At 35.4% G+C, this 72,089-nt stretch overlaps 3 protein-coding genes, 1 long non-coding RNA gene and 1 pseudogene across 4 annotated transcripts; 2 read left to right on the top strand and 3 right to left on the bottom strand.

The window, feature by feature from the left end:
• Nucleotides 1-11,861: 11,861 nt before the first annotated feature.
• Nucleotides 11,862-12,761, bottom strand: LOC105971115 (uncharacterized). The gene has a single exon (XM_012995962.1). It carries the CDS (start codon nt 12,759-12,761, stop codon nt 11,862-11,864), a length of 900 nt encoding a protein of 299 aa, XP_012851416.1.
• A 16,503-nt stretch (nt 12,762-29,264) lies between these two features.
• Nucleotides 29,265-33,437, top strand: LOC148767024 (uncharacterized; annotated as a pseudogene).
• A 6,804-nt stretch (nt 33,438-40,241) lies between these two features.
• On the bottom strand, nt 40,242-44,945 carry LOC105971161 (putative metal-nicotianamine transporter YSL7). The gene is made up of 6 exons (XM_012996010.2): nt 44,178-44,945; nt 42,534-42,697; nt 42,335-42,432; nt 42,120-42,254; nt 41,593-41,782; nt 40,242-41,494 (listed from the first exon to the last, which is right to left on the bottom strand). The coding sequence occupies exons 1-6, from the start codon at nt 44,581-44,583 to the stop codon at nt 40,400-40,402; spliced, it is 2,088 nt and encodes a 695-aa protein (XP_012851464.1). The 5' UTR covers nt 44,584-44,945; the 3' UTR covers nt 40,242-40,399.
• Nucleotides 44,946-55,726: 10,781 nt separating this feature from the next.
• On the top strand, nt 55,727-57,098 carry LOC148767023 (uncharacterized). Its single transcript, XR_016034272.1, has 2 exons — nt 55,727-56,173; nt 56,260-57,098. It is a non-coding gene; the product is annotated as an uncharacterized LOC148767023 (long non-coding RNA).
• A 12,327-nt stretch (nt 57,099-69,425) lies between these two features.
• On the bottom strand, nt 69,426-70,520 carry LOC105971135 (senescence-specific cysteine protease SAG39). Its single transcript, XM_012995980.2, has 2 exons — nt 70,136-70,520; nt 69,426-70,015 (listed from the first exon to the last, which is right to left on the bottom strand). The coding sequence occupies exons 1-2, from the start codon at nt 70,518-70,520 to the stop codon at nt 69,426-69,428; spliced, it is 975 nt and encodes a 324-aa protein (XP_012851434.1).
• Between the last annotated feature and the right edge of the window lie 1,569 nt (nt 70,521-72,089).

The following is a 72,089-nucleotide window of genomic DNA, read 5'->3' as shown; positions in this document are numbered from 1 at the left end:
ATAATGGCAATTATTTACTTGCAAGGTTTAAATAATTGAATTTTATATTTCTTCAATTCTAAAAGCAAATAAAATATAATATAACATATTTAGGTCAATCGGTTTATTAGTAGGTCAGATTATATGAAATATAGTTGATAAAAATCGCCTGATATATATAGCCAAAAATTTGAAAATTGATTATTTCGCAACATAAAAGATATCCAATTACAAGAATTTTTTTTTTGTTCTTTATTTTCTGATCATTTTTATTGATTAGTATACATGTCAATTTCTATAAAATTATACATAGATGAGTATTTATTTTACGATAATCAGATGCTCTTAGTTACTTATTGCTCAAATAAAGATATATGAACAATGTAAATATTTCTTAAAATACGTGATAGTACTGACTTAATTATGAAAACTCATGTGATCCAAATTTAATAATCTTTGATATGTAAAAACGAAACTATTCCGTGAAACAATAAGGCAAAAAAAAAAACAAATAACAAATATTGTTCTAAAATTTGAAGATTTAATATGATTTAAATTCTAAAATTTGTAGGCATGCATCATGAGTGCTAACGTTATATCAGAGATGTCGAACTGTTGAATCTTGATTTATGATCTAATAGCTGAAGGGTCCATGTTATGTGTTCCCACTCACGATTTGAGATGATTTTGGAAGCGATTCGAAATGATTTTGGAACTGACATCGAGAATCAAGCAAAACACGTGCAAAAGGGCATCCTAACGGACTCTGGAAGTGCTTGGTATTTGAAGCATAACTCCTCCGTACAACACCTAAATAAGCTGATTGAAGCTTTTAAAACGCCCACTGCCAGGGCTACAACTTTTGTGAAATGCATTGTTCTCAAATTCTAGCTAATAAAGCGTTACAATAGTGTTTGAAGTTCAAGTAGAGGTTAGATCTCAATCCAGCATCTCAATCGCGATTTGGGGGTAAAAAATGGAGGATTCAACACCAGATCCATAACGCGGTCCAAGACTTCCTGATCGTAATCTGGAGGTAAAAAATAAAGAGTTTGAATGAAGATCCAGATCACGATCCGCACTTCCCGATCTAGCAAGGCAGTTGCGAGTTTCTGGAGGTCACCATATCGCGATCCGACTCCCAAATCGCGATCTAGGCACAATATTGGTCACATATATTTATTTTGCAAAGCTTCATTAATAATATTTTAATTTGACTCTAAATAGAAGGTCCTATTCATTTGAAGCTTCTTCTATAACTCTTCTTCGGTTTATGCCAATTCTTCGCGGGAAGCTTCTATGGTGGTTTCGACTTGGGTTTTTCATAATATTTTTCCTTACGTTTAGTTTATGATTTCTCCTGTTCATTATTTTGATCTTATGTTTGTAATGAAGTGTGAATTTTCTTCCAGGGAGATGAAACCTTGTAAATATTAATTTTGATTTCCAATTCTCTTATCTATTTGTCGTTCTTTGATTTTATTTATGTTTTATTGTATTAAATGCTTTCGATTGTTTTGCCAAAATTTGAATTGATTTTAAATGAGAATAAACTCGACAGACAATTTCTCGACTGATTTTAGGAAACTGTAGCTTGGGTTGTGGCAATGGAGACGTGATGCACCTTCTGTAGCCCTGAAGGACTTTACCAAAATGCTCTTTTAATACCGGGTTCTGAACGGAGACGCCGGACCTATGGGTAGACTCCAACACTGGAAACAGGAGTAAGGGTATTTTAGTATGTGAGCTAGCATATAGATTTGGCATTAGATATCGGGTTTGGAGATTATTATCGATAGTGCATTGGTTGATTTTAGCTAGAAGTCTTCACACGTCGGAGATCCCTGTTTGTCCTGGGGGATCGTTGTTTTTATTATTTATTTTCTTTTTAGCTTCATTTCTCCAACATTTCCCAATTGTCTAGATAAAATTTATGATAGTACAGTTACGACACTTGGTAAATTTAGGAACTTAATTCCCTGTGGTCGATATCTGGAATTCACTATTCTACAAAACGCGATACTGTACTCTTGCAGTTATTCATACAATGGTTTCACGCGTATCAAATTTTGGCGCCGTTGCCGGGGGATTAATTAATCATGAATTAACTAATATTGTTACCATTTATCCTTGCTTTGCTTTAGACATTTTTATTTTATTTTTGTGTTCTGACTGTTTTCATTTGTTTTGGCAGATTTGTATACATTGATGGCCTAGATTTATGACCTCTCATTTTTCGAGCTTCAATCCAGAGTTGCTTACATTAAGTAGGAGTTGGAGGATAGTGAAAGACATTGTAAGTTGGACCCAGAAAATAGAATTGCACAGACAAATGAGCATTTGCACTATCTACAAAAAGATTGCAGTTATCTAGCAGTTTTGTTGGGAATTTTCCAGAGATGTCACGGTACAGTACCATATCGAACCATTCAATATGAAGACAATCAGGTATTTACTGGATAATTACTCTTTTAGTCCCTCATGTTTGACTCGATTTCACTTTTGGTCTCCTTTGTTCCAAAGTGAACAAAGTTCACCTCCAAGGTTCAATTTGTAACAATTTCGGTCACTGTCGTTACCTATCCGTTATCAAGTGATGGAATACACTATTATTTTGGGGCTGAAAAATAAATAGAAATTTAAAATATACTACTTATAATTAAATTTTTAATAATATTAACTATAAATGAAATTTCTTTAGATAATTTTTTTTTATTATTAAAAATTTAATTATTAGTATAATTAAAAATAATATTAAGTATCATTCAAAATAATTTGTTTAATTATTTTTTTATTATTATTAAAAATTTAATTATATGTAGTATAATTATGATATTATTAATTATAACAATATTAAGTATAATGAAAATAATTTGTTTAGTTAATTTCTTTTTTTATTAATAAAATATTATTATAATCAGTATATTTTAAATTTCTATTATTTTTCAGCCCCAAAAGAAATTGAAAATTCAATTTTCGCCCCAAAAAAGTGTTTTCCGTTACTTTCTAAAGGGCATGTAATGGCGGGGGCCGAAAGTGTTTAAAATTGAACCTTGGAGGTGAATTTTTTTCACTTTAGAACAACGGGGACCACAAGTGGAATCGGGCTAAACATGAGGGACCAAAAGTGTAATTCTCCCGGTATTTACATATTTTCGTGTCAACCTATTCATCCCAGATATGTAGATACTTTGGCGTGTGATGAGAGTGGGATGAAGATGATGGTAGATGAGGAACTCAATGAAGAAAATCCTATCCACATCGCAATTCCAGATTTGACTTTGATTGTGCCTACATAGATGAATATCAAATTTCAAGTAGAGCTTTCACCAAATCTCAAGTATCTTGTATACGAGTTTGAGAGATCATTAGGCAAGCAACCCTCCTAGTCTCCCACCGACTAATTTCTAATACAATCGAGAAGTACCGTGGATTGGGATGGGCTATATGTGATTGAAATCTCTCTATTGATATGATTGCAAAGTATATATTAAGATTGATGTATGGATACAAAATCTACAAGATTTTGGATTGAACATAATCTGTAAAATTTGTATTGAGCAAGAAGTCGGAAAGCCTAGACAACTTCGACAATTCGACTTTGGAGCCAAAATCCACGGCACCCACGCAACCAAATAGCACTTTCGCCATAGCAGATCACTGATCAATCTGCCTTAACGACTATTCAGGTTATATTTCTTTCTCATCTCTTTTATTTTTCGCATTGAGGGCAATGCATGATTTAAGTTTGATGGTGGGTTTGGCATGTTTTCCTTTTGGTTTTTTTGTTGCATATCATATAGTTAGTTTGCTTTTGTGTTTTCTTTATATTTAGTTTTTTCATGTTTTGTCGCTTTCATTCCATATAGGATCGAGTGTAAGTTGCATTTTCATATTCTATTAAAGCAGAGCAATTAATGAATTAGTAGATTTGTTAGTTGATGTTAAAATTGAATTTGTGCATGATCAACAATTAGGAGATGAACCTTCTCATTGAGTGTTTGCAACTTATTTTGATAGATTTCAAATATTTTCCGACTGAACATGAAACACATGATTCTGAGGGGCATAGCAGTCTGAGATTTGGGGGATGCGTTAGAATTGAACTACGCTTTTTTCACGAATCAAGTTGTTGGCTAAAAGTAGAAAAAATGGTTTATACATTTTTAGTTGTTGTTGAATAAAAGGTGTTATTGTTGTGATTCACGATCCGGTTGCCCAGCCTCTTTGACTCGTGCTTAACTCAAATGGTGCACTTTGTCGCCTAGTCTCTTGAGCTAACTAGCTTGGGGGTTTCCTGGACTAAAGTTCGATACATGAGATAGAGACTCACCACAGTGGTACCGAGTCATACACAAGTCACCACAAAAAAAAATGAATTGGAATAAAAATACACTATCTATAAAAGTGTAAATCTGCAGTGAGGTTTCTTCCCTTTTTTGTGCTTACAAATATGGCCCTTCAATTAGGTTTATTTGAAGGGAATTTCGTAATATTGCTTAAGTAACTAAATAATTATATCATCTGATTAATTTTTTTTGTTTCATTTATTTGTTACATAATATTCATTGATAACAAAAAATTAATTATGTTCAGATTATTTGTTTGCCAAGTTATTTCTTTGCAACTATTTGTATTCCCTCACTTTACATCCAAGGCTTCGTAACTGCGAAACTCAATTTTTTTTATGTTATTTAACGTATAGTGACTTATTCCTAACACAATTTATGACAATAAATATCATAACTACTCATTAGTTAATAGGAATACATGAACATTATATCGGATAGTCTTTGGTAATGTCAAAATATAAAACAAACCAAGAAAACTCATTAGATATATTTCTAATGTTCTCTCCTTTTTTTTTTTCATTTGCCTTCTTCAATATTGATCAAAGTTCTTAAAGAATCACATGCTCTTCCACTACTTGATACAAGTAACTTTTTCTCTCTTCTAATTAATCATTTTCTTTTTAATTTCTAATGTTTTGAAGCAAATATGATGTTTTGTAAATGATTTGAAGGCATATGTATCCACCATAATATATATTGGCAATTGATGTTGATCATGTAACATGGATGCTTTAACGGTAGGTTTTATTATACTTTGTGTTATGTTGTTATATTTGATGGCCGAAAAAGTATGACATCGAAAGTTTAATGATGTAAAATGAGGTATCGTAAATTGAAAACTAACTCTTAGCTCTTTCTATTTGACAAAACTTTCGTAGGATATATAGTGTCTTTAAGTTTCTTTGTGTTGGTAGCTATTAATATTTAAAGTACTTTTTGTTATTGGCTACTTAGAGCTTATTGTATGGTTCATTCCACAGCAAATCTCCACGCTCTAGCTATCACACCAAGAAGAGAAAGGTCTTCAAAGATTTAGTGAAATTTGGTCTCATGCATGCGCACATATATGGATGGTATTTAAATTAACAACGAAAAAATAACACGTGTGAAAATTTTAAGAACGAGAAGTCTGCGATTAAGGATAAAAAAAATTAATATTGTTATGAATCTACATTAAAAAAATATCAATTAGATTTATATTAATAACTAATTAGCTATAAAGTACTGTGGAATAAGTTTTAGTGTTGATTTTTTAGGAACTTTTTTTCAAGGAAAAATTGGTTCTAATAGTGATCAATATTGGCAAATATCAAAGCAATTCTACCAAAAGAATAATTAATAGAATATATGAAAATAAAATATAAAAGATAAGAGTTGTGCATTTTAGAGTAGGAATTAAACCCTCTCACGATTTTGTTAATAAGTAGTGTTGTTAATAGTTAGTAATAATGATTAATTAATGATTTTACCATAGCTATCAAGTCTGTTAATTGTAAAGACTATAAATATTAAAAGTATTCATTGTCTATTAATTATTATGGTAATGAAATATAAATCCTTACAAATTTATATATGCAAATGATATTTTTGTTCATAAAAGAAAGAGAAAAAATATTTAGAAATATTGGTTCTAATAGTGATAAATATTGGCAAATATCACCGAGAGATATGGTTTTTGGTGCATCATCTTTCCACGAGTTGGCTCGCTATGGACTTGAATTTTTTTTTTTTTTGAGTAATTCAAGTCATTACAAGGGGAAGTAGGGGAGGGGGGACTCAAACCCTAGACCTTTTACCCTATTGGTAAGGCTAGGTACCAACTCTTGTAATGAGGGTTGTTTATGGACTTGAAATTAATTTTACAAATCATTAAAAAGTATCATTTAGATTGATATTAGTTATTAATTAACTATAAATTACCGTGGAATAAGTTTTAGTATTTATTTTTTTTATTATTTTTTTCCCTATATAATTTTGTTTATTATATTAATGAGATAGATATTTGATATATTAATAATATGAAAAATCTTAAACCACGTGCATCGCACGTGTCACTTACTAGTGTTACCAAAAAACAAAAAAGGACGCAAGAGAAAAATGTGATGAAAATCACCCGAAAATACTGTTGTTGAATAAATAGACCTACTTGTTCCCATTATAGTTTATGAATTTCAGAATCAAAACTCTCTTTTTGTTCAGATTTCTACTCAAAACCCTCGATGATTATGCTCTGTTTGATTACGGACTTTAGAGGCTATCTAGATTTTGATGTAGGAATAACTAAATTGCGTTAGTTGGGAATTCGAATATCTTAAGCTGCATGCTATTTTATATTATCTATCTCATTTTATCTTTGGAATTAATTGCAACGCTTTGACCACTACGGAATGTTTGGGGGTGTTTTGTCTGAAAACCCTCATGAGACACAACTCGTCCTTTAGGAGTACTTAGGGGTTTAAAGGCTTGTTGCATACGCTAAGTGCAATCGTGATTCCCTACCCCAATGGCCTGTGTTAGGTTTATTGTTTATGTCGTTTTTGTTTCTTTTCGGGTTGCAGTTTTGTTTTATTCACTGGGGAGGAGTAAAGATCTAAGTTTGAGGGTGTGATAAGTGTTCGTTTTGCACGATTTTTACTAATCGAATTTTCAAGTTTTGGTCTTCGTTCGTCTGAGGTTTCGACTTTATCTGTATATATTATGTTTTTCATGTGTTATTTCAGTTGTAGGTAAATAGAAGGTATATTTGCCGATTCAAACGATTTTCGAAGCGAAGACGAGAATTAAGCCAAACACGTGCAAAAGTGCATTCTAGCTGATTGTGGTAGTATTCTGTATTTCAAGCATAACTCCTCCGTACGACATCCAATTGAGCTGATTTAAGTTGAGTTACAAATCCCACTACCAGGGCTGCAACTTCCATGAAATGTATTGTTGTCAAATTCCGGCTGAACAAGGGTCAAAACAGTGCTTAAAGTTGAAGTAGACGCCAAATCGTGATCCGCCATTCCTGTCGCGATATGGGGGTAAAAGACAGAGGATTCAATAGTAGATCCAAATCGCGATCCAAGACTTCCAGATCGAAATCTGGGGGCCAAACATAAAGAGTTTGAATGAAGACCCATATCACGATCCACACGTCCAGCTCGCAATCTGGCAAGGTGGTTGCCAGTTTATCGATGTCACTAGATCGCAATCTAGGAACAGTTTTTGAGGACATATATTTATTTTTGTAAAAATTTTTCAAGAAGTTTTGCATTTCACTATAAATAAAAAATAGAAGGTCCTCATCATTGTAAGATTTTTCTGAACTTTTTTTCGGTTTCGCCATTTCTTTGCTGGAAGCTTCGACGTGGTTTTCGACTCAGGTTTTTCATTACCTTTTCCTTTACGTACTTTATGATTTCTTGTATTCATCAGTTTGATGCTATGATTATATTGAACTGAACATGTCCTTCTAGGGAGATGAAACCTTGTATATATTGATTTTGATTTCCAAATATGGTATTTATGTGTCGTTCTTTCGTTATGTTTATGTTTTCATATTCTAGATGCTTTTGATTGGTTGGCAACACCTTGAATTGATTGTGAATAAGAATGAACTCAAGAGAGGATTTCTCGTTTAATTTTAGGAAATCATAGCTCGGGTTGTGGAAATGGAGATGTGATGCACCTCGGGTAGATCTTAAGGACTTGACCAAAATGGTCTCTTAATAGCAGGATCTGAATGCATATGTTGGACTGATGGGTAGACTCTAACTACACTAGAGACGGGGGTTAGGGTATTTTAGCGTCTCAGCTAGCATATATATTTGAAATTAGATATCGGGTTTGGTGATCATTATCAGGAGTGCATTGGTGGATTTTACGCTAGAAGTCTTGGAACGTCTGAGATCCCCATTTGCCACGTTATATCGTTGTTTTTATTATTTTTTCTTTTTTGCTTCATTTCCCCACAATTTCCCAATCATGTAGATAAAGTTTAGGATAGTACAATTGTTGGAACGATTTAATAATATAGATCGAAAACACGCAGCGGAATAACTTAAAATAGAGAGGAGGAGTAGTGGAGAGGAGATGAAATTATATTGCTCACTCAATCAACACAAAATATATAAACTCACTCAAGAACTCTCTTATGATTCTCTCTAGAATACTTCTTGTTTTTGACATGCTCCAAATGAAAAACTACATAAACTATTTATAGGATTTTCCTAGCATGTATACATGAACAAATAATTAATAATATTCTTCCTCCATAGCATTATACACGAATCTCTCCAAAAGACACATTAATGTATTCTTCCATATTCATGAATTCTAGATAATTCTAGAACCTTTAATACTTTGAACTTGATTAATGAATCTAGCTTATTCATTTCCAACACACCCCCCTAAGCTTGATTCACGCATTCCTAGTTGACTCCTCAACTTCTCGAACTATTCTCTCTTGAGGGGTTTCGTGAAGATATCGGCAATTTGATCTTCGGACTTCACGAACTTCACTTGAACTTCCTTTTTTGCAATGCACTCTCGGATGAAATGATATCGAGTATCAATGTGTTTGCTTCGATCATGAAACACTGGATTTTTCACTAGTGCAATCGCTGATTTGTTATCGACAAAAACTTGTGTCGAATATTCTTGAGCAAAATTGAGCTCCTTTAGTAAGCTCCTTAGCCATATTGCATGACATACACTCGATGTCGCTGCCACATATTCCGCTTCACAAGTTGATAGAGTAACTATCGGTTGCTTTTTCGATACCCAAGTGAATGCTGAATCTCCAAAGTAGAATACAAAACCACTTGTACTCTTTCAATCATCGGGATCTCCGGCCCAATCGCTGTCGTTATATCCGGCTAGCTTGAAATCTCCATTTGTTGGGTAGAACATGCCCAAATTAGTAGTTCATTTGATATAGCGGAGTATCCTCTTTGCTACTTTGAAATGGTACTCCTTTGGATCCTCCATGTATTGGCTAACAAGACCAACTGCAAATAGAATATTGGGTCTTGTGCATGTAAGATACCTCAAACTTCCAACCAAGCTTTTGAATAAGGTTGGATCAATGGGCTCTCCTTCAACGTGCTTCGACAATTTATCTCCAATGTCAATTGGAGTGTTGATTTCCTTGCATTTCTCCATTTTGAATTTCTTTAGCACATCTTTTGCATAGCATTCTTGTGAGATGAAAATGCCATCATCTTTTTGCTTCACTCCAATGCCAAGATAATAAGACATCAACCCAATGTCTGTCATCTCGAACTCCTTGGCCATCTCCTTTTTGAACTCATCAAACAATTTCGCATTGTTCCCTGTAAATATTAAATCATCAATATACAAGCACACAATTAGCATATCACCTTTATCGACCTTCATATATAGCGCATGCTCATGTGGACATTTTTTGAAACCCTTTTCCAAAAAATATTGATCAATGCGGCTGTTCCACGCCCTTGGTGCTTGCTTTAACCCATAAAGCATTTTTTTTCAATTTTAGCACTTTATTCTCTTGACCACGAACCAAGTAACCTTCTGGTTGGTCAACGTACCCCTCTTCTTCAAGCACTCCATTTGGAAATGCTGATTTCACATCCATTTGATAGATGTTCCACTTGTTTTGAGCTGCTAATAAGATTAGCAATATGATGGTCCAATCGGGCAACGGGAGCAAAGACTTTGTCATAGTCGATTCCCGCCTTTTGCTTGTACCCTTTGACAGCAAGCCTCGCCTTGTATCATTCCACCTCGCCTTTGGAATTCTTTTTGACCTTGTAAACCCATTTTACTACGATAGGTTTATGCCCCGATGGTAAGGAAGTGAGCTCCCAAGTATCATTCTTCTTGATAGCTTCAATCTCTTCATTCATGGCATTTATCCACTTCTTGCTTTTCGATGCCTCCTCAAAGTTGATAGGCTCCGTATGAACAAACAAACAAACAGAATAAGTTTGGATTTTGATTGAGTTGATCATAAATCTCATGTAGAGACCTTGTCTTTCGAGGTCCTTCACTACTCGAACTTTCACCCTCGGAAGAAGATGCAGGTGATGATGGTGGAGTTACGTCATCTACGGGCTCCTCTTCAACTTCCTTAGTTGTTGCCTCAAACGGGTAGAATGTGTAATGCTCATTTTCTTGAGCATTCCAATCCCACGAACTCTTCTCATCGAAAAAAACGTCTCGGCTGATTTTACTCTTCTTATCAACATGATCATACAACTTTTATCCTTTCGCAGCTTGATCATAGCCCACAAAAATATACTTTTGGCTTTTGACGTCAAGTTTCTTTCGTTGTTGGTCCGGAATATGCATATGGGCAATACTCCCTAACACTCTCAAATGTGCTATACTAGGCTTGAATCCACTCCAAGCCTCTTGTGGTGTTTTCTCAAAAACACTCCTCGTCGAACTCCGGTTTGATAGATAAACACCACAATCAACGGCTTCTGCCCAAAACTCCTTCGGCAATTATTTGGACTTTAACATGCATCGAATCATGTTCATAATGGATCGATTCTTCCTCTCTACGACACCGTTTTGCTGGGGTGAGTAGGCAACAATGAGAGGTCTACGAATACCGTGCTCATCACAAAACTTCTTGAACTCACTTGAAGTGAATTCGCCTCCACTGTTAGATCTCATTGCCTTAGTGTGATAGCCACTTTGCTTCTCGACATGATCTTTGAAACTTTTGAACGTTGAGAATGCCTCCGATTTTTGCTTCAAAAAATAAACCCATGTTTTCCGACTGTAATCATCAATGAAAGTCAGAAAATAGCGATTCTCCCCTAGTGATGTAGGTTCAATCGGACCGCATATATCCATATGGATCAACTCCAACGGTTGCATTTCTCTTGACAAAGACTCCTTTGGAAAACTTAATCGAGATTGTTTTCCAGCAGTACATCCTTGACATACTTGATCGGGATGATCAATTGATGGTAGTCCCTTCACCACCTTCTTCTTGGACATCATCTTTAGTCCACCAAAGTTGATATGGCCTAGCCTCAAATTCCATAGCCAAGATGGATCCTCGTAACACGCATTTAAGCACTTCGCCATATCGTGATAGATATTCAATAAGAACATCCGATTGCTTGTCATTGGAATAGTAGCTATCAACGTACCTTGACAATTTTTCAAGTATAGGTTACGACCCTTCATATGGACGTCGTATCCTTTATCTAGCAGTTGGCCAATACTTAGAATGTTTGTCTTCATTCCCGACATATAGTAAACATTCTCGATGAATTGGTGTGCTCCACTTTTCAATTTGAAGAGTATTCTCCCTTTACCTTTGATGGTAATTTTCGACATATCTCCAAATGAGATATTTCCCATCACGGACTCATTGATCTCTACGAACATGTGTTTGTTCCCACACATGTGGTTGCTCACACCCGAATCAAGGTACCACGAGCAATCTTTCTCCTCCGCCGATTCTTTACACGCCATTAAGGATAGCTCGGCAACTTGTTTTTCCGTCGCTTCAACATAATGAGTCTTTTCATCATTTATCTCATTTAATCACTCCCAAGCATAGTGTCCGTATTTGTGACAATTGTAACATTCGACATCTTTCTTGTCTTGACGCCGATTGAATCCTCCTCGTCCACGACCTCTTGTTGGTCGATTCTCTTGCTTCGTATCATCATTGTCGTACGAGGATTGTCCTTCACGACCTCTGCCACGACCATGACCACGTTCACAACCACGGCCTCTACCTCTGCCTTGAAATCGAGCACCATCACATTTCGGTTGGTCGGCAAGGTTCGTCTTTGCTTGAAGGGCTTGTTCTACTTCGGGCCCTTTGTTTCGCCTCTTGATCTTCTCCTCATGGACTTGTAACTTGCCCAATATCTCGTTCACTTTGAGACTCTCAACGTCGTTCGACTCTTCAATTTCCACGACAATGTAGTCGAACTTAGGATCAAGGGATCGGAGTATTTTTTCGACCATTCTTCTCTCTTCCATTGTTTCACCATTTGTTTCAAGTTGGCTAACGATCAAAACCACCCTTGAGACGTAGTCGGAAACATCTTCGGAGTCTTTCATATTCAAAGACTCGAACTCTCCATGAAGTGATTGGAGTTGTACCTTCTTCACCTTATCAATGCCTTTGTAAGCATCACTAAGAATATCCCACGCTTGCTTCGCCGTAGTAGCTTTAGAAATCTTCTCAAAGTTACTATCGTCTACACCGAGTTGGATGATGGATAGCGCTCTTTGATCTTTCACCTTGGCTTCTTTGGATGTCTTCATTTGGGCTTGGCTTAATGAAGCCAAATTCTCCGGTTCAACATATTCTTCTTCAACGTCTTCCCAAACGTCTTGTCCACCAAGAAAAGTTTTCATTAGTATGCGCCATTGATCATAGTTCTCTTTTGAAAGCTTTTGAAAGGGGAAAGCTCCATTTGTGGTTGCCATCGATCTTTTATATTAAGACGTGGCTCTGATGCCACTTTGTTGGAACGATTTAATAATATATATCGAAAACACACAGCGGAATAACTTAAGATAGAGAGGAGGGGTAGTGGAGATGAGATAAAATTATATTACTCACTCAATCAACACAAAATATATAAACTCTCTCAAGAACTCTCTTATGATTCTCTCTAGAATACTTCTTGTTTTTTACATGCTCCAAATGAAAAACTACATAAACTTTTTATAGTATTTTCCTAGCATGTATCTAAACAAATACATGAACACATAATTAATAATATTCTTCCTCCATAGCATTATACATGAACCTCTCCAAAAGACACATTCATGTATTATTCCATATTCATGAATTCTAGATGATTCTAGAACCTTTAATACTTTGAACTTGATAAATGAATCTAGTTTATTCATTTCCAACAACAATTACGGTACATGGTAAATTTAAGAATTTAATTCCATGATATTCTATTTCTGGAATTTACTATTCTACAAAATGTGGTGTTGTATACTTGCGGTTATTCATACGTAGGTTTTACGCATACCAGCCACTGCGGGCCGGGAGCTCCAAACCGAATCTATCGCAGAAAGTGAGCGAGAATTTCTAGCGAACTAAGGAGTTGGCTTCGACCGGATTGAATAACCGCATTCGTTAGTGTTGGTTTTCTTACGTTTTATGTATTTCAAATTCTTTGGGGCAATATATAATTACTAGTTGGGAGTACCGCGCATGTGTGGTACCGATGCCCATTAAATTTTTAGTTTCTCTTGCACCCCACATTCGTTGCTTATTAAAACTGCGTAGAAAGACTCATTCATTAGTACTGTGATAATTGATTCGCATAGAACAACTAAAGACTTCAAAGCAAACAAATTCTGAAAGCAGATGACATAACAAAATGTGAAGATCATATTATATGAACCTCAACTCGATGCTCTCAATGTTCAATGATTTGATGTTGTTATAAAGGCAACACCACCTCTAACACCAAGATGTATGTGGTTTCACGAAACAATTAAATTATTAGGTTAAATGGATTTTACAAACAAGGAGAGAATGTCAGTGCTTACACGACTTCATTGGGTTAAAGAAATTTTGAGATTTCTGATACAATACCCAACATACATATAATCTTCACTATGCATCACCAGTTAATAAGATACAAACATGATAATTTATAAGGAAGGCATAGAAATATAAATAAATAATATTATATTCCTACAATTTCTACACACAAATATAAAGTGCACAAGAACAAAGTAACAAGTAGGTTAACAAATTATGTCCTAAGATGTAAGAATTGTTAGAGTAGGTGACCAACAAGCCAACCTGTGGCTGTGGTCTTTCGTATTTATTATTGTAATAAACGAACATTTATTCGTATTAATGATAAAATACATTGGCATTCTATATCTTTGTCCCTTTGTCACAAGCATAGATATAGTCCTTACAGTTATTACAAGTACTAGTAATTGATCGTTAGGATCGTGAGATATTTACTTAAGTATTATAACTGTTAAACGTGTTCCTAGTCGAAGGGTTACGCCACTAATGAGGATATCGGCCTTTCCCATTAAGACTAGCACTTAGTGTATGTGTACTGCATCTCATCAGTAAACGGTATTGTGATATCGGCATGCATAAGTGGGTGCTCGTAAGTTGACGAGTTCACTGAACTCCCTCACCCTAGAAATCTCTAAGTGGTTCCCAATAATCGAGTAGAGATATCTATGGTATAGTTGTACACCATTAGTCCTTATGACCTAGACATCACCGTGACTTCACTAGAGGACCAGCTGTATCGTGACCTGTCCCTGAGTTCCACCGAGGACCATCCCAAGGGCCAGTGTTCGTGCAGTCCGAAATCTAGTGGGAGGTCTGTGCATTGTAGTCGGGGATTCGATCGCTAGAATAGTCTTGGATGTCCTGTGTGTTCTGAAAGTTTGTGATCATTCTAAGTCTCTGGCCAGAGCTGACCAAGTGATGATTAGAGAATTCGATTCTCTAAGTCATGCACGTGACGATTACAACACTTGGAACGATCGCACCGTCATCGAACATATAAAGAGGTCTCGATGAACCAATGCCTCTAGTTCGATCGGGACATATGAATCGAAGGGACCGTACTGTACGTTAACTATATCTGAAGGTTCTTGCAGGCACTTCATTTGTATCTAGGGAATCATGACGCGTAGTTGCTAGACGCCAATCTTGATTCGTTGGGTGATTAAGGTGAAACGAGTTTCATCTTAATCGTAACTCTAAGGGGACGAGTTTTGACCACAAAGGGTTGTGGGCCCACGGCTAGCTTACACCTGAACCATCGAGGGTCACACTGCTCGTGCACATGAGATCTTTGAATAAACGGTCAGAGATAAAATGGTTTATCTTTGCATGATTGGAAGTCAATATGATTGGGTCCAACATTCGTAATTTGGAATTATGAATGAGAATAAGAAAAGGAAAAGAATAGGCGAAAGTTGTAGTGAACTTTCTAAATCGGGAAGTTTCCAAATTTAGAAAGTGCACTGAACTAGGGTTTCCACTTTTGGAAAGTTGGAAAATGAAAGATGGCACTCGTAATGACGAGGACATTATAATGATTCCGAAAATGTAATCGTTACATTTTTCCAATCATTGAATTGAGAGGGACGAGCAAGTAAAGGAACTAACGAACTTAAGCTGTTGGGCCCGGTCCAACTTAAGCCCGTTAGGGTTTTATGCAAGACACTATAAATACAAGATTTATAGGTCTTACAAACACACACAACACGTCCAAAAACCCTAGCCGCTCCCTCTCTCACGCTCGGCCATCTCCCCTCGGCCACCGCGCCGTCGTCGCCGGAAAATCGCCGGAATCGGCCATCCGTTGGCCGATCCCTTTCGGTATTCTTTTTCCTTCTTTCTTTTCTTCCGTTTTTCTAACTATTACGTGTCTAGTGCCACGTATTTAGTAGATCGAAGTATACGAGGTGAAATCCAAGAGGAGGAAGATCGAAGAATCGAAGATGCGAGAAGGCAATTCTGGAAAACTGCTCTCGGATTTTCTGCGCTGTCCAGCGAGAAAATTCACCATAAATCAACCGGTGATCAGGTGGACGTGAAATATTGACAGCAGCTTCACGACTCATAAATCTACAATATTCCAGAAGGAATTGTTCATCCAGTAAATAAGCATGGAGATATTGAAGTCGGAGCAAGGCTGTAATTTCAGATCAGCAAACGGGTTGGATCAATAGGAGTGGGAAGAGCAGCTAGCCATCTTCTCGAGTCGTCGTTCGATTCATGCTTCAAGGACAGCGTGCCGCTGCACTGCTGCTGCCCCGATTGTACGGATTGGTTTCCGTAGCAATCTCGACTTGCTAAACGCTCCTACCTCACGCTTCAAGAGGTAAACACACGAAACCCTAGTTTCGGTTCGTTTAGGTTTAAACTATTTATTCATGTTTGCTTTCGTATGATTTTATGTGATTATGTGTAATCGTTTTAAATCATTGCGAGCATGTTATTTGGTTTAAACGCGAGCATGTTAATTGATTTAAATTCGGTTAAATTAATTAGCATGTATGTTGTTTTTAATTTCGCTGGAAGCGCAAAGGTACGCAATTAATTGATTTAATTTATCGGGCTTGTGCTTATGTGATTTAAAGTCGTTTAAATCGCATAAAATTTTTGTTTTCCGCTGCGTACACGTGCCCGAAACCCAACAGTGGTATCAGAGCTCGTTGCGTAATTAATTGCGTTGTATAATATGCTATTATTTTATGCATGTTCGATTTATTAAAGTAGTGATTGTTGTATTATGTAATTGGGAGTTTTCGTAAGTTTAAAATATTTTTGAAATATTGTTTAGAATTTTTCCAGCTTTAAAATTGTTTAAAATTGGAAAATCGGATCTGAAATTGTTTTAAAAATGTCGGTTTTTAATTGTTCGGATCGAACCGGTCGAACCGGCCGGTTCGATGGTTGTGCGTGATCCAATCGACCGAATCCTAGTGGATTCGGGTCGGTCAGACCGGTTCTCGGTCAGACTGACCCGGCCCACTGATTTGGGTCAATTGGACCGGGCAGAACCGGACCGTTTCGGTCCGAACCGGTCAGACCGGTCGGCCGAACCGGTTCACTGAAAATAAAATAAAAAAAAAAAAAAATTATTTCAGATTTCTAAAATTAAACTTAAAACAAATTGATTTTAATTTTTGGAAAATTATTTTCAATTAATCCCAATTAGATAATTGGATCGACAATCATCTATTTTAATAAATAGGTGTTAGATTAATTAATTAATTTAAATTGTTAAATTGATTTCAATTAATAGAACACATATATAATATTGATTATAGTTCAACTTAATTAGTAGTACCTCAACATTATTTGAATGATTTATGCTAGTTGAGGTCCTATAATTATTTTGAAAAACCCGATAATTAATTAATATAATTAATTATATAGTTAGGTCGTATGTTCCTCTTAGGACAATATGCGTTTCCATATACCTTTAGAGAACATAGATGTAGGAATCACATAGACCAATCCAAACCTTCTGATGAGATAAAACTTTTTAATAAAAATCCCTCATTCTTTTAATTAAGAATCATTTCAAGCTACAAAGAAAAACCCAATATGTTGAGTTATTTCTTTCCTTCTGCCAACGGTTGGATTATGTGTAGCCCTTTACTATAGTGCAGTAAGCCGTGTTAGCGGGGAGTGCTATGGTAGAGTAAGCTGTAATTCAATTGACATAATGATGAAGGTAGCCGTAGAAAAGGGTTATGTTGAATTAACGTGGTCGGCTAGATTAACTAGGGACTGCATTAGTTTGGCATAATCAAGTTCTATGAGCATCTTTGATTGGTAGGTTAGACTTGACACACGACGATTTTGATATTCGCGAGATTAACTTAGGTCATTATCAAGTGTGAGGAAAATTAATTTAGGGTCATATTGTGGATATGATTGATTGTGATCTACCTTTGGGCAAATATAATCGGGCTAGATTAACTACGGGTTATATTTGTCTATTGGACCTAAAGCCCATTAAGAAAAATCAGTTTTCTCGTTTGTCTACTAGAGGGAAGTGGAACTCGATAAAATTAGTGGGAGAACAATTAAATAACACAAGGCCAAACATTTAATTGTAACAATCATTTAACGCTTGGTTGCATGGTGAAACCAGGTTGCATGGTGGTGCTAGGTTGGGTGGCAACGCTTGGTTGAGTGGTGGGGATCTAGCTCGCGGCTTAGGGAATTAAGGATGTATGCGTGGTACGAGTGGACACGAGTTCGTGGGTGGTGGACTCAGGTTGGTGCCTTTGGCTTGAGAGGCTGCAGTCCCCACCAAGTTCGTGGTGAGGGCGACTCTAGTGGTAGAGTTATTAGGAGTTTCGTGAAGTTTGTGACTAAGTTTGTTCCCGATACAGTAGTATATTCCTTTGGTGGCTCGACCTTTGAGGGGGTCGTGTGATATGTGCGAACGTCATGCTTCGAGATTAGGCATTTCCGCTAATGACGTGGGATTGTTCAACCCTGTGAGGAGACGCGTGGTTGACCCTTCAGAGAGTTGGTATCAGTGGGGTGACATTGGTGGGTCACTTGATGGAGAGTTGAAACGTCGACTTTGGGTTAAGAATTCGCTAAATTGATTGTGGGTCTTTTTATATTATTCTCTTTCGATTTTTTACAAAAACTTGGAGCAATGACTTGAGGGTAGTAGCTAGGAGGTTTTAGGGAAGCTCTTGATTTGAAGGGTGGTGAATGTGCCATCGATGCATGGAGTAGGGTTGTTCGCTTTAGAAGTGTGTTGAAGCTAATAGGGTGACCTTAGCAGGTCACTAAGTGCATCCTCAATAGAGTAAGAAAATCGGGTCTCAAAATTAGGTTTTGGAGACCCATATACAGACCCGATAAAAATTTAGAGTCTCTAAAAAAATTCCACAATGGAGGGTTTTATAATTTTGAGTCTCTAAATCATGGTACGGATTATTCTGTATAGTAATTTGATTAGAGCTCAAATTTTATTCTTATATGAGGTTGTAGAAAATTAAATTTTATTTAAACAATCTTAATTATTTTTAATACACATTTCGATTAGGACCGACAATTGAGTCGGACCCACTCGAAGCCCGATTTTTGGTCCGATACTATTTGAGCCGAGCCTAACAAACTATGAGCTGGGTCGAGTTTGAGTCATTCCATCAAACTTGAAAAGTTTATGAGTTGAGTTTGAGTTTGAGTTTGAGCTTACTATGACATTTTAATATTTATTAAATTTAGGGTAAATAACAGACACATCCATGAGGTATGCTAAAATAACTTTAAGGTCCATGTGGTATTGGTAATTACAATCACCCCCGTGAAAGATTGTTAGAAACTCTAATGGGATAATGCATTGGGTACGTTATTCCGATAGAGTTCTAACGGACTATTAGTTTCAGGAAGTGGTGGACATAATATAGAGGTATGGGGTGATTTAAGAAATGTTGGGGAGCCATGTCACCCCCTAACTCTATGTTGTCTCCACCACTTACTGAAATCGATAGTCAGAGAGAAATCTATCGGAATAACGTATCCAATGCATTACCGCGTTAGAGTTTCTAATAATATTTCAGGGTGGTGATTGTAATTACCGATACCGTAGAGATCTTAAAGATATTTTAGCATACTTCAGGGAAGTAGGTGTAACTTACCCTTCAATTTATTATTTGATATATTTATTAACATTTATTTTATACAATTAACAGTAACTGACAAAAATAGTTGATGATAAATAAAAATTTAAATTTCTATTTGATGTATTTGGGCTAAAAGTATAGTGATGCCCAAGTATTATAGTTTTAATATTTTGGCCAAATTATCAATTAAAAGCCCAATACCATATTTCAGACCTATAATTAAATTCAGTTTATAAATGGTTCAATTTTATTAAGAAAACGTAATTAATTTTCATTTTTCACGTCACTATATTTCTTCTTGTATTCACCCCATATTCTTCTCTTGGAATCTGGACTGGCTTAAGCATCAGAGGGTTTTCGCCGGAACCATGCTCGCCCTAACAATTATTTCTCTTACGCAGGAACATCTTCTTTCGCCAAATTGAACAAGATTATCACAAAATCACCGGTTCTTGAGTATTTATTGCAGGTTCAAGAATCAGTTCGAGTTCATTCGAGTTAGCTTATTGTTGACCGCATCACCATTCATCCATTATAGTTGTTTTCAAACTTATATTAACAGTAATTTAACAAATTCAAAAGTATTTCAATAACAAATATTTATGTTTTCCAGTAATTTGAATTATTTATCTCTCTTATTTACAAATGATTGGAAAAAAAATCATAAAAAACTCGGTTTAATGCAATTTACGAATATTTGTACTACATAGACTATATGCATGAAATTTTATGAAATATAGTGTTATAAGTTCAATTATAGCTCGATTTACAACCGAAGCCCGAAATATTGTAAGAGTCGAGTCTGAGTCTATAACTACAAGCCCGATAGTATGTGAGTTTGAGTTTCTAATCTTAAGGCCCGACGATACTTGAGTTTGAGCCTAGCTAGGCTCGGCTCACATGGCCCAATTGCCACCCCTAATTTCGATCAATAAAATGAAAATTTCTGAAAAGATATGAAATGTTGAACTACAACCGTTGGATATGATTTCAACTTACCTCATCCATTGAATTTTTATCTAACCATCTTATCCACATCAGGTATTTATGCATTTTTCATCTTTTTTCTTACCGTTGAACGCCAACGGTCATATTCCTATGTTGATTGAGTTTTTCATTTTTCAATTCGAAATTTATGTATGAATTATTTAAGTTTCTAAATTTTACATCCCATTTGCTATGGGTACCAGAAAATTTGGGTCTTCAAACAGAATCCTACATGTAGAAAACAATTTGGAGACCTTGCCAAAGTTTCTGGAGACTCACTAGAGCCCTTGTTGGTGTTGGCATTTTTGCTGGAAGTTCTATAATATGCATCCCAATGGAGTTTGGACATTCCATTGAGGATGCCCTGAGTGAGAACAGGTGACCTTAGCACATCACTAATTCATAAAGGGTGAGTGGTTTCATGAACGTTAATGCGTTAATGCAGGAGAAATGTAGGTGGATCGATTGATGACGCACGGAATGTGGGCAATGCGAATCGGTGTAGGTAGACGGTCACATCACAAAGTGGTAGTCTCATTGCAAGGGTTGGTCTCGTCGCTAGGGTTGCTGGTGGGGGTGAACCGTGTGGCGGTGTGAGCAAGGTGGAGTTAGGGTGCGATGGTACATCATGAGGGGTCTTTAGGGGTGACAGCCGTGGGATGGGCATGTCGACCAGCAGTGCCTCAGCAGTGCCATTGAAGCGTACGAGGCACTGTTAGTGTTGACGGCACAAGTTGTAGAAGGACGGCGCACGTGCCTAGGTCAAAGGATGAGCGTCGACTTGGGTCTTGACAAGTTGCTTTGTTTTGAGTTGTTAGCTCCATGGTGATGACACTGGCAGTGTTACTAGGTTACTCTGGGGAGATAGGTGAAGTTTTATCATTCAAGTATTGGAAATGTTTTGAGGTTGATGAGCTCGAAGTGTCAGCCTTTAGTCTCTGAGATTATAAAGGTAGGACACCGGTAAAAATTTGAAGTATTGAGCTCTCCTTATTGGTATATTTCTTTGGAAAGTGGACACTCGAGGAGTTGACTTGGCATATGTTGAGACTGCAACATAGGGGTGTGTACGGGTCGGTACGGGTCGGTTTTTGCAATAATCCAAACACGTACCGATAATATCGGTTTTTCATATTTTAAAACCGTGTATGTCAGTTTTTTTTCGGTTCGGTACTAATCGGTTTTCGGTTTTCGGTGAACGGTATCGGTATCAATTCGGTTTATTTTCGCTTTCGGTTTCGTTATCGGTTCGAATCGGTTCGGTATAAAACCGGTGTATGATTAACGGTGAATTTTGACTTCTATCACATTTCTTTGAGAAAATTAACAAGTAACAATAAAAAATCAACAAATAAAATAAAAATAAAAAAAAACCTGCTGCCATAAAAAAACAGAATGAAATTACAACTAATAAACTTGATGTCATTAATGTCATCTTCAAAAAAAGTTAACATGTTGCCTAACACAAAAGAAGTTCAGATTAAGTATCTGAGTACCAAAAAAACTTAAACAATGTAGCCACAACCCAAAAGAAGTCAAATTACACCACATATTAATAAGTCTCTAAACGGCAACATAAACAAGTTTCAAAAAAACTTATATGGTAATTTAAACTTGAGTACTGATGAAGAATTGATTGAATTGTTTTGTATTCTTAAATCGGTTCGGTTCGGTAAATCGGTTCGGCAATTTTCTTTTTCTCCATACACGTACCGATTTTCTCGGTTTTTCAAAAAATATTTACCGTGTATGCGGTTTTAAGTCGGGACGGTATATATCGGCTCGGTTTTTTCGGTTTTCGGTTCGGTTTTTCGGTTTCTCGGTTTTTATGCTCACCCCTACTGCAACATGTAGTGAAGTTATTTTTTTGTTAGTTAATTTTGCTTTCAAGCACATAAATATTATTGTTTTTACGAGGGGCCAAAAAATGTTTTGATAAGAAAAAATAAAGTCAACACCGTCGGAGACAGGCCTTAATAGACGGTCAGCAGCGGTGGCCAAAAAAATGTTTTCAAACAAAAAAAAAAGTCAACAGCGGCGACGGTCAAAATTGGAGTCAAAGTTGGGTTAGGGATCAAAATTGAATAATTTGTCGAAGTTGGGCCAAATTGGGGTTAAAGAGATGAAATTGGAGTATATTAAAATACGGTAAATAAACAGTTTGCCCCCTAGCCTAAGGGTCATTTTTCACTATGCGCCCCAAACAAAATTTAGACGAGTTTACCTAAACATGTTAATCCATTGCAGGGTGCCCTCTAACTCAATTTTTCGGCAATTTTGGACGGAATGTTCAATCATGTGCATTGCACATGATTTGAAGGGTTAATTTGTCCCTTCACTTAAATTTTATATGTTAAATATAAATTAATAATTAAAATACAAAAATAAATTTGTCTAGACATTTTTGTAAAAGATATTTAGAGGTGGACCTAGATTGAAATAAGTTGCCCACCATGAGCTTATTTGTGATAGCCCCATATTTTATATACATATATATATATATATATATATATATATATATATATATATATATATATATATATATATATATATATATATATATATATATATATATATATGTATATATATATGTATATGTATATATATATATATATATATGTATATATATATATATATGTATATGTATATATATATATATATGTATATATATATATATATATATATATATATATATATATATATATATATATATATATATATGTATATATATATATATATATATATATATGTATATATATATATATATATATATATATATATATATATATATATATATATATGTATATATATATATATATATATATATATAATGCCTAATTGAGCTGGTCCAATGGGCCTACAATTTCTTAACTTATTGTGCCACGAGCTCAATATTGAAGACCACTACAACCGATGTCCAATCACCCTTCAAATAAGGTTGGGACCCGACAATTACAATCAAGTAACTTCATCCCAACCAACTCGGTATAAATAAATATTACAATTGATTTGTTAAGGTACGTTCTATTATCCATGCAATTCATCTGCTCATATTCTCTCAACTATTTCTACTATCCGCACGTCTAACTTGAGCATCGGTGGGGTTTCCACCGGATCAACCCCCAGCTTAGTTTACATGTGCATTGTTCGCATGAGTCTCAAGACCATCTAGCTCGTGAGTCAGTGACCTACGTTGCTCTTCCAGCTCATCCTACTGCAAGTGCTACATGTAATCTAGTTTTATGATCATCAATATATATTAGGGTAAATTACACACACCCCCCTGAGGTAAGCTTAAATAACTGTAAGGTCCCTGTGGTATCGATAATTACACTCAGCCCCCTGAAACGTAGTCAGAAACTCTAATGGGATAATGAATTGGATACGTTATTCCGATAGGGTTCTAACGGACTATTGGTTTCAGAAAGTGGTGGAGACAACAAAGAGCTATGGGTGATTTAAGAAATGTTCGGGAATGTTCGGGGAGCCATGTCACCCCATAGCTCTTTGTTGTCTTCACCACTTTCTGAAACCAATAGTCCGTTAGAACCCTATCGGAATAACGTATCCAATTCATTATCCCATTAGAGTTTCTGACTACGTTTCAGGGGGCTAAGTGTAATTATCGATACCACAGGGACCTTACAGTTATTTAAGCTTACCTCAGGGGGGTGTGTGTAATTTACCCTATATATTATATACTCCATAGTTTACTACTTATAAAAGTACAAAATATGAATTGTGGTTTTTTCCCTTTTTTCTTTGTGTATATATGACAACATTTGAAGGAAAATATAGATTAAATATTAATCATTATAATTGGTTAGAGTAAACAGCAAAAAATATAATTTGTTTAATTTCAAAATCGTGGAAAAATCCCTGTGGTACATAAACGAGCAAAAAACTCTGATGCCAGCCCTCATGTCCTTCACCTCGAACACTTGCCTCAACCGCCCTCACCACCTCATCCCTCATGCACCACCACTACTACTATTAGTGCTACAAAAAGTGCGCTAATACGTCCTTTTGTTGAGTTAATTGTCCGATGTTCGAGAGCTTTTATTAGGATTTTCTTCGTATTATTCATTATTATGATTTTATTCGTTTTATGTTTCCATCTGCATTATTTATAGTGTTTTCAGGTGTTTTTCGTGCATCTTATTAGATATGGAATCAAGCATGGAGTAAATGAATAGCTAAACATATAATCTAGGATTTCGTTAGAACCCTATGTGGAATTCATTGGATTGATTTTCGTTATTATACAAATTTTATGAATTGTTTATTTCATCAGCTTGTGCTTAATTTATTCTTGAATCTGATCAATTTGTGCTTTGTTTTATTGAAGTGATTTAAAAATTACATTAAGTTTCTAGAATTGTGGGTATTAGAACTATCGAGTCAATTTCATCTAATTGGTGTTGTTGGCATGAATATATGATAGACATATACCTTTATGCTTTGAGTAGCCGTAATCGGGATTTGTTCTTTATGATGCATATTTTAACCGGTTTGCATAGACGTATCGTGGATTGGTTATCCATGTTAAGATTATAATTCATTGCAAAGGCTGTGTATAATTAATTGAGTATTTCGGGTTGATAAATTAATTCATTAGCTTGCATGATTAGGGTTTTATTTCCAACAAGTACACATACGGGGAAGACGAGATCCTAGGCTTTTTCCAATTTGATCAAATCATCCGTTATTTACCTTTTATTATATCTTGGTCTTATTTAGTTAATTTTAGGATTCATAACTCAAAATCCCAATTTGTTTTCTTGAATAAAGATAAGTAGTAACAATTTAGGTACTTAGAAGTAGAAAATAATTTGCTCCATGTGGGTACAATATCCGGACTCTCACGAGTCCAGTTTATTACTTGTTAACGATACGTGCACTAGTGTACGTGAAAAATCACCAACAAGTTCTTTTCCAGATCAGCCGCCCACAACCACTCCAATTCACCTTGCCCAAACACAAACCTTAAGAGTCGGAGTTGTGGGGAAAGCATGCACCTTAATACAGTGGAATGTAATTGTTTTCTAAACACGTGAATTTTATAAACTAAACAATCACGTTTAGACGGAGCATAGTAACCACATTAAACGATTAACTTGCATCATCCTCCAAAATTTCATAAATTAAAATTCTATATTTTTTTGAGAACTTACATGGTTTACATAAGCTCCTTCGAACTTTGGTAGTGGTCACACTGTAGTCCGGGGGGGGGGGGGGGGGGGGGGGGAGGGGCAATCCTCTCCTTTCTTCTATTCGTCGAAATTGAGTTTCACTTTGAACGGGGATTTCCACCGGGCGAATTACACTAGAAAATAATTGGGTTAGCGGGGTTAATGAACCAAAATAACAAGGGGAAAAATCGGCAATGACGGCAGCGCGTGGAGGCGCGTGCAGCGGCGACGGTTGTGCTAGGCGAAGGCGAAAAGACCGGCATCGACTAGGGCAGAGAGGGAGAGGTCGGCAGAGTGCTTATGGGGAAATGGCTGATTATTTTGTATTTATTTCCCCACCCCAATTCCCCTATTTATAGGGAATTATTTGAATTGCTAATCAAGTCACTCCCTTTACTTAGAGGCCCAAGCTCGAGCCATTTCTCTCTAAACCGTATTTTCGAAAAATGTGGCAATTATATATTTATGATGAGAATAACTACCTCGTCAATTTAAGTACTACTTGAATTTTCCAATTTCCAAATTTGGAAACTTCCAGTTCAGAAAACTGCAAAATCCGAGAAAAATCCCAATTTGTGGAGTCCACTTAATGTATGTTAAAAGACTTTCCTCCCTTCAATCAAATTCCTAATCGACTATTAGGAACCTCGGATCATGCTAAGAAGAACATCTTTGATGTTAGTTCACCACATCAAGGAAATCTCATCACAAGAGGTGTGACCCTCAATGGTTTAGGTGTAAGCTGGTCGTAGGCACACAATTCGTTCTGGCTCATTCGTTCTTACACAGACTCATCCCAAGTGTCCCGATTGAGATCAAAACTCCTTTAATCTCAACTGTCGATCTAATCGGTGCAAACCGGATGAATCATGGTTGGCGTCTAGCTAGTAACTACGCATCATGATCTGGTAGTTACAAGGGAAGTGCCTGCAAGAATTTGATACTATAGTTAACATACAGTACGGTCCCATCGACTACATTTGTCCTGATTGAACTAGCGGCATTGGTACATCTAATTTTGTCGATGAATGTGCGAACGTCCTAAATCTACACAATTCAATCGTGTGTGATTCAGAGAAACTCTCTTCCCAAGCTAATCATCCCCCACATTTCTATTTTCATTCAAAGACTCCTTGGATTATACTAGGGGTGTACATTCGGTAAAATCGTACCGGAATTTGGTAAATCGAAATTTTGGTACTTCAAAAATTTGTACAGTTTACCGATCTGAACTATTTGGTTCAACACGGTTTTTTAACGAATTAATTCGGTTTTTTTGTTCTATTCCGATAAAATCGAAATATATTTTCTTATTTTAAAATTGGTAAAAAAAATTAAAATAATTAATTCTTTAATTTGTAATTCAAATTTCAATAATCGTCCATAAAACCAAAAAGTGATTATCAATAAAGGCTAACTTGTAAGTAATGGAAAAACTTATCAATCCATAAGTATTTATAATTTGTTATAACCTTAAAGGATTTTAAATAAAAGGGAAAAAATATTAAATATTTCGGTATTTGTTATGGTACGGTATTGATGGAGGTCTAACCAACAGTTGGCAAGATGATCCTATCCAAATCCCAACCGGACCAGTAATGAGGAGCCGAGCTAAGCAATTCAAGGAGAAGCTTGCTGCATTGATCCAAAATGTCTTAACTAAGAAAGCTTCATTCAATGGTGATAAACAAGGCTGGATTATGCATAATCAAGTGGCGAAATCACTGGACAAGTGTGGGAACCATCCGGGCTAAAGATCAGTCCAAGTTGAACAAATAAGAGCAAGCAGGATGAAGACCAAAGCCCACTCTACCTTAAATTTGTGGGTTCATCTCTAATCAGCTCATATTAGTGTGTTTATGGGCCTATTCTATTAAGGCCCTCTTTAATTTCGTTGCTCACTTGTTTAGAGACTTTATTAAGTAGATTTAGGGTTTTATTTTCCTTCTTGAATACTAAGTTTTGGGGGCTATATATATGCCTTCTTATTCATTGTGAAAGACAGCTTTTGATTATTAATTAAATTGTGAGATTATTCTCTCTAGTTCTTCAAGAACTCTTCGAACATATCGGAGGATTCCGTACGTTCACCCGACTTATCAATCAATCTTCCACAATTGATTGTGGCGTCTTCACATACCAAGGTTCTTGTCTCTTTATAGACAACGGTTCGCGGTTCCACCCCCTTTTGATTCCTTCTTTTGGACGGTCCAGGAGTTGATAACCGAAGTATTGATATCGGGTCTCGTCATATGGTTGGCGTGGTTCATATCATTTGGTAATCAGAGCCATCTTCCAAGAAGGTTTCGTCTATCCTTTGAGTCTTTTGTTGTTTTTGTTAAGTTTCTTTCCGTATTCCATATCTTTCATCTTTCTAGTGTCATCTTTTCTTCCTTTGTTTTGTTTCCTTCATCTCATCTGTTCTTGAGTCATTAAATTCGTTCAGGCCTTCTTTGTCTTGTTCGTCTTGATTCTATTGTCCCAAAAACAAAAAACAATTCTGAAAAAAAAATCTGAAAAAAAAGAAAAAAAAAAAAGGAAAAGAAGCAAAAATCGAAATTATTTAAAAGGAATAAATTCCTTTTTGGTATTATAAGTAGTTGGAAAGGATCTGAATACTGTATCTTAAGTTAGGAAGGGTATATTTTGTTTCCTATCCTCGGGATCCTTGAATATCTTGTCTTCTACTCCATATCTACTTCCTTCCTACACTCTTTTGTTTCCTATAATATTAATTTCAAAATTCAAACAAAATAAATTACTCGTGACTATCCAAAGGTCATTAAATTCTACTCATTTTCTATTTCGATTCAAGTTCATCGTTCATCTTCTATATCAATTCATGATAATTCGTGGTGAACTGTTGCTGAAAATTCTGATATTTGTTTGGTGAGTTTGATTGGGACTATTGAGAATTTGAGACGAAAAAGGCAAGAGTGGTGAGTTCATAAGAGGGTAAAAGCCAAAATTGATTGTGTGCAAACACGAGTGAACTTGAGTGATATCCATTTGTTGAGTGAAACACGTAAGGGAGTATGTGAGGTCCATATTTTCTTTCTAACATTGTTTTGCAGGAATCATGTCTAACAATCAAACAAATTTGGAAGACACGCATAGGGAGGTTGATCCAAAGTTTATGATGGAGGCGTTGATGAGTGAGATGAAGAGATTCGTGAGGGGAGAGATGGAGCAGATTCATGAGCGGATGGATCAAATGGAAAACTCACGGCAAGAGTTTCCCCAGACCATTCCTAACGTGCAAAGGAGAGGACAAGCTCCACCTAGAGAGGCTAGGGCAGAAGAGGATGAGTATTACAGTGATGGCTTCGATGACCAACATTATGTTGCTGTAAATCGAAGGTTTGGAGCGAGGGTTCGCGATGCTCGAAACCGAGAGGATAACACTTTGGGAAACATAAAGGTGAATATACCATCGTTTCACGGCAGAAACGATCCTGAAGCTTACATTGAGTGGAAGCGAAAGATGGAGCTGTTGTTTGATTGTCACAATTACTCGGAACACAAGAATGTGAAGTTGGCAGCGATTGAATTCTCCGATTATGCCATCATTTGGTGGGATCAATTGGTGCTGAATAGGAGGAGAAATAGGGAGAATCCAGTGGCAACTTGGGACGATATGAAAACACTAATGAGAAAGCGGTTCGTGCCAAGCTAATACTTCCGAGAGTTGTATCAAAAGCTACAGAATTTGAAGCAAGGAAATCGGAGTGTTGAAGAGTACTTTAAGGAGATGGAAATTTCAATGACCCGAGTAAATATTGAGGAGGATCGTGAGGCTACTATGGCAAGGTTCTTGGCATGGCTGAATAGAGAGATTGCTAACGTAGTGGAGTTGCAACACTATGTTGAGATGGAGGACATGGTACACATGGCCATCAAGATTGAGAATCAGCTCAAGCGAAGGGGTAGCAATCCACGATCAGCCCCTAGTTCGAGTTCATCTTGGAGGCATAATGTTGTTAGCAGAGATGAGAAGCCGGCTATGACTAAACCCAAATTCGAGCCAAAGAAAAACACTACCAACCATGCAGTCCAAGGTAAAATCGATTCTAATACAACTCGGAATCGTGATATAGAGTGTTTTAAATGCCATGGCAGGGGTCACAAAGCAAACAAATGTCCAAACAAGAGAGTTATGCTGCTGCGTGATGATGGTGGGTTTGAGACCGAAGAAGAGGAGGATTCCACACCACCACAAGAGGATGATGGAGAATAAGAATCTGCAGCACATGATGAACTATTGGTTGCAAGGAGAGCTCTAATCGTGCAAGCAAAGGGAGATGAAGAAGCACAGCGAGAAAACATTTTCTACATTAGATGTCATGTTCGAGACAAGGTGTGTAGTATGATCATTGATGGAGGGAGTTGCACCAATGTTGCTAGCACTACGATGGTGGAGAAGTTAGGGTTGCCTACAACCAAACATCCACAACCATATAAGCTGCAATGGCTTAATGATAGTGGAGAATTGAGGGTGAACAAGCAAGTGTTAGTATCATTTCGCATTGGAAAGTATGAAGATGAGGTACTGTGTGATGTTGTTCCGATTCAAGCTGGACACTTGTTACTTGGTCGATCGTGGCAATCTGATCGACGGGCCCAGCATGATGGTTTCACCAACAAGTACTCATTTGTGTTCAACCAAAGAACAATCACTCTAGTTCCTTTAACGCCACAGCAGGTCCATGAGGATCAAGTGAGGTTACAAAAAGAGAGTGATCAAAAGAAAATGAGTGAGAGTACAAAAGAAAGAGAGAGTGAGGCTGAGAAAAACAAGAGAGAAAATAAAAAAGTAAGTTCGGCCAATGAGAGAAAAGAAGAGGGAAAAACAAGTTTATATACGAGGGCGAGAGATATGCATTCGAATCAGCCGATGATGGTACTTATGTACAAGGAGGCCTTTTTGAACACTAACAACGTTAACTCTTCTTTGCCTAGTTCTGTTGTTTCTCTTTTGAAGGACTTTGATGATGTATTCCCAGAGGAGCTACCACTGGGGTTGCCACCAATTCGAGGCATTGAACATCAAATTGATTTTGTGCCACGAGCTTCTATTCCAAACCAACCAGCCAACTGAAGCAATCCCGAGGAGACTAAGGAGATACAAAGGTAGGTCACGGAGTTGATGGAAAGAGGGCACGTGAGGGAGAGCATGAGTCCGTGTGCTGTTCCGGTACTTTTGGTGCCTAAGGCGGATGGAAAAAGGAGAATGTGTGTCGATTGCCGAGCAATCAACAATATAACGGTAAAGTATCGTCATCCTATTCCACGCTTAGATGATATGTTAGAGGAATTGCATGGTGCTTGTGTGTTTTCAAAAATAGATTTGAAAAGTGGGTATCATCAAATAAGAATGAGAGAGGGTGATGAATGGAAAACTGCTTTCAAAACAAAGTATGGTTTATATGAGTGGTTATGCCGTTTGGGTTAACTAATGCCCCTAGTACTTTCATGCGATTAATGAACCATGTTTTGCGATCTTTCATTGGTAAATTTGTTGTAGTTTACTTTGATGACATTCTTATCTATAGCAAAAAACTGGATGATCATGTTGTGCATTTGAAATCCGTTTTACATGCGCTTAGGGAAGAGAAGTTGTATGCTAATTTGCAGAAATGTACATTTTTCACGGATAAGCTTGTCTTTCTTGGTTTTGTTGTGACTGCACAAAGTATTCAGGTTGATGAAGAAAAGGTTCGAGCTATCCAAGAATGGCCAAGTCCGACGAGTGTAGCGAATGTTCGAAGTTTTCATGGCCTTGCTGGTTTCTATAGGAGGTTTGTGAAGGATTTTAGCACTATTGCAGCACCAATGACCGAGGTGATAAGGAAGAATGTGGTGTTCAAGTGGGGGGGCGAGCAAGAGAAAGCATTTCAATTAATTAAGGAGAAGTTAACCAAAGCTCCATTACTTGCTCTACCAAATTTCGCGAAAACATTCGAGATCGAGTGCGATGCTTCTGAAGTAGGCATAGGCGATGTTTTGATGCAAGAGGGATGGCCGATTACATATTTCAGGGAGAAGTTGAGTGGGACAGCCTTAAACTACCCGACTTATGATAAGGAGATGTATGCCTTGGTTCGAGCTTTAGAGACATGGCAGCATTATCTTTGGCCTAAGGAGTTTGTGATTCACACGGATCATGAATCGTTGAAACACTTGAAGGGACAACACAAGCTCAATAAGAGGCATGCCCGATGGATGGAATTTATTGAGACATTTCCTTATGTCATCAAATACAAGCAAGGTAAAGAGAACATTGTGGCTGATGCATTGTCTCGAAGGTACACCTTAATCTCTACTCTTAATGTTAAATTACTTGGTTTTAAACAAATTAAGGAGTTGTACATTCAAGATGATGATTTTGGTACTGTTTATCAAGCATATGAAAAGGGTGTATTTTATAAGTTCTATAGGCATGAGGGATTCTTGTTTAGGGAAGATAAACTTTGCATTCCTATGTGTTCTGTACGTGAATTACTTGTGTTTTGAATCGCATGGGGGAGGTCTTATGGGTCATTTTGGTTTCGAAAAGACATTACACATGCTGAAAGAACACTTTTATTGGCCACACGTGAAGAGAGATGTTGAGAGAATTTGTGGTAGGTGTGTGACATGTCGTCAAGCTAAGTCTCGAGTACAGCCCCATGGTTTATACACACCATTGCCTATTCCCAATGAACCGTGGATTGATATTTCTATGGATTTTGTGTTAGGTTTGCCTAGGTTAAAGCATGGTAGGGATTCGATCTTTGTTGTCGTTGATAGATTTTCTAAAATGGCGCATTTTATACCATGCCACAAAACTGATGATGCGTCGCACGTTGGTGATTTGTTCTTTAAAGAAGTTGTTAGATTGCATGGCATGCCTAGGACAATTGTTTCTGATCGTGATGCTAAGTTCTTGAGTTACTTTTGGAAGACCTTGTGGTGTAAGCTAGGAACAAAATTATTATTTTCTACTATTTGTCACCCACAAACAGATGGTCAAACTGAAGTAGTAAATAGGACTTTGTCAGCCTCGTTGAGGGCTATTATCACGAAAAACATTAAAACATGGGAATAGTGTTTACCACATGTTCAGTTTGCATATAATCGAGCTGTTCATTCTGCTACTAAGTTTTCACCGTTTGAAATTGTTTATGGTTTTAATCCTTTAACACCAATGGATTTAACTCCACTACCTTTATCTGAGCGTGTTAACTTGGATGGAAAGAAAAAGGCTGAACTTGTGAAGCAGATTCATGAAAAAGCAAGGCTCAATATGGAGAGGAGAACAGAACAATATGCAAAGCAAGCGAACAAGGGACGTCGCAACTTGGTTTTTGAACCTGGAGATTGGGTTTGGCTGGACATGGGAAAAGAACGATTTACAGTACAAATGCGTTCTAAGTTGCTGCCGAGAGGAGATGGTCCTTTTCAAGTTCTCGAGCGAGTGAATGATAATGCGTATAAGCTGGACTTGCCAGGTGACTATAATGTTAGTACCACCTTCAATGTTGCTGATTTGAGTTGATTTGATGTAGGTGATGATTTGAGGACAAATCCTTTTCAAGAGGAGGGGAATGATGGAGGTCTAAGCAACAGTTGGCAAGATGATCCTATCCAAGTCCCAACCGGACCAGTAACGAGGAGCCGAGCTAAGCAATTCAAGGAGAAGCTTGCTGCATTGATCCAAAATGTCTTAACTAAGAAAGCTTCATTCAATGGTGATAAACAAGGTTGGATTATGCATATTCAAGTGGCGGAATCACCGGACAAGTGTGGGAACCATCCGGGCTAAAGATCACTCCAAGTTGAACAAATAAGAGCAAGCATGATGAAGACCAAAGCCCACTCTACCTTAAATTTGTGGTTTCATCTCTAATCAGCTCATATTAGTATGTTTATGGGCCTATTCTATTAAGGCCCTCTTTAATTTCGTGGCTCACTTGTTTAGAGCCTTTATTAAGTAGATTTAGGGTTTTATTTTCCTTCTTGAAGACTAAGTTTTGAGGGCTATATATATGCCTTCTTATTCATTGTGAAAGACAGCTTTTGATCATTAATTAAATTGTGAGATTATTCTCTCTAGTTCTTCAAGAACTCTTCGAACATATCGGAGGATTCCGTACGTTCACCCGACTTATCAATCAATCTTCCACAATTGATTGTGGCGTCTTCACATACCAAGATTCTTGTCTCTTTATAGACAACGGGTCGCGGTTCCACCCCCTTTTGATTCCTTCTTTTGGACGGTCCAGGAGTTGATAACCGAAGTATTGTTATCGGGTCTCGTCACATGGTTGGCGTGGTTCATATCAGGTATACCGGCATCAGTACCGTATACCGTATTGAATACTGGAGTTCAAACAAAATAACAAATATCGAACCAAATTTTGGTTCGGTATTTGGCACGTACCTAATTTTTGGTTCGATCGGTTTATTGACCCAGTGAACACTCTTAGATTGTACACTGAAAGAACTGACAAGACATCCATATTGGATCAAGCGGTTCAATTCGTAACTACAAAGCACAAAATCCTAGTAGATTTCGAACTGTGCTAATGTTGGCCCTTCGAGTGGTCTTTGATGAGACTCGGGGACAGGTCACAACACAACTGGTCCTCTAGTTCTCAATAACGTGTTAGGTCCTACGGAATAATGATGTACAACTTAGAGATCTCTACTCGATTAATAGGAACCACTTAGAGATTCTAGGACGAGGGGATTCAGTGAATTCATCAACTACGGTCTGTATCTTTGCACTTGCATGAGAAAACAAATATAGCTTGGCAAAATATATTATTTTATTAATATGAAATAGATTGTCAATAACAAGAAAAAGAAAGATTACAGCCAGAAGCTGGCTTGTTGGTCACCTACTCTATCAAGAGTCTGGTACTACCTAGATTCGAGGGGCAGATATTTTCCGGCCAAATCTGCCTATATCATTTCGATTCTGGCGAGATTTAAGCGTTGGAATTGAAGGTGGAAAATGGGGATTAGGGTTTGTGCGAGTATTTATGAGAAATTCATCAAATTACATTTTACTAAATTTTGAGGAGTAATTATGTCATTTAAGGTCTGCAAGTTCATCACCAACCGCACATCTGGCGAGTGTACCACACGAAAGTGCTCATGCGGGTTTATGCTTTTGACTATACTTCACCGGAGGTTTTTTGGCTAGTTTTTGTGTCACATTGGTTTTTTCACTATTTTGAGATTACACAATGATAGTTTTGCAGCTTACTCTAACTAATCAATCCTATCAATTTCATTGATCTTCTTGAAAGTTTGTATACTACGAGTCTTTAATTGGTAAAGTAATCAGCGCAATTAATATATAGGAAGACGAATGTTTAAATCATTGATATGTAGCACTAATTTCATGGATAAGGGAATTTGTATAGTTTTTACTAATAATGTGTGTACTCTGTAATACCGCAAACAATTTCAATTTAAATCATCCGTCACAAGGCAAAATAATATATATTTATTTCCAACAGTTTCCGATATTGAAAACAAATCAAGACATATAAGTAAGGTTGCTGAGATCAGCCCCACCTTCCGCAAGAGGTGATGGTTGCACAACTTCAAACACTTTTTTCTTCGTTCTCTTGGGCTTATATTAAAATGGACAGCGATACGCATGGTAACGGTGTGACGGGAAATACTTGAGTTATTGTTAAGAATATATGTAAAATTCATTTATTTGTTTTTTTTTTCTTTAGAGTTTTTTATTTGTTTTACGTTAGAACTGGTTCTATTTTATTCTTCCTTCGGGTGATTAATTGTGAGATCAAAATTTATTTATTTGTAAGAATGTGAAGTAACTTCTAGGTAAATCGACTACCTTTCAAGTATTATTGCGATATTTTTGCAACAAAATATATACGGTTATGATTTATTTTTTCGTGATCAAGTACTCTTTTGTTTTGAAACTTTAATGCTAAATTTGATGAGTTTTGGTTGTAGGCAATTCGTTTAAGTTATTGTGGATTAATTAGTTTAATTTTTGAAAAAAAAAAAAAAAAAAAAGTCAGATGTAATTCGTAGTTCCTGTTAAAGGATCAATATAATATTATGTATGTCCACCACTATTATCACCATTACACATCAAAATACCTATTGATGACCCCATTAAAGTCTTGTATCCATGACCTTTCAGAGATCTTTCTAATCCTATCTATGGACCAGTATGTAATAAATGTGTTTTGTACACTTGAAGATATGGAATAAGACATTATCTATTCTCCCTACTTTATTCTCTATTTATTATATATTATTACCTATTTTTATAATACATTTATCAGCACGAGTTTGCTCTACTTTCTTTTCTAGCTAATAGAATTTCAAATATGGATATTAACTATGACGATGATTCAAAAGTGGACGATACTTCAGCCCAAAATGAGGAAACGGAAGATAACTCGTTGTATATTATTGTAGTTTTGAGTTGACAAAAAATCAACAATCTTATTTTTGTTGTAGGTATGTTCTCGTGCAATTCACAAGGTCAGGCTTTGAGTTGTCTTTTGAATCTCATATAGTCATAATTTGAGAAAACGTAAAACACCAAATTTGTAAGACTTTATGTTGTGTGTTCAAAACATCTTGAATCGCTGAAATCCTATCTCTGGAGAGAGATATACGCGAAACATTATGAGTAAGAGTATCAGTATCAGTATTAGTAGTATAGTATTAGTATTAGTCATGACATATGTCTGAATAATTGTTTTCATTAAGTCGGAATCAAGCGATATGATTAATGTTACGTGCAATATTGTCTAAGGAAGTTTTTCAGCAATTATGAATGTACATCACAATAATAATATATTATAACTCAATAACCCATTTGTTTTTTGTATTGTTTATATGTATGGTTATTTAACATTGCTAGAATTAGCTGCACTTTATGTTAATCTTATGGGCGACTCCAACGGAGATTTTGTTTATCAAGATAACATAATATAAATATGCAGATTACTCGCAACTTCGCAAGGTATTAGATGAGTTATAGGCGATGTCAATGCATGCGCTACAAAACATCACTTTGATAAATAAGTTTTATGTTGACGATCTGAAATCATTGGACAAGATAGTTGTACCATTTTAGTCACATTATATCTTATTTTGCCTATCATATTTTTTGTATTTTACATTTTCTTTTATTGTTTCTTTTATTTTATTCGACACTTAATTAAAAGGAATGCATATTACTTGTTAAGTTTTTGGATTATATTCCATCATTTATAGTGTATCCAAAGTTTCCATTCGATTATTTTATCTAAAATCTACTTTTATTATTTTAAATCGCACATGTAAAATAGTTGTCAATTTGAGCATTATATTTATAATATATGCTGGAGCATGTAGTAATAATCAGGAATAGTTAATTGCATAATTATTCGTTAATTGCATAATTGAGGGTTGATTCGGTGAACAATACATAGAGGAGATATAACATCATGGAAAAATTGGACAAACATACACATCGTGTCATTACAATGAGCCCAACTTTATTTCTCATTTTTAGGACAAAACAGATTTTATTAATTAAAAATAATTAATTATCACTGTTATACCCCTAACTAAGAAACAACCCTATTTTACCTTTTAGATATATGTGTAATCCTATCCATCGTTTGATTTTCTTATCTCATCTCTCTTTTCACGTTTCTCATCTTCTTTCTTGAGAATTCTCCTTCTCTAATCTCTGTCATTCAAACCGCCACCATCCACAACTTTTCCTCTGCACCACCGGCGGTCCTCTTTCTATCTCTCCAACGCCAGATGCCCCGCCCTCAAGCGGCGGTCCAGCATCCCATCACGGTGGAGGCCTTGCATCGGAAATAATTGAAGCGGGTGAAGGAAAATTCATGGTTGGTGGTGGTGCGGATGACAGGTTTCTCGATTTTGGAGTTCTCGACAATGCGACATGGGAGATTGACCTGCCAAATGTTGATTCTCTCGGCCATCTTCCAACTGCCTCAGCCTGCATCTTTTTTTTCTCCCCTTAAACGTTTGGTTTGTTTATTTTATATAAACAAACACAAAGGCATATAGTGATTTTTGATAAGTTTATAGTAGATTTTCGTAATGGAATTCGTTAATTACATAGTGGTTTTCATTAATTACAGAGTAGTTTTTGTTAATTGATAATTTTTTAGTGAATTTTTGTAATGAAATTTGTTAATTACATAGTGGTTTTCGTTGTTTATAGAGTGGTTTTCATTAACTACATAGTGGTTTTTGTTAATTGCTAACTTTTTAATGAACTTTTGTAATGGAATTTGTTAATTATATAGTGATTTTCGTTAATTACAGTGTGGTTTTTATTAATTACATGGTGGTTTTTGTTAATTACATAGTGATTTCGATAAGTTTATAATGGATTTTCGTAACGGAATACTATAATCACATATTGGTTTTTAATAAGTTTATAGTGGATTTCAATTTGTTAAAAACTAGTTCTTTCTTTTTTAATTTAACTTTAAAAACAAAAGTATAAAAAATAAAAAATCGAAATTAAAAAAATGAAAAATAAACTTTTTTAAAAACAAAGTTAAACTTTTCTTATGAAAAAATCGAAAAATTGTAATAAAATAAATGCATTTTTTTGTTTTAGGATTGAAATTTAAAAGTAATATTTTTTTTTCTGGAAAGAAAAAAGAATAAAAAAAAATTGAAACGATGCGAGATTTATGAGGAGTTATTTTGGAGAGAGGGTATGATAGGAGCATTTTGAGTAATTTGAGTCAAATGGACTTATGTCAAATACCAATTCACAAAATGAATTTATCGTGAAGTCAAAATTCAATAGGGGGTTTTAGTCAAATAGCCCCTTTTAAATATTTAGATATAATCAAGGGGTAATATGCTATGAGCCCCTCAAACAAAATCTAATTTGAACAAAATGACAAGTTCAAATTCATTTTTTTAAATAAATCCTTACCTTGAAATAATATATGAGCCACATCCCTAATTTTTTTTTATCCCTATCTTGCCCTTATACCCTAAATTATATAACCTACACATTCACGTATCTTCCAATTCATATTTATGTCGTTCTTTTGGTATTCTCACACGATCTTTCTCATTATCTCCATCTCTCTCACACGTTCTATGTATCACTTTTTTACTCTCCTTTTTTTTCTCTCTCTCACCTCTCTATCTCTATATCTCTTTATTGTCAATTTATTCAGTAGTAGACGGTGGCGGTGGGGGCTGTGGTGGTTGAGGCGGCGGCGACTGGCTGTGGTGGTTAAGGAGGCGGCAGGGCTGTGGTTGAGACAACAGGGCCGCCGGGTTTGTGGTGGACGGTGGAGGTGGAGGCTGCGGCGGTTGAGGCGGCCGCAGGGCTGTGGTTGTGCGGGGCCGCAGGGGTTGTGGTGCGGCGGCGGTGGGGGCTGTGGTGGTTGAGGCGACGGCGCCGGGCTGTGGTGGTTAATGCGGCGGCAAGGCATTGTGGTGGTCGAAACGGCGGCGAGGGGCTGTGGTACGTGGTCGAGGCGGTGTTTGGGGGCTGTGGTGGTCGGCGGTGTTGGGGGGCTGTGGTGGTCGGCGGTTTAGGGGGGCTGTGGTGGTTGGCGACGGGGATGTGGTTATGGTGGAGATTTGATTGAAATTATATTTCTTTACAAATTGCATTTGATTTTCTTGATCTTCAAGAGATTTTGATTTTGCTTGATTTGAATTCAAAATCGTAAATCTAGGTTTTTCCAAAGTTGGTAGGTGTCTACGGTTGCGACGGCTGCGAATGTTGGCTCCTAGGGTTTGACGGTTATTGTGTTTACGACTAGGATTGGCGTGATTGGGTGTTGTTGGCTGCTAAGGTTTGGTAGTACACCGTAGTAGACCATAGTGCACTGTAGTATACCATAGTTATACTACAGTATTGACAACAAATAAATTAAAAAAAAATATTAAAATATATGTAGCTTGAATTAACAAAAACGAAAAATAATTTTTTTTTTTTGTAATTTTCAATATTATGTAGGATTTGTTTTTTAATAATAGTGTAAAAACTATAGTACACCATAGTATTTTTAAAATCTGCTGAATTATTCAACAATTTTTTTCCCGTAATTTCCAATAAAATACAAAAAATAAGGAAAAAAACTGTTTATAATAATGTAGAAAATGTTAGAGTGAAAATTGAAAAAATAAAAATGGGTGGACGGGCATTTTCGGAATGAATTTTATAAAGGATGTGAAGCAAATGTTTAGTTGAGCTTGTCATTTAGTTCTAATTAGTTTTATCACTAGGGACCTATATCTTAAGACTCCTATAATCAATCAACTCAATTTGGATAGACAGGATCTTAAGTTCGAGAATTTAATACTTAGAATAAATCAGTTATTTATTCCCCATGAATTCGACATCCGACTCTTCAGAGTCTAATTCACTACTTGTTACAATATGTACACTTGCGTGTGGGTTTTTCAACCAAACACCTTCGTATTAGAAAAATCTTAGAATTTGTGAAGACTTAAGAGTAACAATTTCATTAATTGTCTGCTTCAACATAACATGTTGTTTCCTAGTAGAGTCAATTTTCATCTCTGGAAAGTTCTTACCACAAGAAAGCAACGTAAGTACACTTAAAACTTTATAAACTGAAAACAATCTTATTATTATCATATAATACCAATTACCAAGCAGCAAAGTACTCTACTAATAATCTATAGTAGTAAAACGCTTGAAGAATAAATTAATTTACACGGACAACTACATATAGATAGTACTATATGTTAATTAATTAATATTCACGAACCCAAGAAAGCATCAACCCTAGCATTGTCCTTTCTAGACAGAAACTTCATGCAAATGGGCGCTTTCACACCAGCCAAAGCCAACACCGAATTCGGCAACGCCCATATCCCGTCTCCGCATATCAATCCCGAAGCCACCGCAGGTCCAAACGCATCCGCCTTCGCCTTGTCAATCTTCTCCCACACAAATAGTATCAAACTACCAACACACATATCAATAGTAAAATACCCTCCGAGATAGAACGGGATCGCCATAGCCATCGGAAGTGGAATAAATCTCGCCCATTTTACCCCGACCGCATCTCTAACCCCGTTAATCACAACGGCTGCAATAAAGAACACGTAGCACAACGTCAGGCAATGATCCGGCAAAGCCGAAAACCCTTCCACCCCTAAAATCGCCATGTTTCGGTACACGAGAGCATAAGGCGCTTTGTATTGAGAACCGGAAAGGCCTATATCGGGAAAGGCCTTGTAAAATAGCCAAAACACGCACGGAGAAATAACGCAACCCATAGCGGTACCGATTATCTGGCTAACAAACATTGACCGTGGTGAGGCTAAGGTCATGTACCCGGTCTTGAAGTCTTGTGTTAAGTCGGAGGCGGTGGAGACTATATTCATCATGACACCACACGCCGCTAGCCCCGCTAGGACCCCACCGTGGGACCCACCGGCCCATGCACCGATTACAAATATGGCTAATTTTCCGTAAGTGGAAGCCAACGACCAATCGGTGAGTCCGCACCCGTACGCGTTGCAGAAGGCTAGAGCGGGTGCGAATATGTATATGACGATAATGTAGTACCATTTGAGTGGGCGGAATATGTGTGGAAGAGTTGCGGACGAGATTACTGCGATTGCGATGTAGCTTGAAACGGCAATCCATGTGGGGATTTGGTCCTTGAGGAAAAGTTGGGTTCTTTTTTTATCATCGTAGGATAAAGCGGGAGTATTACTTGATTGAGATAAATCGGGTCTTTTGTTTTTTTCTTGGAATTGATTGTACAATCCGTATAATGTGTGGGCGAGAACTTTAATGAAGTTGTATAGGCCGTCACCGAGGATCATCGCTATAGCTATGAAGACCTAAAAGAGGAGGGGAAAAAGGGAAGATAAATGAAAAACAATATATTGAAAATGAATGTATTTGTCGAATATAATATAGTGATCGACGAAGAATATACCTTGTAACCTTGCAAGCCGTGAAGGCTGTCGGATTTTAACTCAGACGAGTACCAGTCACCTTTTCGTTCTTTTATGAGTGGCCACATTATGCCCCATGAAAGTACGGATCCGATTAGTAAGGATACGTTGATAAGGTACGGGCATATCATGCCTACTCCCACGTACGTTGCTGAGAAATCAAAGTAGAACCTGAAAGAACAAAAACAAAATCCTTTATTCATGCATAATTTAATAAACCATGCAGCAACTTTGCTTGTAATAAAATTAAGAGTTTATTGCAATTACTAAACAACTATCTCAAGTTATTTAATTGGAAAAGCCCCCCTATGATTTAATTTTTGTTAGCAATTATAGTACCCCTGTTTAGGGGGTTGTGTGCTGTAAAAACTTGAATCATAGGGGGGGTTTTGCCAATAAAATAACATGAGGTAGTTTTTTAGCAATTTGATGTTACACAGGGGTACTAATTGCAATAAACCCGTAAAATTAATGATTTTGTAAAGTTATTTAAGACCGAATGACGAACCTGTTGTCGTAGGCTTTAAGACCGAACGTGGGGAAGTTGTTAAATCCACAAGATTCGGTTGCGGTGAAAAACCATTGAAAGAAAGCCCACACGAAGCTGAAGGAGAAGAATTTGCCCAAGGTTCTGACTTGTTTCCTGGAGTGAAGCATTGAGAATATATTATGTATAATTAATTGCATCAAATTAAATATGATAGGTGAAGAGTGACAACTTACTTTGCAAGCTTGGCTCCCTGAGGAGTATGGAAGCTATTGATTAGATGAGCAGTTGCCGTGCCACTCGGATATATCAGTTTGAAATCTATTATCATTATCTGAAAAACAATTTAAATAAGTATCAGTAAAAAAAAAAAATTGCAAATATTAGACGACTACGTACGCATATTGTTGTTGAGTATGAAAACGAAAAATGTACCTTACGAAGAGGGACGACAGAAAAGAGGCCTAAGAAGCTGACGACAAAGAGGAAACCGATCATCCACGAAAGCGACGGATTTTTAACGTTTTGAGAATCGTTAGCTTCGGTTGATTGTTTTGCAATTACTTCACTCATACCAAAAAGATAGCTCCCAAATCCTCCTGAAGAATTCAACTTAATTATGTCAGTGAAGGGCTAAAATGTGCTGAATTTGACATAAATTAACAAACTTTTTATTGAATTTTGGTTCCACATTTCACATTAAAGGCAGCTGAAACGATTTTTTTTTAACATGTACAGTAGAACCTTGAAAAATTAATAACCTCGTTTAAGTAATATGTTTTCACGGTCCCAACTTGAGGACGACGTGTTAAAAAATATATCGTTAAATTAGTATTTCGATAAATTAATATAATTTAATTGATCACGGCTGTATTAATTTATAGAGGTTTACCTGTATACTAACTTCAAAAGCCGTTAAAATTTGTCTGTCTGACTGTCTGTATATCAAGTATAAAGGGGATTAATTTAATTTAATTTTAAACGAGCACATGTTTTTCTTCTTTTTTTTTATGTAGAAACTTTAAAAGGATCCCTTCTTTTTATGTATTTATTTGTAATCAAAGTACTATTACATGATTTATCGAACATGAGGTCATTTTCCATAAGCTTTACTATATATAAAAAAAAATATTATCACTATGTAAAAGTTCCCACTAAGAAGATGTCATGTGTGTGTGTATGAACATCACACATGAAATATATCGACCCACCCGTGACATCAAGTAATTAATTTATTTTCTTTTACTGGCTAACGCCTAACAGAGTTAATTGGCATCAAGTAAGTGATTTTCCTTTTCTACAATAAAGTTGAAGAAAATAAAATCAAATTATCAAATCAGTGAGGAAATAATAGTAGTAAGAATTTGAGGAGCCAAACAAAGCAAGAAACGTGTATTATTGAACTTGATCTATAATTAATTTGATATACAATCAAATAAAATCCTTCTTTTAGAAAAGGAATAAAATCTTGATAATTTTTCCAAGATTGGCGCATGCAATAAATACGGAATCTTTAATTATTGCATATATATATTTACTCAAACAAGATTATAATACCATCTATAAGTCAAACATTAATATATTAAGATTGATTAAAATCTCGTGTAAGTAATACTTGACAGTTGACACAGTACAAAAACCTTTGACTTGTAGGTAATATTACATGTGGACCCACATACAGTATCATCATAACCTAAACGTGGGAACAGTAAGAAAAAAAAAATAGAATGGTCCAAATTCTTGAATTAATATATAAATATATCTTTACGTCCAAAAGATAGTCTCTACTCTTTATAGAAAAATTCCTTGTCCTTACACAAACCCTAGTAATTAGAGAAAATGGATTATATTATGATTAATCCAAATAAGGCGAGATTAATTCTATACATCAGATTTACATTTTCATAATTCATGTTCCATTCTGATTATTGATTGTTAATCTTGTTTTGCCTATAATACAAACCTATAATCAAATTGCAGATAACAATAATATAATGTAGATCATATAATTGTGTGTGAGAGAGAGAGAGGGAGAGAGAGAGAGAGAGATCTAGAGAGAGAGAGAGAGGGGTAACTGACCGCTGAAGGCGATGCCGGAGGTGGCAACAACACAGGTCTGAATAACAGTGTTCTCTTGCCTTGTAAAAGGCTGTTTCAAGAGACCAGATTTTTCGAGAAACTTAGACCAAGTCTTGACGAAGAAGAAACCCAAAAGACCGGCGGAAACATTGAGGGAAGGGATAATACCGGTAGTGAGATTCAGCTTCATAACTATGAATGTGAAAAGAATTCCCAAAACAAAGCTCACAACAAACGCCCTCAGAGTCAGCTGCTTCTGCCACGGCGGTACCTCCGTACCTTCGAACGTCTTCTCTATGGATCCGGCATCGTTGTTGTTCGCATCTTCTTGTTCTGCTGTAATGACGATATTCCTTTCGTTTTCGTCGCCGTCGGTTTTCTTGGTGATGCTTGAGGACCTATCCATGGTTTTTTGGAATTTTGACTCCCTTTTTTTATTTTTAGGGTTTTCGATGTAAATGTTTTGGTGTGGGTTTGTGTAGTTTATATGGAGAAGGGGGAATTTGTTATTGGGTTTAGTGTGTGTAGTGTGTGTGTGTGTGTGAAATGGTTAAAAGTGAGTGCACAGAGTAATTGGGGAGTTTAATTGGGAGTGTGGACTGACGTTTCACTATTTATTTTTGGGGCAAAATGATAAAGAGAGCAAGTAACTAATATGAGCGCAAGCTGGCATCATTTGCCAACATTACCTCTCAATCAAATCAAATCATTTTCTCACAATCTTTTTTTCGTCTTCTGGGTTTTAGTTTACTTGGATATTGTGTATTTATATTTTTTCCTATAAAATACATCATAAATGATATTATAGAATTATAAAATGAGGAGTGTTAAATCTCACACTAAAATTTACTAAATTCCACATATAAATTTAAAAAATAAAAATTCTCTACTCATATTCTCTCTAACTTCTCTCTAAAATGATTTTATTCAAGTCACTCAAAATTCATTAATTTTTTACGTGAATAATCGTAAAAAATGAGTTTAGTTTTATTTAATATTTATTCAATTTCATTAAGCCTTTTTAATTATTCAAATTCATATCAATTCGAATTTTTTCCTCAAATTCCAACTTTATTTTAGTTTGAACATGTGAAGATTTTTGTCAAATTCAAACTTGGAATGCTAGAGACGTTTTTAGTGTGTGATTTTGTGAAAAAATTAGGGAAAAAAGAAGAAGGGTGGGGAAGGAGAAGAAAAAATTTTAGAGAGACAAATATTTTTAGTTATGTGCATGATTTGATAAAATTAGTGTGGGATTTAGCATTTCAGTTATAATATATATATATATATATATATATATATATATATATATATATATATATATATTAATATATATATATATATATATATATATATATATTAAAACCTCTATAAATTCATAATGTTGGGACCGAGATATTGTATTAATTTAAAGTGATTTTACGTATGACCTTTAAATTTCCAAGTCCAATGTACTAGTTACAAGACACATTCGATGAATCACTTGCTTAGATTATCCTGGTGAAAATAATGAATGTTACGAGGTTCAAAGCATTGAAGAAATTGTGGATCCGATCGATGATGAAGTTGAGGATGATTCAATAGCTTTGGAACCAGTGGCTCGGAAAGAAGCATTGCAAGCGACAACAACTCTTCACAACTTTTTGTTGCAATACAAGAAGACAATGTCCCCCGACTTTTAAGTGCAATGAGGAGATTAAAAGATGAACTCAATATAGATTTGAATTCAACAAAAAACAAGTGACTATAGATTCATTTTTCGCTAGACAATCTTAGAATTTGGAATATTTTAGTAATTACTAGGAAGGTGGACGTGCGTTGCACGTTTCGCCTCATTGTTAATTTTTCTACATATTTTTGTGGTGCTTGATTTTTTTATTAAAATTATATATGCAGATATTTTGTGATGATAATTTTTCCATTTAAATTGAACAACTTCATCTAACATTGAAATCTAGAAGTACGATATCTTTTATCATTATATTTCATGACCTTGTTGATAATTTGACCTTTTTTTTCTTGTTTTTATCCATATTCTTCAGTCTTTCAAGTATTTCTATATCATCATATATAGCTTTGGATATCATGTTTTTTTGTGATACTAATGTACGTTATTTTTTACTTGATCAAAACTTATTTAATGAAATAAAAAATTCATGTTCTTTCATCATATATAACTTTCTTGTGATACTATTGTTATTCTTTGGATATCATGTTTTAATTTTTTGGATTTATCCAATCTCAATTATCTCATTCTTTTTTAGAGAAATAAAATAAAATAATGATTTCTTTATTTCATCTTGCTTTCTGGTTAATCATTATATTACCTCAATTGTGCTTTTTAATTAGTTGTCCATCATAATACGTTGTTATTTTGTGTTTGAAAAAATCATTTTAAACATATGGCGTTTTAGTGCTATTATTTTTTTTTCCTATGATAATTAATTATAGGATGCAGCTATATGCAAGACAAATTCTACTTGTGCAAGACCAAAATAAAATTTTCAATATATAAATACTATAATACCCTTATTTGTTAAAAAAATAGAAAATTTCAAATGTGGAATACCGAAAACTTAAAAACACAAAAAACCCTATCACAAAACCACAAGACCAACTCTCATCCTCCATCTTCCAAAACCCACAAAACATTTCTCCTTCCTCCTCCATAAACCCACAAAACCTAAACATTCAAAATCATCAAAACTCAACAAATCTTACAAAGAACCCACGAAAGTATGCATTTGTGTATTTTTTAGCTAGAATATCATTTTTCCAAAAAATAAATCCGCGCAGACGCGGTCGACATGTACAGGTTGAATTTTATAGGTAAAAATCGACATTGAGATGTCGATTTTGGAGTACAAAATCAACACCATAGTCTCGAAATTTAACTGTTAGCAAATTAGTCAAAATATATTAATTTTCGACATTAAGGTGTCGAATTTATGGACATATATTCGACACCTTAATGTCGAAATTTAGTTGTTTCATATTTTTTTAGCTACAAATTTTCAATTACTTTTTATATCAATATTCATTTTTTTTATAGCAAAAGGCAAATGCGAAAACGCAGTTTATTGTCCAAATTCATCCAAGGTTTCAAAAATATGTTCAAGACATCAAGAGCGGCGGTCGGTGGCGGAGCTTGGGCGGCGGGTAGGGGTTTCACATGGGGGGGGGGGGGGGGGGGGGGGGGGGGCTGGGTTTCTTAATTTCACGTTTTCCTTGTTTTCTTCTTTTTGTTTTTTTTTTTCTTCATTATTTGTTATTTGGTCTTGCATGAGCAAACAAAAGCCAATTTAATTTATGGCTATATTTGTCATTTCATCTTAATAAAATGGAATCTTTTGGAATCTTTCTTTAATTTGGAATTAGTATTGCATATAGCCGCAACCTTAATTATATTAGTAATTGACTTATTTTATTTATGTTACGACCACTGCTTTTTAAAATGGTATTTGCCAACACACATTTGTGATTTGTGTGACTTTTTTTGTTTTAATGAAATTAACAATAATTCAACATTTACTAACAATTTAATATTTGTACTAACCGGACATCCAACATAAATGCTTGTCCTCACCTCGACAATGTCTTGCTTGCCCTTTATACTATGTGATCCAGAAGGAATTGGGGGCCAAAAGAGCAGGGCCCCATTCTGCGCAAATTGAGATAACACACCATGAGCCCTCTCAAGCAGGCCCAACGGAGAGAAGGGGCCCAAATCCCAAACTCTCTTCGCGCTCCTTAAACTACCAAGAAAACTAGTGCCCGAGGAGTCGTGGCCGCTCAATCGCTCGGGTGAAGGGGGCGCAGGGGTACCACTACGGAGTTTTAGCGGCAACAAACGTTGAGGGAGGCATTGCATTAATGAAAGCTGACAATTATTCTTTATGCCCGTATTGGTGCTTTAAATACACCATTTAATGTCCGAATGACTAAATACCGCCGCTAATATATAAAAAGCTCGCAGGCCAGGCTACTCCTGGAAATCCGGAAGAGGGCTGCCATAGCCATCCCAAGAGGAATGATGGTTAACGCTGTCCGGCAAAGGCGGGAAAGCAGTCGGCTCACCGACTCATCCGGATTTGATGCAAGGTTCAGGTTAGAACATTATAAATACCAGTTCACATCTACCAGGTAAGAAAAATAACGAGAAAACCCTTAATACATTTTAATGTACTCCATTTAAAAACTACTTCAAATCGTTGACTTGACCGTCGCAGTGCTAACTCCGGCATTAGCCCGGTTCTTTCTCGTGCAGGATAAATCGAGCACGATAGAGGCATAGTTGTGTTCTAGCTCATAACTGCACTAGGAAGACTCCAAAAGGTGGGTTTTTAGGCGGATCACTATGATAATTAAGATCCATTTGTATAAAAAAATGATCAATTTTTTTATTTTTATTTTTGTTAGTAAAACAAATACTATTCTTTTATTTTTGTTATTGGTAATCTTACCTTTATATTGTATGTGTTTTCTTATTATTGTATTTTAAAGAATTTTACTATTCAGTCTTGAGATAGAACTTATGATTCATCATAATATTATTTATTATAAAAATAATTATGAAAATAAGTTATTTTTTTATATTCTAAGTTATTATTTATTCTAAAAATAATTATGAAAATAAGTTCTTTTTTTATATTCTAAGTTCCTGTTTTTTTCTTTCGTCATTTGTAAAATAATTTAATTTTTGAAATATTATTTTTATATTAAAACATATATCTTGAGCTTTCTAAAGAAATCAAGTTTGACTTGACTCTGTGTGAACTTCTTATGACAATTTTCGTATAATAACACTTATGTCATTTGTACAAATTTCAAATAACTTTTTCGTATTTGTATTTTATTATTTTATTTTGGAGAAGTTATTTTTTTTAGTCTTGGAGAGGGTGTGTGCGATGCTACACCCAATTATAATAACTGAGTGTCTAATATGCTGCCATATCTCTTTCCAATTAAATTAATTTTTAAGAATTTTTCTTTTCTTCTAACACATTATTCCTTAAATATTCTCTTTTTCTTTTCTACGATCCCCACTTTTTCTCCATCTCCGACTGTCCTTTTTTTTTTTCCTTCCGATTCCGGGAACACATATTTTTCTCTCTCTCAAAAAGAATCGATATCTTCCTCTCTTCCGTTGAAGAGTGATGTCATACAATTTTGCATGAATATTGAACTTGTGATTAATCATAATATTTTTTTTATTGAGGAGGTGTTTTTTATATTTTAATTTCTTATTTTTCTATCATTATTGATATATTATTGTAAATATGCGAATGATATTCTTTCATATTTTATATATATGTATATATATATATATATATATATATATATATATATATATATATATATAATCTTTTTTTAAGAAATTAAGTATAATTTGACTCTATGTACAACGTCTCATGATAATTGTCATATGATAATACTTTGTTCATTTGTTAATAATTAATGATTAATTAATAATTGGTAAATAACACTTAACCCCCTTGTGGTTTTGACATTTTGCACATGACCCTCTTATGGTATAAAATTAGGCACATAATTTCATACCATAAGTATTAGGCACATGACCCTCTTATGGGTCTAATTTCATACCACAAAGGGGTCGTGTGCAAAATGTTCAAACTACAAGGGGGTTATGTGTCTAATTTCATACCATAAGGAGGTCATGTGCAAAATGTTCAAACCACAAGCGGTTATGTGCTATTTACCCTTAATAATTCTACGATAGAACTTTTGATTAATAATAATATTTTTTTTTATTAAGGAAGTGTTTTTTATATTGTAATCTCCTTTTTTTCTATCATAATTTATATATTATTACATTGTAAACATCCTAAATATATTTTTTCATATTAAAATATATATATAGAGCTTTTTAAAGAAATTAAGTATAATAAATGATTTTTTCCACAACTATCAAGTGTGTTAATTGTAAAGACTGTAAATGTAAGAAGTCTTCTTATTAATTTGTTAATGAATATGACTAAATTGTTCTTATAAATTTACCCAAGCAAAGGATAGTTTTGTCCATACAAAAAAGTGAAGAAACATTCTATGCATTCATATTTTTATAAGTAGTATAGATAGATAAATATAGATAGATATAGATATAGATATAAATATAGATTAATCTTATTATTTTATCGGTTGGAGTCAAATTTTGTACTGATCCCAAGTTGGGACTAGACAAATTATTAATTGAATAGTTCATTTAAAAACCCTGATTATCAAAAAAATGTGTCTAAAATAGTGTAGTTTGTAAATTAGTTGTTTATGAAAAAACTTATTTTGAAGTAGCTTATTTTATAAATTAGTAGTTTATGAACTAGCTGATTTTTAGAAAAAACTGATTATGAAAAAATTGTTTTTGAAAGTGTTTATATTTTTATTAGGTTTTTTCTCAATATTTTGTGTTACTGATTCTTGTGCTGACTTGATTTACGGACGTATTGTACAATTTCAGAAAAAGGTTGCGGACAAAACAGCAAAACATCACAAACTCATACTCGTATGTCCAAACGAGAAAGTCGTTACACTTACTGAAGCGCCACAACAAAAAGATGATAGAAACTTTTCGAGTAGCAACCAATCATAAAGTACGAAGCTGAATCAGAACACCTATCAAAGCAAACTGAAATTGTGAAAACTTTTCAAGATTGGGGCACAACAAAAAAGATAAACTTGAGCGACAACTTCTTTAGAATCATGAAGTTATGAACTTGGCTAGAATGTTTTTTTTTTTTTTTTTTTTGTATTTTATGTTGACTTATCAGTACTTTTTGACCAAGTTGTATTTCAGTAAACTGTTTTTGACCAAGTTGTCTTTAGTCAATCTGTATCCATAAGATATTCTTGGTAATAGTTGTTACGACGTAGATTAACTTCCATAGTATGTGGTATCTTTTGATAATAGATGTTCATTTGATTATATATGCACTTGTTGTTGCTAAGAGTATGAAGTATTTGCTGTTAATGATAGACATAAGTAGCATGTTCATTAGAAAACCAACTATAACTTGAAAACATCTTTTATTTTGATAATAGTTGTTTTTGAATTACATTATTTTTAAAATAGTTTAATGTAACATAATTGATTTGTAAATAGTTCATTAGAAATAGCTGATTGTTAAAAAACTATGATTGAAATATATTATTTTGAAAATTAGTAGATCATGAAGTAACTGATTTATGGAATTAGTTGAATTTAATGTGAGTAACTGTTGGTATGGTTCGTATTTAAATAGTTTGTTTTATCCAACTATTTTGTAAATATTGTGCACTGAACACCATAACTTGGAAACAACTATACTAACACAGTTAACAACAAACTCATACTTGTATAAAAGTGAAATGCATATATTGGAACTGTTTATTCGATACATTAATAAGATTGTCGATCTAGAAAACAAAACCAACTATTTAAATATGATGAGAACAACTATTATTTGAAAAACTGCTATAACATGCACTATACAGCTTACGTTCATCGTCATCCTTTCCAACTTCACCTAAGTAATATGCCCTTGTGTTTGGCCTTAAAAAAGGTACCATCGAGCATGGCAATAGGACGACAAAACCTAAACCCCTCCATACATGGTACAAACAGTATACAATATCAGATCCACCCTTCATCACAACATCCATACGCACTAACAATAACTTAAGCATCAAAGAAAACTTGAATAGCAAGTCTTTATCATCCGCAAGAATACATTCTCCACAATTTGTCAGCATATATGTCATGGTTATATTAGATGCATTCAGACATTACCACTTCGAACAAGCAAAATCACATAATAACGACTGTAATAATAATATAATTACGAACATGTTACTGTAAAACACAATCGTTCGCACATATAAATGCATAAAACGGCTACAAAAACATTTCTACATGGCCAACCCGTAATAAAATCATTCGTGCATACATAAAAACACTTCTTGCAATTAGTACGCGATCCAAACACAATACAACCGTTCGCATATATGAATTCAATTACAAACAACTTCCTAAAATTTTTATCTGTTTTTTTACCCCCGCTGCTAAATGTTGACCGTAATTGTACTGTCATTAACAGTAATTATACTGCCACTGACAGTACATTAACGTAATTGTACTGTCCTTGACAGTACATTAATGTAATTGTATTGTCGTTGACAGTACAATTCTGTAATTTTAAGTCGTTGACAGTACAATTACAGTCAACGACAATATTATTATTTTATTGGCTTTTTCTTTTAATTTTTTTATTTTGATTGATTTGTTGACAAGTCAACGTAATTATATTACTGTCGTTGACAGTAAAATAAATGTAAACACAATAATATTACTGTCAACCACACCAATATTATTATTTTTTTGAGTTTTTTATTTTGTTTGAGTTGTTGACTGAGTAACGTAATAATATTATTGTCTACTATTGTAATATTATTGTAAACACAATAATATTACTGTAGCTGACGGTAATATTACTGTTGTGAATATTACTGTTGTGACAGTAATATTACTGTCAACCACATCAATATTAATTCTTTCGGTTTTATATTATGTTTGTCTTGGTTGAACGGCCAACATACTAATTACTCTATTTACACAATAATAATGACTTTTGTTGTGTTAATATTACTGTGCTAGAGATTAATATAGCAATATTACAGTGTTAAACTGTAGTATAGTTAATATTACTGTGTGTAACAGTAATATGTTTATTATTACTGTCAACCACAACAATATTGGTGTTTAAACAGAGGCAAAAAAATATGGGTAAATAGCACTTAACCCCCTTGCTGTTTGGACATTTTGCACTAACCCCCTTGTGGTATGAAATTAGGCACATAACCCCCTTGTGGTTTTGACATTTTGCAGATGACCCCCTTATGGTATGAAATTAGGCACATAACCCCCTTGTGGTTTTGAAATTTTGCACATGATCCCCTTATGGTATGACATTAGCGCATAACCCCCTTGAATAGAAAACTGGAAAAGACTAAACTACCCCTATCAAGTCAAAAATTCTTGTTTTAATTTAAAAATAATTATTCTATAAAATGAAAAGCTTAATGTATTTTTTTGTAAAATGCGAAATATAATATATTATTGTGTTTTTTTTTTATTTTACAACACAAAAGGTATATAATACTTGTTATTGTACGATTGACAATTTATTCGATTTTAAAAATCAATTTGAAAATCTTTAACATTATCATTAATTATGATTATTATATTACTATTTTCTATATAATGTATTATATTATAGTTGTTATCGAACTTTAAGTTTTTTAAGAAACAAAGTCTTTATTTTTTTTAATTCTTTTGGAAGAATCTAAAAAACACATTTCTCTAAAGTTGAAATGAAAATTAAATTAAAAAATATATATATGTGCTGTAAAATAGAAAAACACAATAATATATTATATTTCTCATTTTACAAAAAAATACATTAAACTTTTCATTTTATAAAATAATTATTTTTAAATTAAAACAAGAACTTTTGACTTAATAGGGGTAATTTAGTCTTTTCTTGTTTTCTATTCAAGGGGGTTATGTGCTAATTTCATACCATAAGGGGGTCATGTGCAAAATTTCAAAACCACAAGGGGGTTATGTGCCTAATTTCATACCATAAGGGGGTCATCTGCAAAATGCTAAAACCATAAGGGGGTTATGTGCCTAATTTCATACCACAAGAGGGTCATATGCAAAATGTCCAAACCACAAGGGGGTTAAGTGTTATTTACCCAAAAAATAAAGGAAAAAAAAAAGCGAAAAAGTCAACGCCGGAGACCAGCGGTCAACGGCGGCGACAGGCGAAATTGTACTGAAAATTGTGTTTTGGGTCAAAATTAAAAAATCTGTGAAACTTGGGGTCAAATTGAGGTTAAATTAAAATAAAAGATGTAATTGGAGCATAATAAAATGTGAGGGGCTATTTTAGTCTTTTACAAACATCTGGACAATGTGTAGACTTTTTTGTAAAAGAAGTTTTTGTGTGATCTATTTATGAATATATATATATATATATATATATATATATATATATATATATATATATATATATATATATATATATATATATATATATATATATATATATATATATATACTACACCAAATGAGCAATTTCCTAACACCACTATTTTATGATTTCTAACGGATATACCCGTTAGTAATTGCTAACACTTATATCTGTTAGCAATACAACTTATGTGTTAGTATTTGTAATAAGTCATTTTTATTTTATTTATATTTTGTTCTAACGGACATAATGTTGGATTCTAACGGATAATGAGTTAGAAATATAGCTACTGTTAATAATTTATAAGTTATTTAATTATATTAAATCTTTTGTTCCTAATTTAGTTATTTTAATAATAAATAGAGAAGGAGTTCTCACGAGTTCAACCACCGTAGCCCTCAATTCTGCTCTTTTTGTCTTTCCCCCAAACCCGTCCCTCTCTCCCACGATTTAAGCCCCTCTAAATTTTTTTTTCTCCCCAAAACCCGTCCCTCTCTCGTCTGCCTCTTTTATTTCATTCAATTTCTCCATATCTTCAGAGGAAATTGAATTCATAAGAGAATCCAGAGGAATTGAAAGTAAATCAAAGGAAAAGGGAGCTAAGGTTTCAATTGATAAAGAGGAGAAATCGTTAATTGATGCCGATTTGGTGGAGTTTGGGGAGCAGGATACATCTTTAGGAAGCCGTCGACATAAGCTAATTTTCCGGTGGTGGTTTACGGCTGTTGTCTCAGGTGTTGGTGGTCGCCGAAATTAGAGGTAACTAGACTTTGAATTTCGAATTTATTTATTTTAGAAAGATGTAGAGCAGGCCAAATTCTATAGGGGTAACATTTTTTCCCCAAATTCAGACTACTGTACGAACTACGAAACCAATTTTAATCCGACAGTTGTATCGGCGGAATTTCAAAAATAATAAACCTTTTGCCGCCTTCGTTTTTTGGGCAGAATTTGAGGGTTTAAAGTTAGAATTTTAAAACAGTTTCTTCTTAAAAATAGTAGATAGCATGGAGAAGTTTGAGGATGTTCTGAATTTTACTCTTGTTGATAGAGTTTTACGGTCGTCTGTTCGAAGTGGGAAACGAGCGAGTTTGAATATGCCAATTCTGGCAGTTTCTGTAGTCAATCTTTCGGGGCTGTTTTATAGTGTAGTGTTCATATTTTGGGTCAGTGTGTAATGTGGAATTGTAGATGAAGTTGTGATATTACGAGGAAAATGCATCTACGCTTGAACTAGAAATATTGAATATGAGTTATAATTAAAACATTGGTATATTTTTAATATGAATTAGCCTATTTTCACTAAAAAAAAATTTCCCTAATTACTTGGTGGCGGCAGAGAGAAATCGGGAGCAGAGTTGGAAGAGAAGGAATTCGTGGCTACTACCGTATTTGTTCGGGAGTTTCAGCCAATCATCCATTAGTGCAGGTAATCATCAATTGTTTTCTCCTCGCCTTCACGTTTCCTATTTTTTTCCACATCCCATTGTATTCAATATTTTTTTTGTAATTTATAGATTTCATGATTTTCTTATATATTGAAATTTCCCTTGGGGTTATTTGATTTTTAAAATTGATAAGTTCTCTGAAATTACATGCTATAAATTTTTTTGGTGTTAAATGGTGTCTAATATTACATTCAGTTTTGTAGAAATTGGAGTTCTATGGTAAATCTATATAAGTTATTTTTTTATATAGCATGATTCTTTATGATGATAAATAGGTAATGGATGTATGCAAGAATAGTTCAAATTGTAGTATGTGAGTTTATATTAGAGATAAAAAGAATATTTAATGGTTTGTATCATTTATTTATTTTTAATTTTTATGCTATTTTTTAGGCTAATTAATAATGTTATTGTTTAGCTACAAGAAAATCCTTCAAGATCGATTCCTCAAGTTGAGAAATGGTTAGTAGCACATGAGCACGTTGATGGGATTGTCTTAGAGAGTGCTAAAAATAAATATGTAAGTAACTAGTTTTAAATTTTTAACATGTTATTAAGATTGAAATTGTTTATTATCTCACAAATCTTCTTATTTGACTATAACAGAAGCAAGTAAAAGCTGCTGCAAATAAAAGAAAAATCCAAAACTCGAGTGGAGATGAAGGTACGGAGCCTTATGATGACATTGATACAGTACGATAGCAGAGGTGTTTGGAAAAGAGAGAAAGGCAGGAGTACGTGCAGTAGGTTCATGTATCTCGAAGAAACAAGTAACTCAACTTGGGATAGCAAAGTCAAAGATTCAACAAAATGAAAAAGCTCTTAAAGATGCTAGAGATGAGAAGGATGAGATTATCTCCAGAATTGACGGTCTTGAAGGTTTACTTCAAAGATTGATAAAACAAGTTATACTTCTGCATCTTCAAGTGAGCTTGGATCCAATTCAACGATTCCTCCTATTTATTCGACTCAACATTTGAACATCCCTACTGTATTGCATGCCCCTCCCGCCAATGCCAACGCTCCAAATCCTCAAGTTTACTTGTGTGATAAGTTTGGAAGAAAAATAGCCAGGGGATATGTAGTGACAGATGATACCTCCATGGTGTGTCACTTCAAAATTGTTGGACCTGAGGAACAGAAAGTTTGTATTGAAGAAGTACTTGATCCTAATGCTCGTGTGTGGGACCCTCCTCAAGGGGGTTATGATACGTTGGCAGGCTTCGTCCAAAGGGGATTTGTAATTTGGTTTCAGAGCTGGTTAGTAAATATTTGAGTTTATAATTTAGTTTTACATGGATTATTTAGATGATTAACTTGGAATGGTGGATTATTTGTTCTAATAGTTGATGGTCCATCGAATTTTGTTTTGTTTTGTTTTGTTTTGTTTTATTTCGTTTTTCTGGATAACTTGAGTTGAACAGTTTATATATGATAAATGATTATTTTGATGGATGGTTACATTCTATGTTTTATTAGAGATTTGGATGTTGTTTTTATTTATGAATATTGTGATGTACATCATAGGAATTGTTGTTACTTTGAACGATGTAATACAGGTTCAGTGGAAACATGTGCGTCATATTCTGCCCAAGCTCGTTTTTTATAATGATGTCGAGGCTTTAATAATTTTAATTGACAAAAAAATAAATATTTTGAAAAGCTGATTTATTTATAACAAATCTAAGCGTTACTATACGAATCTAACCGTTAGCAATAGTAATTTTTTTTCTAACACTTAATTAATTTGCTAACGGAAATATGCGTTAGAACAAATAACAGAAGTGTTACAATAAATACCGTTACAATATAACTTCTAACGGATATAAGCGTTACATTTAATTATTTTTCTAACGGGTCTGATTATTTATTCTAACGGACAAATTCCGTTAGTAATTTGAACCTCTTAATTTCTAACATGCGTTTTCTAACGGAATTACGCCGTTAGTAATATTTATTGTAACAGTTATAGTTTGTTAGAAAATGCCTGTTTTGGTGTAGTGATATATATATATATTCATAAATAGATCACACAAAAAGATGTAATTGGAGCATAATAAAATGTGAGGGGCTATTTTAGTCTTTTACAAACATTTGGACAATGTGTAGACTTTTTTGTAAAAGAATTTTGTGTGTGATCTATTTATGAATATATATATATATATATATATATATATATATATATATATATATATATATATATATATATATATATATATATATATATATATATATATATATAGAGAGAGAGAGAGGGTAAATGGCAAATAGGCCCAAGACAATGGCACTTATTTGCAAATAAGGAAAATCCCTTTTTTAATAATTTTGTTTTTTCTTAAAAAAAATATTTTAATTAATATGACTGTCATGGCTGCTAAATTACTGTCTGCGGCAGTTATTTAACTGTCGGAGACAGTAATTTAACTGTAAAATGACTTTTTTTTTTTCATCAAAAATATTTTAATTAATATTATTATCTTTGCTACTAAATTACTGTCTCCAACAGTTATTTAACTGTCGGAGACAGTAAATTAACTGTTAATTAATTTTTTTAAAAAATATTTTAATTAATACTACTGTATTCGTTGCTAAATTACTGTTTCCAGCAGTTATTTAACTGTCGGAGACAGTAATTTAACTGTTAATTGACTTTTTTTATTCTTAAAAAAATATTTTTAATTAATATTACTGTGTACGGTGATAAATACTGTCTCTAGCAGTTATTTAACTGTCGGAGACAGTAATTTCATTGTTAATTGACTTTTTTTTTTTTTTTAAAAATTCTTAAAAAAAATTATTTTAATTAATAACACTGCCTAGGCAGCTAAATTACTGTCTCCAACAGTAATTTAACTGTCTTAGACAATAATATTAATAATATTACTGTTCGGGAAAATAATATTCATAATATTACTGTCCCAAACAGTAATATTACTACTGTCTGAGACAGTAACTTAGTAGTCAAGATAGTAATATTAATTAAAATATTTTTTTTCTAAGAAAAAAACAATTCAAAAAAAAAAAAAAAAAGTCAACGTCGTTGACCGGCCGGAAAAAAATTTTCAGGAAAAAAAAATGTTTTAAAAAAAAAAAAAAAAAAAAAAAGTCAACGCCGGAGACCGGCGGTCTCCGGCGGTCAACGCCGGAATCTGGCCAGAAAAAAAATTGTTTTCTGAAAAAAAAAAATTGGGGGTTAATGTGATATATTTGTTTAAATCCGGGGTCAATGTGTAATATTAAGGAAGTTAGAGCATAATGGGTGGAATTGATAAGAATTATATTATGGAGGGTATTTTAGACTAAAGACATAGGGATGAGTTTAATTGAGAAACTGTTTTTTTTGTGGACCAAAATGCATTTAAGTCCCATGTGATGGGCCTTTTTGCCATTCGCCCATATATTTATATATACTTATATATATGAATGCTATTTTGAAAGCACTATCTCAATAATTCTCTTTAACAGATCTCGGGCCTCTTATTACTTTCTTTGCGTGCAAGTGCTCCTGATGGACATCAAGGTTCGTTTCTCAGTCAAGATAAGTATATTCATGATTTTACTTGAACAAAAATGGATGATGCAAAAATAACCTCCACTTCAACTTTCCACTATTGATTCTATGATGGCTCACATATCGCTATGTACAAGACAAGTTGTTGGGTCTCTATTGTATATATCCCTATCCTTATCCCTACCCCTACCAACCTTAAAAGCATGAATGTTTTTTTTTATTTTTTAACATTTTTGTATTTCTTATTATGCCCCTTAACACAAAGTTATACCATCCATTAGTTAAGGTCAATTATGTAATAACAAAAATGAAAATAATAAATTAACATAGCTTAATTATGTAGTTTAAATATCAAATGTCTTTTCATGCGCTATATTTATACTAAGGTGAGAGTTTATTTCCTTCTTATTGTAATTTTTTCAACATATTGAAATTTTTGATGCAATTTAATTTTTATAAAACTACATTTGAAGAGTTTTCCAATGAGATATTATAACCATATATATGTAAAAATTTATTTTAAAATAAATCCTTTCATTTTAAGTTAAGCATTAGATACCTAAAGTAGTTTCAAATTTTAAAGTAGTTCTCATATAAGTTTTTATCACGTAAATTCCACAAATATGAAACTATAATAATGTAAACTCAAACTAAATTTATTACGAAAGTCGAAGTTTGTTTTCTTAAATTCTTAAATAAAATGTATTTGATATATAACTCATAATAAAGTTTTTCAGTGACATATCATAACATGTAAGTGAGCGTTATCAAGTTAATTAAGGATTATTCAAAAATAATAAAATAAAATTTAAAATAAATATTGATAACCAATATATAACAAATATGTCTCGACATAATATAAAATAGTTGTGAATGACTAAGATTGGTTTTAAAATATCGAGGTTAAATTAATTTTTAAATTTTATTTACTTTCGTTCTTTATGCATTTTATTAGTATAAGTGATAGTATGATTTAACAATAGTTAATTATGTAAAAAAAAACATAAAAAGATAATACTCATATATAAGAAATACGTCTAGAAATCAGAAAAAAAAAGTTCTAAATGACTAAGATTGATTATAATTATTGAGGTTAAATAAGAACTTAAATTTTATTTATGATCGTTATTTATGAATTTCATAGTATAAGTGATAACATGATTTAACCATAGTCAATTATGTAAAAAAAAAAGTATATAATAAATAAATAAATAAATGATAATGTATATTATTTATATTTAGTAATATATAATTTTATTGTCAATGACCTGTTAGTATACGAGATAATATGTTAAAAACTGCAATTTTTTTTTTGTTATAGTAATTATTTTTTAGGCAAAATTTCAACATTGCTTTTTCTTTAAAGTATTACAAGAGTTTTCCAATGATCATAATATCATAAATATCATAAATATGTATATAAATAGATAATCACATAAAAATGACTCTCCATTTTTAAATTGGGCGCTTTTCGTTTAATGTATTTTTAATCTTAAGATGTAGTAATTAGTCTTATTATTTAGTTAAGTATATTCTTATAAGTATTATACTTTAACTCAAACATCAATATTAATAAAAGACTATTCAAAAATACTTTATGAAAATAAAGAAAAAATTAAGTAATAGACGTGGATGATCAAAACTATTTTAAATTTTGAGGTCAAAGAAAGAAAGTAAATATACGGAATGTATACATATAATTAGACAAAATGGAGGTCAATATAGTTTACTCAAATTTTGGTCAAGGGTAAAAGCATAATTTAGAGAAAGTAAATGATGAAATGAGTAACGTCTTAGCTACTATCCCAATTCAATGTAGATATGCATATTTTTCAAATTAGAGGCAATTTAGATGTAATCACCAAACATTAGGGCCATGCTTGTAGTAAATTTTCACTTTCTTTAAGGAAATTGTTTGTAAATTTGACCAGAGTGATCATAACATACGAGTAACACGAAAAAAGACTTAATTGTTTCAAACAATATTTATGCAAAGAAATTCAAGATAATGAAAATTGTCAACTGTCACAACGAAATAAAAGAAATTTTAATGCGAACATTTTCCATGCATAAATTAATATATAACAGTTTATTTTAGTTATTTTCTTCTGATTTTATATTCTTATTGATTTCATTTTTAGAATAATTTTATTTCATCATACATTTTGATATAGGCGGCGACTATATGCAATCGTAAAATTTACTTAGGGGAAGACCAAATTAAATTTTATACCAAATTAAGTGTAAAAAGACTATAATGACCTTATTAAAATACAAACAAAAAGAAAACTTAATTCTATCAATAACTCTTGCAAGACCAAATTTTAAAAAAAAAAAAAAAAGCACAATTGAAAAACGGGAGGGAAGAAAAAAGAGGACCACTTGCAGATTCGCCACCGCGCCATCATCGATGAAGTCGACCACCGCCTTGTAAAATTTCGACACACTGGTGTCAAATTTTTCACGAAATTTCGATAATAAGTTGTTGTCAATTATTCGCACTTTTTTCGACATTTGTGTGTGATATTTTGCTCAAAATTCGACATCAATGTGTCGATTTTCAGTAATTGAAACGAAATATTGGCGTCGATTTTTTCAGAAATTGAAAAATTCAACTCTATAATGTCATTTTTATAGCTAAATATCGACCTGTAAACGTCAAATTTTTGTGTACGGGAAATTATTTTCGAAGAACGAGAAAAATGACCACAAAGCTAAAAAAAGTACAATATATCTTATCACATTGTGTTCTTCGACCTTAGAATCATCCATATTGATGTCTTGTTTGCTCATAATGTCCTCATTTGCAAGCTTTAGTAAGATTTGAGGGTTTTGTTTGATGAGGGTTTTTGGAGAATATGAAAGAGTATTTTTGGAGAAAATGTGTAGAATGCGTGTGAAGAAGAAGAGGTTGGGTTTTGTTGGTGAAATGAGTTCCCTCTTGTTTTTCATATTTTTTTTGGTCTTGCAATAGCAATTAGGCCTAACTTGAATTAATAATATCAAAATTAGTATTGGGGTTATATTTGTAATTTTCAGTCTTTCTCTTAGTAAATTTATTTATATTTTGGTCTTGCATCAAGTAAGGTCTTGCCCATAGAAATTTTGAAATTGCAAATATTGGCTGCCTTTTATATATAAGTAGAACATGAAGTTTTGTACTTATTCAGTTTTTTTATTATTATTTTTTTTTTGTAAAATCCAGTATGTAACTTTTATTAATTAATCATAATTAGTTATATATTAAGTAAAATCATGTAATCACGTTCAACGCAAGTGGTGCTTGCTAGTCTTTTAAAAAACCGGATATCTCATTTATTGTGAATAATCTTGCTCAATTCATGTAATCACCTTCTAAAGACATTGGACAACAACAAAATGTCTTCTACAACACCAAAAACATAAATTGTATTTGCAATGGGCTTCATTTGAAACGTAAGCAACATCTCTCTCTTCATGCATTCACCAAAGTTGTCTGGGCTGAAACCACTTCAGCATATCTTATGTACTTAGGTGGAAACCTCATCTTCTGGTCATCTAAGATAATCAGTAGCCCGGCGGAATATCAATTGGTTGCTTCTACTACAGTAGAGCTCTCATGGATACTCTTTTTTCGTGAAGAACGTGTTGCGACCCCATCACAGCTCCCCCTACTATCTACTATGACAACATGGTGGCAACAAAGCAATGCTCCAATCTTGTGTTTCACTCGCAAATGAATCACATTGCCATAAACTACCATTTTGTACGAGACTAAGTTTCTTCTGGTAAGCTTTGATCAGTCTAGCATGTTCCTTCTCAAGACTAGTTTGGCTGACCTACATACCAAAGCATTATCCAGGCAATGTCATGAACAACTTCGAAAACAGATTTGTGTCTCAAATGGATCCACTATCTTGTGGAGGCATGTTAGAAATAATCGTTGAATATATCGAAAACATAACGTGCATCCTTGATTTATTTGATTTCTAGTAGGTATAGAACTTATCAATTTGCTATTATAGATTTTACGTAAAAAAAATTCAATTGCCTTTATGTAGTAACTACTATATATATATATATATATATATGATGATGCTAATATGTAGCTCACATAGGGTGGTGTAGAAAACGAACTGGGAGAGCAAAGCAGATCAGTAGCTTGACAACTTGATGATCATGAGGTACCTGCGATCATAGAACACATAAGCTAAGCCGGGGGTTGATCCGGCGGAAACCCCTCCGACGCTCAAGTCAGACGTGCTGATCATATAAATAGTCCAGAGAATACCATTAGTTTAGTATTGCTCAGTTAATAGGACGTACCTTAAGGAATGAATTCAAACCTTTATTTATAGTTTAGTTGAGATTGTCGGGCCCAAACCTTACTTGAAGGTGATTGGGCCTCGGTGATAGTGGTCTTCGATATTGGGCTCGTGGCCCAGTAGGTAAGTAATTTGTAGGCCCATTGGGTTGGCCCAATTATGCATATCATTAAGCCCCCCACTCTCGATTCGATGTGGGGGCCATGTTGAAATGGGTGACGGATCGTGTCGAGAGTAAAAATTGTAGTAGTCAATGGTGTGCGAAAACGCGTTGGAGCGTATGTCGGAGGGGCATGAATGCGCGTTGGCGCATAGCGCGACAAGGTTGTCGCGATGTAAGTTAATTGAGTCGTCGGTTTTGTCCCGCGACGATGTAGTAGCGAATTATCTCCTCGTGGGAGTTGTCTTGTCGCGGGGTAATAGTGTTGATCGAGTTATCTCCTCGTGGGAGTTGTCTCGCGATAATGTAGTAGCAAGGATCAAGTAATCTCCTCGTGGGAGTTGTCTCTGGGGTAATCGAGTTGATCGAGTTACGTCCTCGTGGAAGTTGTCTCACGATAATGTCGTAGCACGGAGCTAGTATTCTCCTCGTGGGAGTTGTTATTTTTCGACATTGTCAATGTTTTGACGCGTTGCTTATATGTGTTTACATATAGCCTTGTGCGTGATGTACTTGAGGAGGGGATCAGACTCTCAAGATTTTTTTTTATGGGGGTCGTGCTCCTTGTTAGACCTCGTGGGTCTTAAGTATGTTTGGACCGTGGCCACGTTTTAATAAAGTACCCATCGAAAACAAGTAGATAAATCTGAGTAATCAAGCTGGCCAGGCTATATAGATTCCCATAATATTTCTAAGTGTTTCTAGGGTTGTAATCGTGCTAACTTGAGCTTGTGATTATATAGTGAAGTTCGGGCGAGTTGTTTCCTCATGGGAGTTGTCTCGCAGCAAAGTTGTAGAATCATTGGATGACGCGCGACTGACGAGTGTGTGGATTGATGTTGCTCTGAGCGATTTCTCTCCTCGTGGGAGTTGTCTCGTTGCGGGTGGTAGTACTGAGCGAGTTTGCTCCTCGTGGGAGTTGTCTCGGAAGCCCCCCACTCTCGAGACGATGTGGGAGCCAAGTAGAAAGGAGTACCGGATCGTATTGAGAGTAGATCTGTGCTGTAGTCTTGCGTTAATCGTTGGCATGGCATGGAGAAAATATTTTTTTTATTTATCCGTTTGATAGCGAGCGCGATTTGGTAGGCGCGTTGAAGAGTTCGCGCGATTTGGTGGAGCGCGTTGAAATTCTCGCGCGATTTGGTGAAGCGAGGTGAAATCTACGCGCAATTTGGTGGAGAGTAGCAAAAGTTGTGCCCAATTAGGTGGGAGCGCGCGCTCCAAGGTGGCCTTGGGAGGCGCGCGCGCGTGCATGGGAAGGCGCGCGCGCGTGTGAGATTTTTCTTTTTTTTTTTTTTTTTTTTTTTTTGAATGGAGCCGCGCGCGCGCGGCTTGGCTCGGCTCGCGCGCGCGGCTCGGCTGCAGCTCTCCTTTTTCTTCTTATTTTTTCTTTCTTCTTCTGTTTTTCATCTTCTTCCTTCTTCTTTTGTTTCTTCTTCTTTTACTCTCTTTTTTCTTCTTCTCTTTTTTCGTCTTCTTCTTTTTTCTTCTATTTTTTGGTGGTTGATATTCACCCCCTTGGAGATGTTCTATTTTTTGAGTAGGAAGATTATCCTCGTCTCTTGCGATGTGATGTGAACCCACTTGGGGTTGAGAGGTAAGGGTGATGCCCAACCTTAGGATGGGGATAACTGCCCACTGTAGGATGAGGCGCTCGAGACCTATGGTCTGAGGTGGATGTGCACGGTTGTGCCGCTGGTTCGCGCGTGCGCGTCAGACCATTTTTTCTGTTTTTTGAAGTAGGGACGTGAAACACTTGATGGGATGTGAAACCCCTTGGGGTTGAAAGGTAAGTGGATGTACCACCCTTGAGATGAGATACCCAACTTTAGGATGGGATAGCCCCCCATTTAGGATGAAGGGATCACGAACCATTGGGGTGAGATGCCCAACCTTGGCGATATATGGTGCCCCCGATTCAGTGGCAGCACGAGTTGAATCTTCCGTGATCATACACTGAAGGTCTTCTTCGGTTATCTGAACCGTTCGAGAAGTAAGTAGAAATTGATCATGTTGAGGACCCAATGGGGCCTCACGAGGAGGAGCGTTGGCTCCTGCTATGACGATGTATGGTGCCACTGCTTCAGTGGTAGCACAAGTTGAGGCTTCCGCGATTATACGCTGAAATTGATGTAGAGAGGTGAGGGGATACCCAGCCTGTGGGATGGGATGTCCAACCCTTGGGGTGTGTTAGCCCCCCAGCTCAGGAGGAGTTACGTGATGCGGGGATGGTACGCATGGCGTGGGAGCACAAGGCGATGATGCGCGAGGGATAGGCGCGCGGCGCTAGCGCATGTCGGCGAAGGCGCTCGCCGAGGGCGCGCGGCGCTAGAACGCGTCGGCGAGGGCGTGCGGCGCTAGCGCGCGTCGGCGAGGGCGCACGGCGCTAGCGCCTGCTAAAGGCGCAAGGCTAGGGGGCGCGCGGCGCGGTGTTGGGGCGCAAGGCCGGCGGGCGCGCGCGGCGGCAAGGGCGTGCGCGGCATTGCAGCGCAAGGCCTGGGCGTCGGAGGTCGCGTTTGCGCGTGGTAGCCTCGAACGAGTTGTCTCGTCGCGAGGTGGTAGGGCCGAGCATTTTGAGACATGTTTCACCACAATTTAGTTGAAGCGCGAGAGTTGTCACACGGGTAAGTAGTAACTGGGGAGTTGTATCGCCCAGATGTTATATCGACTCGAGAGTTGTCTCGAGGCTAAATATTATTGTCGGGGAAGTTGTCCCGCTGCGACGTGGTAACGACTCAAGAGCTGTCTCGAGGTTAAGTGTAGGCGTCGGGGGAGTTGTCCCGCTGCGACGTAGTAGTGACTCGAGAGTTCTCTCATGGCTATAAGACATCTCATGTACTTGAAGTAGGACATCCGATGTAGTTGAAGTAGGACATCTGATGTACTTGAAGTATGATATCAGATGTAGTTGAAGTAGGACATCTGACGTACTTGAAGTATGACATCAGATGTAGTTGAAGTAGGACATCTGATGTACCTGAGGTAGGACATCAGATGTAGCTGAAGTATGACATCTGATGTACCTGAGGTATGACATCAGATGTAGTTGAAGTAGGACATCTAATGTACTCGAAGTATGACATCAGATGTAGTTGACATCTGATGTACCTGAGGTATGACAGCAGATGTAGCTGAAGTAGGACATCTGATGTACCTTAGGTATGACATCAGATGTAGTTGAAGAAGGACATCTGATGTACTCGAAGTATGACATCAGATGTAGTTGACATCTGATGTACCTGAGGTATGACATCTGATGTACTTGAAGTATGATATCAGATGTAGTTGAAGTAGGACATCTGACGTACTTGAAGTATGACATCAGATGTAGTTGAAGTAGGACATCTGATGTACCTGAGGTAGGACATCAGATGTAGTTGAAGTAGGACATGTGATCTACCTGAGGTAGGACATCAGATGTAGTGGAAGTAGGACATCTGATGTACTCGAAGTATGACATCAGATGTAGTTGACATCTGATGTACCTGAGGTATGACATCAGATGTAGCTGAAGTATGACATCTGATGTACCTGAGGTATGACATCAGATGTAGTTGAAGTAGGACATCTGATGTACTCGAAGTATGACATCAGATGTAGTTGACATCTGATGTACCTGAGGTATGACAGCAGATGTAGCTGAAGTAGGACATCTGATGTACCTTAGGTATGACATCAGATGTAGCTGAAGTATGACATCTGATGTACCTGAGGTATGACATCAGATGTAGTTGAAGTAGGACATCTGATGTACTCGAAGTATGACATCAGATGTAGTTGACATCTGATGTACCTGAGGTATGACAACAGATGTAGCTGAAGTAGGACATCTGATGTACCTTAGGTATGACATCAGATGTAGTTGAAGTAGGACATCTGATGTACTCGAAGTATGACATCAGATGTAGTTGACATCTGATGTACCTGAGGTATGACATCAGATGTAGCTGAAGTAGGACATCTGAATGGCCTAGTCGATCATATGTCGAATATCCTCTTTGGTTATCTGAACCATGTGAGGTGGAGCTGGTTGATGAGGGTCTTGCTGAAGGTTTCGAAGTGGATCTCGAGCGCGACCTCAAGTGTCATCTCGAAGATAGCCTCGAGGATCATCACGAGGGGGTCTAGAAGGGGATCTCGGTCACGACATCAGGTGACGTCCTGAGATATGTCTCGAGGATCATCACAGGATGGTCTAGAAGGAGATTCCGTTGTGGCGATGCGTTGTGCTACTGCTTCAGTAGCAACGCGGGAAGATGCTTCTGTAATCATAAGTTGAAGGGCCTCCTCGGTTATCTGAACCGTTAGAGGAGCAAGTAGAAGTTGATCTTGTTGAAGGTTCGGCGATCATATGTTGAAGGTCCTCTTCGGTTATCTGAACCGTTCGAGGGCGGAAGTAGACCCCCAGAGAGTCGATGACCCATGGCGAATGAAATGTTTTGGGGGCAGTTGTAAGCCCCCAGGGAGTTGATAAACCTTGGCGAACGAAATATTTTGGGGGCGATGTAAACCCCCAGGGAGTCGATAACCCTTGGCGAGCAAAATATTTTGGGGGCGATGTAAACCCCCAGGGAGTCGATAACCCTTGGCGAGCGAGATATTTTGGGGGCAGAGGTAAGCCCTCAGGGAGTCGATGGCGGTGGTGCCATAGGTGGCTCCACATGTGGAGCAGGTGCTGGTATCGCGTTGGGAGCATTTGCTCCCATCGTGGCGATATATTGGATCACGGCCTCTGTGGCAGCGCGAGTTGAAGCTTCTGCTATCATGCGTTGAAGCGCATCCTCGGTTATTTGAACCATTCGAGGAGCAGGGAGTGATGGATCGGCGAGTGGTGGGTCCCGAGGGGGGATCACCTGAACCTCGCGAGGCGGATCCATGGGATGAGGAGGAGGTGGCAAGCCAGAGCCTCCACGAGGTGGGAGGTCGTTAGCTGTGTCATTTTCTCTCCGAGCAGACGCCTCAGGAGGATCTTGTTGGCTACGTGATCTGGTTTGCATCGTTCCCACAGACGGCGCCAAAATGATGATGCTAATATGTAGCTCACATAGGGTGGTGTAGAAAACGAACTGGGAGAGCAAAGCAGATCAGTAGCTTGACAACTTGATGATCCTGAGGTACCTGCGATCATAGAACACATAAGCTAAGTCGGGGGTTGATCCGGCGGAAACCCCTCCGACGCTCAAGTCAGACGTGCTGATCATATAAATAGTCCAGAGAATACCATTAGTTTAGTATTGCTCAGTTAATAGGACGTACCTTAAGGAATGAATTCAAACCTTTATTTATAGTTTAGTTGAGATTGTCGGGCCCAAACCTTAGTTGAAGGTGATTGGGCCTCGGTGATAGTGGTCTTCAATATTGGGCTCGTGGCCCAGTAGGTAAGTAATTTGTAGGCCCATTGGGTTGGCCCAATTATGCATATCAATATATATATATATATATATATATATATATATATATATATATATATATATATATATATATATATATATATATATATATATATATATATATATATATATATATATATATATATATATTCGGCTAATTGCCCCAGTTAATAAAACGAAGATTTTCCTCATATTCTCTTGAATATTTAGAGAAAGTGTGTGTTTGACTGTTTGTACTAATACACGTTATGAGGTTGTCAAAGTGGTGAAATTGGAAGTTTGTTTGATTTCAATCTTTACATTAAATATTTGCAGCAAATTAATTTACACATTTATTCACATAATATGGACATAAAACACTACTGCTTGGGATACTTTTATATGACCATCTTAAGTTTTTACACATTTTAGGCAGTAGGATAGGAAGCTTGCATGGCAATGCCACAGAGACCTTCAACAGTATCGATATCCCTTTGCATTCTAATATATCCATTTTCACCCCAACTAGTTCCCCACGAGTTCTTAACCAACCAATACTTCGTTTCATCACTAGTTACTCCATAACCAACCACAGTCACACCATGGTCAAGTTCAGTTCCACATTGTCCAGTAAATACTCCACTAGAGTAGAACTGAAAATCAGATCCACTAGCATCAATTGCAACAGATATTGGTTGGTTAACCACAGCCTTGAGCAGTGCTGACTCACTATTTGAAGGAACATCCTCGTACCCTGTAATCTTGGCCACATGAGAAGATTCCTTCTTAGAGTTGCATGTTCCATCTACTCCTTCGTACGGGTAATTGGATTCAGTTGTGAGTCCATTATTACTTATAATGAACTCGAATGCATAGTCCATTAGACCACCGTTGCAACCCTGATCTTCGCTTGTGTCACAATCCACAAGTTCTTGTTCGGATAATGAAACCAGATTCCCCGTTGTGAGTTGGTTTATTCCTTCTGTGGCTGCAACAGCTGAAAATGCCCAGCAACATCCTGTATTTTTTTTTATTGATGATAAATTAGTCTCTTTAATGCTACAATTTCTCCAAAAAAAAAATAAAAAAAGAAAAAGTAAATATTAGATGTAGATATGTCTTATTTTGACTTAATTACCACATTGCCCCTGGTCCTTAACAGGAGTTACAGCTCCCTTCTTTGTCCAGTCCATGCTTGGTGGAACTGCACTGACATTAGCGTACATATACGATGAAACTTTAGATGATGATTTCGATTGAGATCTCATTTTGTATCCATTTCGAGATGCTTGAAATTCTTCATTTGTTAAATCAGCAAATTTGTTGATGGCAAGTTTGTAAGCCCGAGTTTCAGTTTCATTTACGGACTGAATGTACTCCACATTGTCCTTGAAAATATTGAATCTCTTGGCTTTCTCTGCATCATTTTTGTAAGTACGGCCATATTGAACCATCCATTGCTCATGTCTTTCAACTATTGATGCGTCGGGCAGTGTGCGGGCAGTGGCTTGAGAAACCCACATTTGCAATACTAATACTGCAGCTAAAATAAACCTCCAATTCGGTGTGATCGAGGCGATTTTCCTTTTTCTAGCTGGATATGGTAATTAAAATGTATTGAAATATTTATGAGAGAAAGTATTATTGATGTGAATTCTTGTATAAGACATGAGGTATTTATAGTTACACAACTCATGATTCAGTTAATTCTTCTCCCTGGAAAACACGGCAAGTTAAAGATGACAACAAAATCAAAAAGTTACGTAGAGGCTACTCCATTTTGAATGAATTTCCAATTTTATCATTATTGTTTTGTAGTTTAGTCAAGTGTTTCAGGATCATACAAGTTAAATTAAAAGTATTGCATATGATACCCTTGTTTGTCCTATCCATTCATAATATTTTTTATTCAATTGTTTGGGATCTTTCTTTCCGGTTAGAATGTGAAAGCTTACAAAACTTTATTAGTGCTGCATTTATCTCTAAAATATTGTTAATGGGGTTATTTGAAATTGAACCCCTCAATACTTCTTTTAATAGGGAGAGGTACAAACTATTTTGCACCGTTAGAGAAAAACTTAATCTGAATTTCAGCCACCCATTTTTCCATTTAAACCCCTGCCACCTTATCAACGCTATCACCTGCTACGTGGCTACCTCATGATCCGTTTTTTTTTTATTATTATAATTATTATTATTTTTTAATCTTTTTTAACCTTTTTTCTATCACGTGTATTAATTAACTATAGAACCTAGTCGACTAAGGAAATTTCTTTAATTTTTTTTTTAATTTTTTTATTTGTTTATTTTTCTCTGTCAGGTATATTAATCGACTGTGATATTAATCAACTGTAGAGTGTCACCGATTAAGTAACTCACTCCTAAAAGTAAAAAAATAAACACAACTATAAAAAACGAAAATCAACATTTGTTTACAAAACAAATAATATACATAAATTGTAATTGATTATACAAATCGGAATCAATACACAAAAATCAAAAAAATGAATCAAAAAAGGAAATCGAGTAACCTTAATCGACTACCAAAAAGTCGATTAACACTTTAATCGACTACCATAGCACATTCGATTAACTTAATCGACTACCAAAATACGTAGTCAATTAAGGGTCCAACATGGACAAATTCTCTACCCACACCGTCCTCCACCCGATCCACCAAAAAATCATAGATCTACCACTCCGTCGTCACCACACTGCCGCCACACCACACCATCACCATACTAAACTTTTACCTCTGTTTCTCCTTCTTACCTAAAAATAAAATATTCCCAATGCTTCCACATTACTCAAACAATCTTTAACAAGAATAAAATTATTGTCGGAATTTGCTAATAATATATTAGAGTGGTGAACTTTCTTGTGTAATAGTTTATGAATGTAGTGATTGAAATACACGTGCGAGGGATTATAGAGGATTCATCATACAAACTCTACCTTTAGTGGTTCCATGTCGGTTGAAAAATATAAATTCCCATGACAACGGATCTCAATTTTTCACCGCAAGAGGTAAACTCGGCTGTATATTTGAGGGGGTAGGCTCGTAATTCGATTTCTCTACTGCTAGAATTCAA

The sequence above is a fragment of the Erythranthe guttata genome, chromosome 11 (genome assembly GCF_056151865.1).
Source record: "Erythranthe guttata isolate IM_541 chromosome 11, IM_541, whole genome shotgun sequence".
Lineage (NCBI taxonomy): Eukaryota > Viridiplantae > Streptophyta > Magnoliopsida > Lamiales > Phrymaceae > Erythranthe > Erythranthe guttata.
Note: the sequence above shows the minus strand (reverse complement) of the source record. Positions and strands in the feature narration are given on the sequence as shown.

What these genes read in the sequence shown, in the direction of transcription:
- LOC105971115 (XM_012995962.1), bottom strand. Translation starts at nt 12,761, where the DNA reads ATGGCAACCACAAATGGAGCTTTCCCCTTTCAAAAGCTTTCAAAAGAG.
- LOC105971161 (XM_012996010.2), bottom strand. Translation starts at nt 44,583, where the DNA reads ATGGATAGGTCCTCAAGCATCACCAAGAAAACCGACGGCGACGAAAAC. An exon ending in CTCCGGCATCGCCTTCAGCG is followed by an intron (nt 42,698 to 44,177) that starts GTCAGTTACCCC and finishes TGAATTCTTCAG; the next exon opens with GAGGATTTGGGAGCTATCTT. An exon ending in CAGGGAGCCAAGCTTGCAAA is followed by an intron (nt 42,255 to 42,334) that starts GTAAGTTGTCAC and finishes GCTTCACTCCAG; the next exon opens with GAAACAAGTCAGAACCTTGG.
- LOC105971135 (XM_012995980.2), bottom strand. Translation starts at nt 70,520, where the DNA reads ATGTGGGTTTCTCAAGCCACTGCCCGCACACTGCCCGACGCATCAATA. An exon ending in TAAGGACCAGGGGCAATGTG is followed by an intron (nt 70,016 to 70,135) that starts GTAATTAAGTCA and finishes AAAAAAATACAG; the next exon opens with GATGTTGCTGGGCATTTTCA.